Source organism: Salvia splendens, chromosome 10, assembly GCF_004379255.2.
Source record: "Salvia splendens isolate huo1 chromosome 10, SspV2, whole genome shotgun sequence".
Lineage (NCBI taxonomy): Eukaryota > Viridiplantae > Streptophyta > Magnoliopsida > Lamiales > Lamiaceae > Salvia > Salvia splendens.
Genome location: NC_056041.1, coordinates 4,989,504 through 5,056,928, shown reverse-complemented (window position 1 = coordinate 5,056,928; position 67,425 = coordinate 4,989,504). Strand labels below are relative to the sequence as shown.

Here is a 67,425-nt window from a genome sequence, read left to right as displayed (position 1 = left end):
ATATTTTGTGCTTGTGCTTGGTGTATTTTCTGTTGTGTAGGTAAAATTTAAAAAAAAAAAAAGAAAGAAAAGTGAATGCACACACGATCACAGGGTACACCACCGTTTGGATTACTCTGTTATCAAAGAAGAAGGGTTAGAGGTACTTTAGTTGAGATCTTTCCGGACTATCCGAGTCCAATCAGAAATAACCGGCTTTTTGGTGAAGAAAGGGAGGATAGACAAGAGTCAGACGGTGAATCAATGGCTGAGAACAATGAGATTCCACCACCTGTGGTGAGGTTTGGCGACACTCTGAGATCGGGAATTGAGTACCCAGGGGAGTGTGCCTACGCAAATGACAACGTCAACATTCCACCTCACTACATCAGTTTGGTGAATGGAGGAAATCTTTTTCATGGACGGGATGATGAAGACCCGGTGAGCCATTTGAATGCCTTCTACGAGCTGACAAACTCTCATAGACCTCCAAATGTGGAACACAATCTGATCAAGAGGGTCTTATTCCCATTCTCTCTGAGGGAGAAAGCAAGAGCTTGGTATGACTCTATACCGGGCTACAACATTGAAACATTCCAAGAGTTGAAGACGTTGTTCCTCTTAGAATATAATTCCCCGATGAAGATCGAGAAATTGAGAGAAGAGATCACTTCTTTCCGACAAAAGTATGATGAGTCCTTTGCAGAAGCTTGGAAGAGATTCACAGACTTGATAAGGAAATGCCCGAGCCATGGTCTAGCTCCGGGGCATGACCTTTTGAAATTCTACAAGGGACTCAACAATGAAGGCACGGGACTAGTTACTGCAGGCTCTAATGGAAACCTGGATGACTTAACGCATGAGGAGGTGAGAGCCTTATTCCAAAGGTTGGCTAACAATCAACGGAACTGGCACAACCCAAGGAGAGCAGCGGAGAAAGGAGGAGACACATTCGGTGCTACAAAGGATGCAGAGAGAGTATCTGCAATTGAAGCTCAATTGGCAGATATAAGCACCCAGATGTCGTCGATGACAAAGGCAGTGAAATCGCTGCAACTGACTCCTCAACCCCAAGCAGTGGCAGTGATGAGATGTGGATTGTGTCAAGGAGGGCATCATACTGATCAATGCTCTAGTCTTCAAGGACCACCAATCGAGGATGTGAACTACATTGGCAACAATGGCCAAGGGTTTAACCAAGGCAACCAATACAGCAATCAGCAGAATTGGAGGCCTCAGCAATCGAACTGGAATCAAAGTGGTCCTAGCAACAACTCGGGGAACCAATGGAGGACAAACACTCAACCCCCGGGTTATGAGAAGAAGCCATCGGTAGAAGATCAATTGGGACAGATACTCTCCTTCATGACCAAGAGTCAAAAGGAGAATGAGAGCTTCAAAGAAAGGACGGTAGAGAAGTTTGGTCAGATGGAGGCTACATTGAGGAATCTCGAGACGCAGATTGGACAGCTTGCTACAGCCTCACATACAGGAATTCCGAACACTATCCCAAGCAATACAGTGCCCAATCCGAAAGGCATCGAACAATGTAAGGCGGTGACTCTGAGAAGTGGTAGAGAGTTAGATTCGACACCATTAATAGACGACCAAGGGATTTCCGGCATCTCACACGCAGGGGCGGATGAGATGTTGGGCTTGCATTCCTCGCACGCAGGGGCGGACGAGGCATGTAAAGGAAGTTCCGCGTTGGTGCAGGATGCCCAACATGGCCAAGAACAGGCTGCATCCGGCAGCAAGGGACATGGTGTTGAATCTGAGTTAAGTGGAAGATTTTCAGCGAAAGAGAAAGGAAAGCATGCAGTGGAAGAAGTGTCAAACAGGAAGACAATAAGTCCGGCATTAGACCCAAAAAGCATGTTCAACTTCTCTGATCACATCCCTCCTCCACCATATCCACCAAAGTGGAAGAAAAGAGCTCCAAAGGAGAAAAGCTTCGAGTGGATGATGAACGCGATCCGAAAGGTGAATGTGAATGTCTCACTAGTGGACCTCTTCACTAACTTCCCCAAGTTCTCCAAGTTCTTCAAAGACATGATGGCAAAAAAGGAGAAACTTCAAGACGAGGGAATAGTGGCATTGAGCATGAATTGCTCACAGCTGATTTCAGGGAAGATGCCGATGAAGAAGACAGATCCGGGAAGTTGTGTGATTCCTTGTGAGATCGGAAATACCATCTTCACAAAATGTTTATTAGATCAAGGATCTGGAATCTCACTTATGGCTTTGAAGACGGCTCGAGCCATTGGACTTGTGGACAGAATGGAGCCCATCGACATTGCTCTACAATTGGCTGATCATTCTATCGTGAAGCCCACTGGAGTAGTAGAGGATGTCTTGGTGAAAGTAGAAAAGTTCGTTATCCCTGTGGACTTCATAGTCTTGGATATGCCTGAGGACAAAGAAGTACCAATTCTGTTTGGTAGACCGTTTCTTGCCACGGGAGACGTGTTGTTGGAAGCAAAAGATAACTCTGTCACGTTTAGAATTAATGGTGAGCAAGTGACCATTAATATGGAGAAAACGATGAAACATCCGAGTGATGCAAAAGCGTGCTTCAGAGTTGATGTCCTCGATAAGTGCATTTTTGAAAAAATGCATGGAAGTGTTGATGACAAAGGGAGTTTGGAAGGAGACGTTGGTTCAACAATCGAAGTAGATTTTGATATTGATGAAAGTGAAGATCCTCAAATGGATGAACCTAGTCTCGACGAAGAATGTGTGGTGGATACTTACACGGTAGATGTGAAACCGTCAATGGAAGTGCCACATAGGCTTGAATTGAAGCCACTCCCGTCAAATCGGAAATACCCTTTCCTAGGTGATGAGGAAACGTTACCGGGTGTGATCTCGGCAATTTGGAATGGATGCAAGAGAAGTGGCTTTACTAATGGAGCCAAAGAGGTAGATCGAGAAGTAGGTCGAGCCAACGACTATAAACAAAGGCGCTGATTGGGAGGCAACCCAAGTTTTTTTTTTCTTTTATTTTTGTTTTCTTATGTTGGAGGTTTTGTTTGCTCAATTCTTTCCTCTAACATTTATTTTGAATTGAGTGTTTCTTTTTGTAGGTTTTGTTGCTTTTTGTAGGAACAACCGGGACAATGGAGATTGGATTGGAGGTTAGGAACACTTGCAAGGAATGTACAACCGCCCTCCCACCCGAATGCCCTATGGACTTCATGCCGAGTTTGGGGGAGCTTTCTATCCCTTTACTCTTTTATGTCTTCTTTGCTTTCATTGAGGACAATGTTGCATTCAAGTTTGGGGGAGTTTTAAATGAGTTGCATGATTTATTTGGGTGTATTGTGTGACAAAATGTTTTGAATCTATGTAAGTGACGGATGCATGCTTTATCTTCGGCTTTCTGGTTGAGAAATCTTGTTTTATTTTACTTAATCCTTGAAGCCTAGGATGAATGGAATGGGTGCATGACTTTATTTAAAATAGCATGTTGTGATTGCTTCCGATTTCTTGAGTTGATGAGAGTTTGAAAGTTGCATGTCTTGCGGAAATTATCTTGGATTGACTTGCTTTATCGGGTTGCGTACTTGCGTTCATTTGTGTTAATGATATGGAAGGATAAGGCACTAGGATGAACTCCATGGCCAAATGATCACATGCCTAGTCCTATACATGAACCCCTAGAAGCCACTTTGAACCTAATTCCCTATTGTTTGTGTAAACACTTAACCGATCACTTAGCTACTAAATAAGCCTCATTTTAGCCTCTTGAATAGACCTTGCTACTATTTGGGTGCTAAATACAAGTATGAGTTTGATGATTTGAGTTTAAGTGTTGGGTGGTGAATCGTAAAAAATAGACATATCTAGACTTGATGTAGTGTGAAAGATTGAAGTTCTTATGAAGTTAGAAAGAAAGAGAAGAAAAATGTAGAAAAAGACGACCTCTAAATTTGCAAAAGTCGAGGTCATTAAAAAAAAATAATAAAAAAATTTGTGGAATAAAGATAGAGCTTCTATTTTTGTTTGATATAATCTCGTCTAGAATATTTCTCAAGTTTGGGGGAGTGTGAGTGTTGGTTGTAATTTTTGTTGATTGATCTTTGGAAGGAAGTTTTAGGAAGGAAGAATTTAGCACTCAAAGATGTAGCTTTTAAGCTTACTATCCATATGTATCCTACCTTATCTCGAGCCCCATTACAACCTTGAATCAAGACCTTGGACCTTATCGTTAATGCTTGTTGATGCTTTGTAAATAACTTGGTGGAGTTAATGAAGTGTGATTTGAAATCTGCGGGATTATGTGATTAGTACTTCTTTATGAGTCAATAATGACGGTTTGAGTTGTATGATCTCATGCTTGAATTTATTCTAATGTGCACCTTGACTTGAAGTTCGAGGGGGATGGGTGATGGTTCTTGAGAGTGGGAATTTTTGATTGGAAATGTTGGGGGTTTAGATTTTGCCATTCACGTTCATACATGATTCGTTGTTTGAAATTCCTTGTGGGTAAAACTTTGTTGAGTTTGTTGAGTTTTGTGCTGAAAAATAAACCTTGCTCGAGGGCGAGCAAGAGCTCAAGTTTGGGGGTTTTTGATGCGAAGCATATTTCCTACTTGTTTTTCCCCTTAGACTACATATATTATTGTCGATTAGAACTCATCAAAGTGTTGTTTCAGTGAAGTTAGGAGATTCGGAAAGGAAAACTCGCAAAAATCTGCACGTGGGAGCGTTCCGGACGGAACACCCGACCGGGCGAATAGCCTGAGCCAAAACGCCCGGTCGGGCGAAATTCATGAGCTCGGTGTGACGATTCCAGAGAATTTGCCCGACCGGGCGATTCTCCATAGCAAAAACGCCCGGTCGGGCGTTTGAGTGACCGAATCCGGAGGATGCTCGCCCGGTCGGGCGATTTTCATCTTGAAAACGCCCGGTCGGGCAAGTCTGACGCGGGAATCCGAGTTGAGCAGTTATCTTGCAGTTTTGGGGATAAAAAGAGGAAAAAGGAAGAAGAAGGAAGGGGGGTACGGACGGAACAGAAAAGGAGAAGGAAAAATGAAGAAGAAGGAAGAGGAGAAGGAGGAAAATCCACCCGACACTCCGACGATCCGACTCCGCCATCCAATTCTACTCCGAAAGAGCATGCCTTCTACGGTTTTAATCATTGAATTTATCATGTATCTAGGCTAGGCTCATATGTTGCTCCAAGTTGTGAATTAAACTCGTTAGAATGTATCTACACATATGAATTCATGTTTTGATATCATTGATTGTGTTTAATGCGTAAATCCTTTCCTTTAGAGGCATCTTTTGTGATAGGTATCTAATCCTTGTTTATTGTCTCTTTAACATAGACATGGATGGATTAATCAATTGTTATGCTATCGAATTAAAATTGTTTAGAGGATAATTTGATAGTGGATTAGGTAAGTTCGTATAGTAGATGATGTTAGATTCCCGCGCTTCCGCAGGAGTTGAATGCCTTCGAAAATTAATTCATGGAACAAGTGTTCAGCTGACTGTGAATTATACATCGCAAACATGTTCAGTGCAAGCGATTAGGTTGATAAGTTAATCCCAAATTTGTGTTTGATAAATGTGTAGAATGATTCGAGTCTAAGGAGCAACTTGGAGTGACCTGTTTTTCTCGTGTTTAAAATCCTTTCGTAGTTAGCTTGTTAACTCAGTGTCATTAATTATCAAAACCAAAAATCGAACCTTTATATGCTTTGTTTAGTGTTAAGTTTTAGTAATCATTTCCTTCCCTGTGGATCGACACCTAAAATACTATACACGAAGCTGTATTCTTGCAGTTAGTGATAATATTTGGGTAATTAAATTGAACTTGAGTGTAAAATTTATCTGCTTTATAAACCATTATTATCCACATCATTGTGCTCTTAACTAAGAGCAGGGAATAAAAGTGGGTTCGGGCCCACATCTGTGCTCGTTGGCAAGAGCACGGATATGGATGCTCTAAGCAGCCAATTTGAAAATATAAAAGTAATCAACATCAATTACACATGCCCATTATTGAAAACCTGAAATTAAATTTAATTATCAAATAGTCAACACGTTCCTCATTTATTCCTCTCGTTAATTTAACTGCATAGTTTTCTTTTCTTTTTTCAAATTAATAAAATAAAAGAAAAATAGAAAGAGTAATAAATAGAGGTATTGTTATTAAAGAATCCAATACACTAAAAAGAGAAATTTACCGAAAATATAACGTGATTAATTTTTATCACAATGACACTGTCACATGATATTGACGTATATATTTTTCAAAAGTATGTTTTATTTGCTCAGGCCATTTTATTTATCATGGCAATATAAGTTGAATTTGTTTTTGTCCATTTTCAAGATAAAGGGGATAAATCACATGTCGACTTAGATATATAATACCGTTTGATATCTTCTGGAAATTTAGCCCTATTTTGATAGCTTAGGGCATTGGCAATGAGAGCCGATCGCAAGGGCAGAGCGATCGGCTCCCCTATCGGCGCCCAGCGGTCGCCATTGCGGAGGGAGGGTCGACTCTCCCTCCCCATCGCCTCTGCCCCATGACCGATACATCAGCTGTGCCGATCTTCTCCTTCTTCTTTTTTTTTTATTCATTTTTTATCCATATATATACCTTATTCCCTACCAATTACTCACATTTATCCCACTTCATTTTATCTCACTCTATATTTTACTTCTCTTTAGTCACAATGTTTACAATAAATTTTTTAATGTTTTAGTTTATTATTTTCAATATATTTTTTTAAATGTAGAATGTTTTCTTTTTAATGAATTTTTTTTATTGATTTGTCTTTATTTTTTATTATTTTATTTAACACTAACAATTAAAAGTGAAAATATAAAATAATGATGATGTGGAAATGAGATAGGCTCTAGGATGTGCTCTCATTGCAGGAGATCGGCTTTGGGATAGCCTGTTGACGTGGCATGAAAAAATAAAGATAGGCTATGAGATGGACTTCGGAGATAGACTCTTATTGTGAATGCCTAAAAGGGCATTCAAAGCCCATTGGCAAGGGATATAATGACTTCTCGTGTAGCTTTAGTCACAACAGTTGAGTGTATTTCTCAACAAATTTATGTACAATTGCATAAATAATGGAGTAGTCATTGACTCATTTCTATCATGAACATATTACCAAACTGGTTTGAACCCGGGCCGTCACCTTGGAGATTGCCAACAATTATTAATATAGAGGACTGACGTACTAGACGCTTGAGTTTGTCGATCAAATAATTAATACTTTCACCCATAATATAGTTCATAATTCCTTTATGTTTCTTGCCTTTATAATAAATAGTCTTTAGTACCAAATTGGATTATTAGTTAGTATTTGAAAACAAATATATTATGTTTTCCCTAAAGATTTGTCCATCATGAACACATCATTCAATCGATCCAAATACAGAGTTGCCACCCTCGAGTGTGTCAACAATTATTACTATAAAGGTCTGACGTAACATGTGCTTGGGTTCCTTGATCTAACAACAATTTAGTACTCCCTCCGTCCCGGACTACTCGCTCCTTTCCTTTTCGGCACGGAGATTAAGGAATGAGTGTATAGAAAAGTCAAAAATGACGGCTGTAGGTGAAAATTTTTACTAAAAATGGAAAGAGTGCAAGTAACTTGGGACGCCCAAAAAGGAAATAAGTGCGAGTAGCTTGGGACGGAGGGAGTACATATTTTAGTAATAATCCTTTTCTACTTTTATGATTTGATATTTTATTCTAAATTAATACTCCCTCCGTCCCGGGTTACTCGCTCATTTCCTTTTCGGCTCGGAGATTAATGAATGAGTGTATAGGAAAGTCAAAAATGACTGCTGTAGGTGAAATTTTTTACTAAAAATGGAAAGAGTGCAAGTAACTTGGGACGCCCAAAAAGGAAATAAGTGCGAGTAGTGCGGGACGGAGGGAGTACTATTCACTGACGGAACCAGCATAGGCCAAGCCCCCGCTTGAGCGGGGGCTTGCCGGAACCGTCCGACCATGTATACAGAGGAATTTAGAACTGGAAAGGTTAAAAAGGGGGGAGATTGGGCGTAGAGGAGAGAGAGATAAATGAGGGTGAAATGGGCGGAGGAAAGAGAGTACTGTCCTAGTAATTATTGTTGTCTTTTTGTGCATTTAAGGGGTATTTTTATTTTTTAAGTATTTTTTTTATTCACTATATGTACATATCTTCAATTAAAATGATAATTCTAAATGTGACTTGTATCTATCATTTATGCTAGAAAGTTTATACACGAATTACTTATAGTTTCTTAATATCATTTTGCAATACTCTTGCAATACCACAATTTTTATGTATTTGTATAAAAAAATTATTACTCCTTTTATTTTAAAATATGTATTTTTGAAATAACATAAAATTTAATACAAATTTATTAAAATAAAAGAGAAATTAAAAGAAAAAGCGTGTTGGTTTAAAATGGGTCTCGTCTTAGAAAGAAGTTCTAAATATTCCCTTCGTCCTATTAAATAGTACTCCCTCCGTCCCGCACTACTCGCACCTTTCCTTTTGGGCACGGAGATTAAGGAATGAGTGATAGACAAAGTCAACAGTTACGGCTGTAGGTATAAATTGTTAAATAGTGCAAATAACTTGGGACGCCCAGAAAGGAAATAAGTGCAAGTAGTGCGGGACGGAGGGAGTATGAAACATTTGAGAATTGACACAGAATTTTATGTAGTATTGTTTTATGAGTAAATGAAGAGAGGGTAAAAAGTAAAAGAGATGAAAAAGTAGAGATAAGTTATTTCTATTTAAGGAAACTTTTCATTTTTAATGGGAAAATCTAAAAAGGAAAATGTTTCATTTTTAATGGGACAGAAGAACTAGAAGGGTGACGGCGATGCACTGTCTTAATGGAAAATGTTTCATTTTTAATGGGACAGAAGAACTAGAAGGGTGTTGGCGCTGCACTGTCTTACTAAATTTCAGCCCCGGCTTCTTAAAATTTCTGGTTCCGTCACTGATACTATTAACTATTTTAAAATTAAAGATAACCTAAAAGTAATTTCTACATACATCAACTCATCATGTTCTTTATGTGTATAAGTTCCTTATGATGAGCCAAATCTTGAGTAAAAGTGTGCAATTAAAGTCCATCTCTAAAAATTATCATGAACATGGCCCATGTATATTAAAGAGTGAACTATAAAAATGGTCTTTGGACTATGGGTTTATCTCGTCCATATTCACTGCACTTTAAAAATATCGCCAGACAACCCTGGACTAAGGGTTTATCTCGAAATTGGTCCTGTTGCCATTTTTTGATACGTAAATACTCATTTGAGGGTTTGGTCAATTTAGTCTTTTTACACTTTTAACATTTTAAATCTGATATTATCTCAGTGATGTATTAAATCTGATATTATTTCAAAATTATCATTCTTCTACCATTTTGTCATCCTTCACTCTATTTCTTTATTTCAATATTAGATTTAATTTTATAAAATTAAATTTTAAATTTAGATTTTTAAATATCAATAACATTTTTATTAATTAAAATTATTAATTCATGGACACTATAAATATTGATTAAAACTATTAATTTTTGTTATTTAATAATTAATAAAAATTTATTGATATTTAAAAATTTAAATTTAAAATTTAATTTTATAAAATTAAATCTAATATTGAAATAAAGAAACAAAGTGAAGGATGACAAAAAGGAAGAAAAATGATAATTTTGAAATAATATCAGATTTAGTACATCACTGAATAATATCAGATTTAAAATGTTAAAAGTGTAAAAAAACCAAATTGCTCAAACCCTCAAAATGGTATTTTCGTATAAAAAATGGCAAAAGGACCAATTTCGAGATAAACCCTTACTCCAGGGATGTCTGACGATATTTTTAAAGTCCAGGGACTATAGGCGAGATAAACCCATAGTCCAAGGACCATTTTTGTAGTTCACTCTATATTAAAACATTGTGTCGTTTCAAAAAACAACTTTTTACTGAAATTAAGTTTTTTTAAAAAAATTATATTGTTTCCTTCCTTTTCTCTTGGTTAAACCTTCACATTTATTTCCTCCATTTGAAAAATTATATAGTTTAGAATAGGCGTTTCCTATATTCGGTAGTTTAGTTTGTTTTCAGGCTCTGCCTCCGTTTAGTTACCAAAAAAATAAAAATAAAAATAAATAAATACATAAGCCAAATTAAAAATCACGACAAAGAGCTTTAATTTGATACATAGTGCATAAATAAGTATTAAAAGTAAAAATTTCTAAATTTAGAAAGTTTTAACTTGTAAAAATCTTACATTTCCATTCTTTTATTATTTTTGCGTTGTACAACGTACTAAGTATCATTTTGTTTTTTCCTGTTACATTTTCTTTTATTAATTCAAGCAAATTTTTTTGGAAGTATAATTAGGTAATTTGAATCATGAAATTATTTATGTTCTTTTTAAAGTATCTCTACATCATAGTAGTATATAAAATACTCCACTTAATATAACATTTTTCTACCCATGTAATATTTCTTAAATACAGTTTTACACAGCAAAAATACCAGACACATTCCAATCTGGGAAAGTCCAACAACACCCTAACTAAAAAAAAAGCACCATCCCTTAGAATAAAAATGAAGAGGTTTGGAGCTCAATGTCACTCTACTTCACTACCACTCCTCCACCTCTATCTCTTCCACACCTTCCCTCTCACGCCCCCGATGTCCCGAACGGGATGGGGGCCGGTCCACCGACAGCGTCCCCTCGAGCACCTTCACCACCTCCCCAATCGAAGGCCTCAGAAACGGCTGCTGCTGCATACACCAGAACGAGATTCTCGTGATCCTCTCCATAGCCTCCACGTCGTCGTCTTGCCCCAGCTCCTCGATTATCCCATCGACACTCTCTCCCGCGACGTCTCTCTTGCAAGTGACGATCTGCAGGAGCATCTCCCCGAGCATGTACATGTCGCGCTCCGATGGGGACTCAGACGACGAGGGGTGAGGCTCGAGGAACTCCTCGAGCCCGAAATCAGTCAGCTTAGGGTTCATGTTCTCATCGAGCAGCACGTTCTCGAGCTTCAGGTTTCCGTGGGTTATGCATTTCTGGCACTCCGAGTGTAAGTAGGCGAGCCCCTTCGCCACGCCTAGGGCAATGTCGGGTTTCTTGTGGCGCCACACACGCTGCTTCTGGTCCTCCGTGGACCCGAACAGCCACTTCTTCAACGAGCCGTTTGGGACGTACTCATAGATCAGACACTTGTTTCCTGGCTCGAAGCAGAACCCTTTCACGGAGACGAGGTTCCTGTGGTGCGTCCCACTCAACGTGGTGACCTTGACACGAAACTCCTTCTCCGAGACAACGACGTCTCTCAAGATCTTGGCAACTATGGGAGTCTTGTTTGGGAGCACACCTCTGAAAACTGAGGTTCCAATCTGATTACCAAAGTTGTTTGTCAATTCCTTGACTTCCTCAAAAGATAATCTGATCAGCACACTATAATGTGGATTCATCTGAGCATCCTTGCCGAATGGAATCCTCGTCCGAACCTTAAGCTTTCGCCTCCGGTAGAGAAGCCCAAAAACTAGGACTTGAAAGCTCAATATCACCAAGATTGTGAGCAGAACCACCACTGCTATAGCCCCAGCTAGCCACCTACCATCCCCTCCCCCGGCCTGAGTGCTGCCCGGCTCAGTGCTTCCATGGCGTCTCACGTTCTGAGTTGGAACAGCAAGGGGGACTGAGCACACTTTCAAGAAAGACACAGCATGGATGTTAGCAGTCTTATATCCACTGATAAACATCGTCTGTTTTATGGTACACCGGCCTGAGCCATCATTCATCGAGGTTGCAGCAATGCAGGTGGAGTCATTCACGCAGCGCTCTCTACATGCTGCCTCACTCAACGACATCTCAACATCGTGTGATGGATAGAGGCCGTAGAGAACCGTCTGTTTCAACACCAAAATGCTAGTGTTCATCCTGCAATTCCCCAAGTCAGCCATTCTCTTGCATCCTGTGCCACCAGAAACCGACACACCAACGCTAGATTCTAAGGAATCAGAGAACAAACAGTCACACACGGGTGATGAGGAGTTATACCCACAAACACTATAAGAACCACACGAGCCAAACACAGAGCACTGGTCCTTAACCGCTTGCCAAACTGCTCTCCATCCACGACCATCACCACCCCACGAGTACATCCTCAAGTTCCCATCCCTGTCGATCGTAAGGTGTCTGAACCTCGTGGAGTTTTCACCAAGATCTTCGGGGGCAACGGACCAGACAACCTTGCCACGATCATCATATAACCCCAGAACGCCACTAGAGTCGAACCTAGCTTCCTTAGAGCCAACAGGACTCTTCCAATAGGTCACATTGTGCTCCCACACAAGTGCAAGCTCTCCACCCTGCCTAATCATCAAATTGTAGTAACTAGAGATCAATCTCGTTGGAAGGGCCCTAAGGCTTTGAGGAAAACGAATGGATTGGCCCGGGAGCAACGTGTTTGTGGGGCTACCAAAGCTCTGCCACACAACCTCATCTTTGCTACTCAAGAGTACTAGGTTTCCACTGTCCAAAAGACTAGCTTTTTCCACACCTAAATTGGAGGTATTGCTACTCCACAGAGTGACTTTACTAGAATTATTGATCAAAACCAGCCTCCCATCCATGGAAAACCTAAATGTGGAATTTGCAGGAACCCTAATTCCACTACCAACAGTCCAAACAGGCAAATTTGCAGCTTTATCACCCAGATTATACATAATTCCGACCATATATTCATCACCACCATCACCATCTACCTCTAAGAAACCAAATGCAAAAACCCCATTTTCAGACACCCAAATCTTATCCCTATCAGAAGCATTAACCTCAAAACCAATAGGCACAGACGCAACAGTAGAAGTCTCACAAAACACACCACAAAATACAGAGCAGAAAAACAGTAGCACAATAGGCACACAACTGCACCTAGTCAAACAACACATTCTAAGATTCTTACCATCAGATTTCTTGGCACATACCCCAGGAAGCAGCTGTCTGAGCCAAGATAAACCCATTTCAGCTGCAAGAAATGCAGATTGAAGAAACCCCTCTCCACAGTTTTACAAAGGAGTTTGAAATCTGAGGTGGATATGATGAAAAGGATAAAAAGGGGGTGAGTATATTTTCTAGCATAGGCCTTTTCATGAGAAAAAGTAACAGGGAAAGGCAGGAAAATGAAATAAAGATTGAATCTTGAGAGGTGCAAGATTTGTAATAATGGGGGAGGAGAAAGAAAACAAGATTCAAACAACTTTTATGTGAGAGAACCAAGATTCTCGTAGGCTGAGTTTGCTCCCACTAAAACATATACCAATCTCTACTTTTTATGTGATCTTTTTAAATTTCTTGGACTGAACAATGCATCAGCATACTTTGACACGAGCAGTCATCTCTCTTAATTAAATATAGCTCTATCCATGTGAATTTCAAAGCCTTTGTTATGCCTACCTAATCAAGCTGTAGAAATCCCCAATTTTATTTATTTAATTCCTTTTAATTTTTTTCATGACAGAGAAATCCACCATTAGTCTGACTGGTCACTCTCAAGCCATTTGACCATCAAAAAGGGTTAAATAAATATTTTAACTAATCAATTTCGGTATTTGCAAGTCTTGAAATTCAGAAAAGTGTAATAGGCCAAATTAGGCAACACATGACATGGGTATATAGTAAAGATCACTCAATCAATCTCTAAATATAATCAAAATGAAAAATAATAATCTCAGCATATGTGGTCACACGCAAAGAGAGGACCACAGCATTTGAGAACATACAAAGAACATTTAAATCATAGGACCCCATTCACTAAATCTGGTAAAAAAATTGAGAGGTGGTAATAAATTGGCCATGAATTTAATCACCAGAAAGCATAGCCACAAATAATAATAACTCACTACATTGCTATTCTTGCTTCACCCAATAAAGATTGCATTTTTTATATATATATAAAATTTGTTTAAGACATGGGTGACTTTACCTCTTGGAACTGGGTCTTAAATTTTTTAAAAGAAATGCATTTTGAACATGAAATGCTTTGCACTTGATCAACTAGAGGGCCCATTGCAGTAAGGGACAATAATTCTTCAGTAATGCACTTGAGAAATGTCAAGAATTTGAAAATGTTTTAGGGTAAAAGGTCTGGAATAGTAACAGAGTATTGAAGAGGATCCAATGCAGTAATTAAAATTTTTTTTTATCAAAAGGGATTATTATTTTTTTTTTTTGGTTTTTGATTAGGGAAGGAGTGGTTCGTGGGGAACAGGCTCCACTTTTTAGATTTTAGGAGGAATTTGAAGTTTTGTTTGTTTGCCTTTGGACAACTCCTATGACACTGCCTTTTTTCTGGCTACCACTTAAACTTTCTTCCACACCTCATATACTATAATTCACATATATTCCTTACTTTTTTACTTATAAAGTTAATGGCCATATAATAGGGCAAAGTGTATTTGACTTTGTTGATAAATAACGACATCTTAGTTGGTAAAACGGTTTTCTTTACTTCGGAATTTGAAGTTATAGCATCTATGTGTGTAAAAGAAAAATTACAACTACTGCTATTAATCATCTTTTTAAAAAAGTTTTGTTGATTTCATTACTATTTTATTTTTAACTAGTGTCAACACACATGCTATGCATGAGACAAATAATTTTCGAATAATGAAGAAAAATTTGAAAGTAAATAGATTAAAAAAGAGGATGATAAGAATATAATGAGATTTATAATTAAAAATATGTGTTAATTACATTAAGTATTCATAATATTATAAACAATTAATAATATTAATAACAATAACAAAAAGAAAAATACACTCCTCCCAACTCACTCTAAATGAAATATTTCATATTCGGCAAATGATGCCTACAACTTTAATTTATGAAAGTGGAGTATATAAAAATAGAGATGGACACAAAAAAAAACTTAAGTGGAGTAAAATAAAATAAGTAAATGAACCATGTATTACCAATGCTATGCACGGGACATAAGAAATCTGACCTTCACCTGACCCGAAACCCAACCCTAACTTGACCGAAATCTTGGAGTTCTTATTGGGTCGACCCCTATAAGGTCCTAAACCCTAAACGTACGTGTTTGTATCGAGTAACTTCGTGCAGATTCGTTTCGGATAAAAAAATTGCCAGCCTTGCTTTCTTTTACCCATTTTCTTTCATTAATTAAAATATTCAAAGTTCATACTCTTTGGGAACGGAGGGAGCCCTAATTATTGATAATTTAATATGCATATTGTATATTTTTAATAAACATTACTAACATTCAAATTAAGTTATACACCAAACCGTCTATGAAATATTGTCCAAATTTGACTTGACACAGGTTTTAAGAAAAGTGAAGAAAAATGAGTTGAAAAAGTCAATGGAATGAGGGTCACACATTTATACATTAGTTTTACAATAAAATGTGAGTGTAAAGATTTAGTGTAAATTAGTGGGGTCTATTCACCAATAAAAAAAACAAAGTGAACAACTTTCCGCGGACTGACCAAAATGGCAAAATTGGATAACATTTCACTGACGAAGGAAGTATGTGTTTGAAAAAAACATTAAAAGGCCAAATGCATATTATTGGATATATATAGAAGGATGAAGCTTATCAGCATGAAGATGACACTAATAGTAGGGGTTACTGAGTATATGTCATACGGTAATTGATATAATTGCTTATAGTTACGCAACTTAGGATGCATGTCCAACGGCCAAATGCATATTATTGGAGATATGCAAAATGTTTTTTAACCAATTAAAATACATCCCCGACATAAATTATATACAATGAAAAATTTATAATGTTCCTTATTATGTGTCAAACCTTATGTGTTGCACTGACTCAAGTGATTTCTTCACACTAACTTGAGATTATCAACAAATCAAATTAATAGAATAATACTAACACTAAACAGAGATTATAAATTAATATGTATTTTAAAAATAGATTAAAGTACTTGAAATCAATATAGTAAAAATCAACTACACTTTAATCCTAGAAAACATTTTAGTAAACATCATAATAATAGAATCAAACATCAACATCATCACTTTATATAAAATTTTATGACTCTTTAAAATACAACATACAATTGCCCATGACTAAAAACATGCCTTTTAGAAATAAGCCAACATGAGCAAGCAAAAATGAAATATAGTAAAATTTTCACAATTAATATATTCGCTTTAGTCAAATTTAAATTCAATAAATAATATTTATACGCACATATCTCAATATTCTGATAAGCCTAAAATAAAAAAACATGAATAACAATATACTGGGAATAATATTGTCAAATTGCCATCATTAATGCTATATAATTGCTACTACATTCCTCTTATGTCCAATCTACACCACATTCTCGAGGAAAATCGATAAGGTGTTGAAACAATTGCATTTGTCAAATGATTTTCTTTATTGGCGAATTACCAATTTTATTGAATGGCTGTGAATTTACCACTAGTTTTTTAAATTTTCATTTGGTGAATTGGAAAATTGATTTTGTTTATTAATGGCCTGTCAATTGCCATAACTCTTTTTTTCATGTGGAATTTTAGTACTACATGCATGTTCTCTTCTCTTCTCTTTTTTTTCCCTTCTTCTTTGCTTTTGTTAAAAAATAGAATATTATAGGGATCAATTACATTGATTAGGATCAATCACATTGATTACAGATTTGATACTAATTAGAGGAGATTGATATCATACCTTATAGAGGTATTTGTAACACCTATATAAAGGGTGATTGGAAGAACAATTAAAAAAAAGACAATAAACCATAAATCCATTCTCTCGGTACTCTCTCTATTATCTCCAATCCTTAGCCATGTCTAATACAACATTCAAGATGGTATCAGAGCGGGTCGCCGACTGTGGGTCATATTTAACTGACCCAGCAGTATATCTGGGCTGAAAATTTGGGCCAAGTGGTCCCAACCGATCCAAAAAAAATTGGACCGATTGTCCAATCGATTAGAAAAAAGTCCAACCCCTCCAAGGTTCACCTTGAAGGGTTTGAGGGAGGGTGTTGGCAATTGAAACTAAAAATATATAACATATAACTGTCCCACATCGGTGTCAAGAGAAAACTGAAACTAGTATATAAGTCTCATGGGCCCCTCCTCCTATTACCAATTGGTTTTAGGATGGAACCCATGGATTTCTATCGTGGTATCAGAGCAGGGGTGAGACTCAGAGTAGTCTCATCACTGTCTCGGTCCAATCTCGACCATAAAACCAAAACCCGGCAGATCTCTGTCGAAAACAACCAAACATGTCAGAAAACGACGACATACCCGAACCAACCGGATCTGAGCAATTCGCTCAAATGTTCTCCGAATTCATGCGCTACAGTATGGCGCAATCCCAAAACTCACAGATAATACCTACCAAATCAGCCCAAAACAGCTATAAACCAGATACAAAACCTCTTGATGTCGGCACTAAATTAAACGGTGAGAACTACTCATTGTGGGTAGGACTCATCCGAAGAGCTATCAACGGTCGGGGGATGATATCTCACATTACTGGAGTCCCAGCCCCACCGTCAAAAACCGATCCGGAATTTACACAATGGCAACAGGCGGACGATTGTGTATCTACCTGGTTGGTTCAGAATCTAGAACCAAAACTGGTGAACAGAGTCTCCAAGTACCCAACGGCGAAAGGAGTTTGGAACAGTTTGGCGGTCACCTATGCCAGCGGCGACGACTCGATCCAAGTCCACGATCTCCACCGTAAGGCTACACTGCTGAAACAACAAAAGGGCGAACCATTAGAGGAAGTATGGGCGTCGTTACAGGACATATGGGTATCAATTGACCATAAACGGCCAAACCCTATGGAGAGCCCTAAAGACATCGAATTGTTCAATCAATTCATAGAAGAACAAAGATTACATCAATTTCTAATTGCATTAGATGATACACACGAAGCAGTAAAGAAAGAAATTTTGAGAACTCAACCACTTCCCTCTACAGAAGCAGCATATGCCATACTCCGGAGTGAGGATGCTCGCGCCTCTGTTCTAAAACCAGGAGACACAGGAATAGTGCAAGGAATCGGAGCAGGACTCGCAGCAAGAACTCTGTGGCAAAATCCCTCCACCAACCGGAACCTCCCAATTCAACGTGGCGGCGGCAGCGATTGGCCCAAAAAAGGAGAGGAGAACCGATCAAAGCTGCTATGCACACACTGCGGGAAGAAGAGACACACGAAGGAGACATGCTTCGAGCTCTGTGGCTATCCGGAGTGGTGGGAGGAGCGGAAAGCGGTTCGACAACATCAATCCCAATTCAAAGGCAAAGCCGCTGCAGCCCTAGCCATCGGAGAAGGAGGATCAGCCGCCACCGTCGGGAGCAACCCAGAAGCCGCGTCAAACCGAGGCGGCGGCAGGCCTGGAGCTCCGGCAGTGGGGGAAATCGGAGTCGCGACAATCTCAAGGGGAATCGACGAAATGGAGGCGACGGGTGAAGGTATTTTGGAGTTTGAGGATTTATCCTCAAACCCTCATAACTTTGAGAAATTAGAAAGTGAACCCCATACCCAAAATATTGATAAAACCACCCCTTATGATCCTGGAAAATTTCAAAAGGAACCCCAGACTCTCAGAAATCTCAAAATCGAGACCAGAATGTCAAAAATTGCCAAATCGAGTCCTAAACCTCCCAGATATTCCCAAACAGCCCTTGTACCTTGTGAAAACAGATATCAAATCCTCGAACATTTGCCCACGTCTTACGCCCTATCAGTTTCCTCTGAAAATAAAAATGACAAATGGATTTTTGACTGCGGAGCCACTGACACTATTACTTATGATATTGATGATATATCTAATATGCATAGGGCACCGAAAACTCACATTCAAACGGCCAGTGGAGAATGTACTTCTGTGGAAGGAGCAGGAACTGTCAGAATTTCACCCGCTCTGACTTTATCCAACTGCTTATATGTTCCTTCAATGTCACACAATTGCTTTGCTAACTCATGGATCATCAGACAGAGAAGCTTGGCTCTGGCATCGTCGTTTAGGACATCCATCCTCGGGTTATTTAAAAACTCTCTTTCCTAAATTTAGTCAAGAAATGTATTGTGAGACTTGTGTGTTGGCCAAAAATCATAGACATCCTTATAAACCCAATAATACCCGAGTTGACTCGTTGTTTTCACTAGTCCATTCCGACGTGTGGGGTCCATCTCCAGTTGTAGGGGGACAAGGGTTTAAGTATTTTCTTCTCTGTATAGATGATTGCACTCGCATGACATGGATCTACTTTATGAAACACAAAAATGAAGTCTTTGAACATTTTAAACACTTTCACACCCTAGTACAAACCCAATTTCAAAAAAACATACAGATCCTTAGATCCGACAATGGGGGAGAATTTGTAAATTTGAACATGAAGACCTTTTGTCACGATAAAGGCCTAGTCCATCAAACCACATGCCCATACACCCCGGAACAAAACGGTGTGTCTGAGAGAAAGAATCGTACTCTTCTAGAAATGACGCGTGCTATGCTAATTGAATCCAATACCCCCAGAAATTTTTGGCCGGAAGCTATTGCCTCATCTGTCTATCTCACAAACCGATTACCCTCTAGCACGCTAAATCTCCAAACACCGCTAGAAGTCCTTTCTACACGAGCTCAAATCCCTTTACCCTTGACCCTTCAACCTCGAGTGTTCGGATGCTCGGTCTTTGTCCATATACCTAAACATGAGCGCACCAAACTATCACCTTGTGCCGTAAAATGTGTTTTCGTGGGATATGGGGCTTCCCAGAAAGGATACCGATGCTTTGATCCTAAATCCGGCCGCATGTTCACCACCATGAACTGTGATTTCCTTGAAACAGACTATTTCTTTAACCACCTTAGCGGTCAGGGGGAGAGTGACCGTGACCTACTAAGTCGATTAAATAGTCGGTTAAATCCTTCGGCAGCAGCAGGTCTACCAAAGGAAGTCATCAACGAAGCAGTACAGTCCTCTGAAATACAGCCCACACCGATCAGTGTCATCGCCCAGGAGAACCCTTTACTGATATCCGCTGTAAGTACTTCTGATATTCCTTCTGAAGTTGGAAATACCCACAATATTGGTGATAATGTTCCTATATCCAGTGAGACTGACCCTGAAACAGATATTGAGCCTGAACCTAACAACCAAACTGAACCATAAATCTGCGATCTACTGGAAGAGCAGATGAATGAAGGAGTTGGAGGATACAAATTACCACCAAGATCCAACCGAGGAGTTCCACCAAAAAGATACAGCCCTGAAGCCATAGGCAAGAAAGCTAAGTACTCAATAGCCAATATGGCTAAAGGGCAACTCTCCGAAATGGCGCATGCATTTGAAGCAGCACTTTATGAGGAAGAAGAGATTCCTTGCACGGTGGAAGAGGCTTGGAGACACAGACATTGGAGAGAGGCAATGCTAAAGGAAATGGGTGCACTAGAAAGGAACAACACTTGGGAAAAGTGCATGATACCAGACGGGAAGAAGACAGTCGGGTGTAAATGGGTGTTTACTATCAAGCGTCGACCAAATGGTTCTATAGAAAGGTACAAGGCGCGGTTGGTAGCAAAGGGGTATACACAAACCTATGGAGTAGACTATGATGAGACATTCTCTCCAGTAGCAAAGATGAACACAATCCGAGTGCTATTATCCGTTGCTGCAAACAGAGACTGGCCACTACATCAATTTGACGTCACAAATGCTTTCCTCCATGGGGAACTAAAGAGAGAAGTATATATGGAAGCACCACCGGGATTCTCAGAGGGGTACAAGAAAGGAGAAGGATGTCGGCTGAAGAAAACTTTGTATGGACTTAAGCAGTCCCCCAGAATTTGGTTCGGAAGATTCACTGAAGCTATGACAAAGTATGGGTTCAAACAAAGCCATTCGGATCATACATTATTCCTGAAGAAGCGGGAAGGCCGGATTACGTGCTTGATCATCTATGTAGATGACATGATCATAACTGGAGACGATGCAGAGGAGATCGAGAGACTCAAGGGGAGTCTGTCCCAAGAATTCGAGATGAAGGACTTGGGAAATCTTAAGTACTTCTTGGGAATAGAGGTACTAAGATCTGAAGGAGGGATTTTTCTGAGGCAGAAGAAATACATCCTGGACATCCTGGCTGAGACAGGACTTCTGGATTGCAAACCTGCTGATACACCAATCTTAGTTAATCATGGACTGCAAATCTCCGAGGGGGCGGAGCTAGCACACCAAGGACAATATCAACGTTTGGTTGGGAAGCTCATTTACCTATCCCACACTAGACCTGATATTGCCTACGCCGTCGGAATTGTGAGTCAGTTCATGCATCGACCACAGAAGGATCACTATGAAGCCGCATTGAGAATAGTCAAGTACCTCAAGGGAACAGTCGGGCATGGAATAATGTTCAAGAAGAATAAACTCCGAGGGTGCATGGATACACGGATGCTGATTGGGCAAGCAACCCGGTTGACAGAAGATCGACAACAGGTTATTTTACCTTTGTTGAAGGTAATCTAGTCACTTGGATAAGCAAAAAACAAAAAGTAGTGGCATTATCCAGCGCCGAGGCAGAATTCAGAGGGATCAAAAGTGGACTAATGGAAATATTGTGGCTAAGAAGACTAATGAAGGAGATTGGACTCACTTTAGAAAAGAGTCTGTGATAACAAAGCAGCCATCAACATATCCGAAAATCCAGTACAGCACGATAGGACGAAACATGTCGAAGTCGACAGACACTTCATCAAGGAAAACATTGAGAGTGGAGCAGTAGAGCTACCATTTGTTCGATCTGGAGATCAACTGGCTGATATTCTAACCAAGGCTGTTAACTCGAGAAGTTTTACAAGTGCACTTTTCAAGTTGAGTTTTGGAGACCCCACCACCACTCAACTTGAGGGGGAGTGTTAGAAAATAGAATATTATAGGGATCAATTACATTGATTAGGATCAATCACATTGATTACAGATTTGATACTAATTAGAGGAGATTGATATCATACCTTATAGAGGTATTTGTAACACCTATATAAAGGGTGATTGGAAGAACAATTAAAAAAAAAGCAATAAACCATAAATCCATTCTCTCGGTACTCTCTCTATTATCTCCAATTCTTAGCCATGTCTAATACAACATTCAAGAGCTTTGACATGCATGCATGTCCATAAATCTTTTTTTCTAGAGATTCCATTTCTCTCATAGATTTGTCCTCACAAACCTAAGATTCATTGTGCTGATTTAATTCATATCAAACTAATTATCACTCAACCTTAACCAAAAGGATGATGCAGATTCATGAATATACACAAGAAAACATGATTCACATGGCCATTCCTATATAGAGAGAGATAGCATATGAACATAAAGAGTAAATGAAAAATATACTACTACGACTACTCAAGAAAGTGGATGAATGATTGGGATGTAATGCAATCATACAAAAAAAAGGCATGGAGCAATCATGCAATTTTTAAATACATTCCAAGTAAATTAAGCCTTTCTAATGTTGATTAAAAAATGCAGTATTTTGATCGGGAAAAACCCTTTGTTATATAATCATGAGAATTAGACATTCATGAACTGAAATTATTACGTAGAATACGTTATGATTGCAGATCTCGATGGAATATATATATATATATATATATATATATATATATAGTAGTGATCTATGGCAAACACCTCTTAACCATATAACTAGAGAACAAATAATAGCCACAAGATCAAAAAAATCAAGGGCTAATATTAATTTTCGAATTTAATGAGATATTAGCTCCCTCAATCACAAATTTACTCCATAATAACAAGTCAGGGGTATTATTGTCATTGCACAAAAAAATTAGATTATGTAAATTTTTACTTCATTTGAAGGTTAACTTCACGGACATGAAGCGAGTGGATCTGATCAAGGAGATCGCGGCGGAGTTCGAGCTGATCGCGAACCGGCTGTCGGAGACGGAGGTGGCGATAGTGGCGTCGGTGGTGGAGCTGGAGCCGCAGCATCTGGCGGAGATCGCGAAGCGCGCGCAGAAGCTGACCGGGCCGAAGAATGTGAAGCTGAAGACGGTGATCGACAAGTCGCTGCTCGCCGGAATCATCATCCGCTATGGGAATTCCGGCTCGAAATTCAGTTTAATTACTCTTAGGTTGCTGAATGTTGTATGTGAATTCAAGAATTATTGAAGAATTCGGAGCTCTGTTCATCAAAGCTAGAATTTGCCCGAGCAAAGGCGGCGATCGGTTTCAGCTATAAATACGGCGAATTGAGCTACGGAAATTCTTGTAATAATAGTAATTGAAGTTCATCCTCTTCTAATTCGGCTAAATTTTCATTCTTAATTATTTATTTGATCAGAGAGAAATTTGTAAATGCTGATGCTAGAAGGTGTTTGATCAATCTGATTTTACTTCACTCTTGTTTAGAAAACGCTTCACTCTTGTTCACAAAACACATCACTCTTATTCTGATTTTACTTCACTCTTGTTCACAAAACACTTCACTCTTGTTCAGAAAACACTCCACTCTTGTTCACAAAACACATCACTCTTATTCTGATTTTACTTCACTCTTGTTCACAAAACACTTCACTCTTGTTCAGAAAACACTTCACTCTTGTTCACAAAACACATCACTCTTATTCTGATTTTACTTCACTCTTGTTCACAAAACACATCACTCTTATTCTGATTTTACTTCACTCTTGTTCAGAAAACGCTTCACTCTTGTTCACAAAACACATCACTCTTATTCTGATTTTAATTCACTCTTGTTCACAAAACACATCACTCTTATTCTGATTTACTTCACTCTTGTTCACAAAACGCTTCACTCTTGTTCACAAAACACATCACTCTTATTCTGATTTTACTTCACTCTTGTTCACAAAACACATCACTCTTATTCTGATTTTACTTCACTCTTGTTCACAAAACACATCACTCTTATTCTGATTTTACTTCACTCTTGTTCACAAAACACATCACTCTTATTCTGATTTTACTTTACTCTTGTTCACAAAACACTTCACTCTTGTTCAGAAAACACTCCACTCTTGTTCACAAAACACATCACTCTTATTCTGATTTTACTTCACTCTTGTTCACAAAACACATCACTCTTATTCTGATTTTTACTTCACTCTTGTTCAGAAAACGCTTCACCCTTGTTCACAAAACATATCACTCTTATTCTGATTTTACTTCACTCTTGTTCACAAAACACATCACTCTTATTCTGATTTTACTTCACTCTTGTTCACAAAACACATCACTCTTATTCTGATTTTACTTCACTCTTGTTCAGAAAACACTTCACCCTTGTTCACAAAACACATCACTCTTATTCTGATTTTACTTCACTCTTGTTCACAAAACACATCACTCTTATTCTGATTTTACTTCACTCTTGTTCACAAAACGCTTCACTCTTGTTCACAAAACACACCACTCTTATTTTTTGAAAATCTCTTCAAACTAAACAATTTACATTTCATAAAATGAATAATTGATCAAGCTTGGGACCAAGGGCCACCTACCAATATACATACATGATACATCCCCTTTCATCACCACATTCTGATACCACAAACCTTACTTCCAACAATGCCATCCAAAAAACACAAGCCCAAGAAATCATCCATCACTAACACACCGCAGCCGCTGCCGTATCGCTCTCAACAACAGTGTCCTTGGACGGAGTTTCTCTCAACTAACATCACCGCCGCACACAATCCGTGGCGCACCAACGCAGCTCCGCTCCCGCTGTCACCAAATCACGGCTACCACCACCAACATCAACACGATGCGACGCCCATCACAACCAACCGCCCCAACTCTGCCACGTCGCCAGTGCCTGCATCAGCGCCGCCCCAAATCGAAGGAGATTTGATCGCAGATTTGGAAGGAGAAAGAAAGGAAATCACGTAAATTTGAATTTGATAATGTAATTTCCAAAAATACCCTTGGCCTATTTTATATTATTAAAATAAATAATATTTGTTCCATTAAGATGTGTGGCTGAGATTTGTTCTCTAGTTATACACTTAAGATTAGTTATATCTTGATCACTCCCCTATATATATATATATATATATATTCGATTTTGTGTCTGTACTTGCTAGCGTCCTTGCTTTTGGAACTAAGAGCATCCACAACCGTGCTCTTGCCAGTGGCACGGTTGCGGGCTCGGGCGGTACTATTCATGCCTGCTCTCTGGCAAGAGCACAACACCCACAACTGTGCTATTCCGCAAGGACGAGCACAATTAATTTAAAATTCAATTAAACAATAACATTTCCATAATATTAAAATTCATTTAAAAACCACAATAAATATTACAAATGACAAATAAAATTAAACATTACATAATTAAAATCCTAAAAATGAAAAATTACATAATTAAAATCCTAAAAATTAAAAATTACATAATTAAAATCCTAAAATTGAATGTGTTGATAGTTTGTATAAGAATTATGAATGAGAGATGAATTGATGTGATAAATGAGTGATGAATGTGTGTATTTATAGATGATTTTGGGAAAAAAATGAATTGATGTAATTAAATACCGATTTTTTTTTAAAAAAAAGTTTGAATGCAACGGCTACGCCGTTGCCCAATCCCATGCCGCCACGTGTGCGTCCGCTGGCACGGACGTGCTCGATACATCGAGCAGCGCCGTGGCAGCGGCGCGAGCGCAGCGGCGGCGGATGGCGTCCGTGCCAGCGGTGCGGACGGCGGTGGCGACGGACGCCACCGCTGCGCATGCTCTAAGTGACAATACAACCTGTCAGCTTTCTAACATAAATTAACTTTTGTATTAATTAAAATATATTAATACTAGTTAGCATAATTTTTCTTATGATAATTAAATTACAGGTTAATTATATCATAAACTATAGTTAATTACAAACTAATATAAAAACCATCCGAATAGCAACAAAAATTCTCAGTGTTTATTTTATTGTTATCAATGTCGTCATTTTAAAGTTTGGGATATTTTTGTTAATAGTATACATTAATGTTAGTTTTTTCCCATTAAAAATTATACATATGTGGTGCGATTTAAATAAACTTCAAAAAAGTTTAAAGCCATAAATTTTGGGCATTTTCTTGCTTAGCATTTGGCAACCAACTAAGTAGCTATTTTTTGTATAGTATTAGTATAATTTTATGTTTATATCTATATTTTTGCACCTCTTATGTTTGGATTATCATGGCATCACAGCTCATGTAGAACTTCTGCAGATTGTGTATCTTGATGCCAAAAAATAATAGTACTCTTTTAAGTGATTACTGTTTTTTATGAAGTAACTTTCTTGAAGTAATTAATTAATTTTGGTATGAGAATCTTGATGAACAAGCCTAAGAGCGTGTGTTTTCCGTATTATATTTTCTTCCTAAAAGCGTGTGTTTCCGTATCACTTAGTTTTGTTGTTAAACTTTATATAATTGTTGCAAGAAACACACCACCTTCTTGAAAATTTATAGGATTATACTAGGACATTGTCTAGAAATTATATGAACGATCAGAAAATGACAAAAAGAGTTGACTTTGAAGAAAAAATAGTACTAAGCAAAAGGAGTCAACACAAATTGCTGAAAATTTTGGTGGTAGTAGTTATCCCTAAAGCTTGTCCAAATTTATGATAAATGGACCGATTTCAAAGCAGACCCCACTTGCCCCGTTAGAGCATCTTCTTCAAGGAGGGAGGATTTATAGAAAAAGAATATCATTTATATACCTTCTCAAAAAGAGAAGTAATAAACTCAAAAGAAAAATGTATATAGAAAGGAAATTTATTTTATAATATAAAAAATAATATAAAATGCATTCCAAAACATAAAAATATTATACATTCTCAAATACCTTTCCACTTGGAAAATGATTTTGCATGAAAGGAAATAAATATAGTAGTTATAAGATTTTACCTCTCTATTGATAGAGAGGTAAAGATACGTCTTTGCGTCTTTACCTTTCTCCTTGGGTGTTCTTATAAGATTTTGCATGACATGTACAGATGGAATGAACCTCCACGTTTGGTCTCAAAAGTCATACTCCATTTAACACATGATGACACCTTAAATTTTTTGTAATTGATATAGAATATAGATAGAATTGAAGAAAGAATCACATTTTTCTTTGATTTGTTACATTGTCAAAATATACATGTACATATAAACAACCATCATCCTTTTTCTAGTGTTTTCTATACTAAAATTGAAAAACAAAATTTATGTACATTATTAACCAAAATTGTGAAAAAAAAAATCATGGATTAAATCAAAGAATCAACACTAATGCACTATCCTTGTATAACTAGCAAAGTGAATGTAGTGGTGAGGACTGTGTCTTTGAATGAGCATTAGTCCTGCAAGAGTGAATGCAGTCTGCACGTCGCGATTCAGATGGAAACGGGGAGTCTGAACTCAGGCGTTGGATGCTTCGAGGAGAGAGCTTTACGTCTTCCAAGGCGCGTTCTTGGAGGCGCCAAGGGTAGTCTCTCACGCAGCCAATCCGAGGGCCTGCCCCGGTGCTCCAGTTCCAAGACAGCTGCTTTCCTCTCTCCTCTTCGGTTGGAGATTCTAAGGGGGAATCATCAGAGCTTGATCGTTGGTTTTCAGTCATCAGCTTCTCGAGCAAGCTGTCCTTGCAAGGTATCTCGAGGGCACTGAAGCCTCGACCGGTGGTGCTTTCTTCTGCATACTGAGGTTTATGAAATGATGGTGAAGATGCATTGTATAGGCTGTCTTCTTGTTCATCAGTGAAGTCAAGCTGCAAGCAGTGAGGCGAATGTATCGTTAGAAAAACACTATTCTTGATTAGTTCACAACATCAAACAGACATGGAAAGGGGTTGGTTGTTCTTCAAACCTTGACATCATTGAGATCAACATTGTTCTCCCTGAGAAATGATATGAAATCTTGGAAATTTTCTGGTGTTGGTTTGTAATGACCTCTGTGAGGCCACACTGCCTGTTGAAAGTTTCAGTGAATTAATTACTTTAATGTCATAAGTCACATTCATAACAAACACATAAATGTGAATTAGTATGTACCTTCAAGACTCCATTTTTAGCCACTATCCTCCCTGCAGCAAGTGTAGCACCGCCAGCCAAGAAACTCGAGTGCTGAAACGTTTCCTTCCTTTTCTTCCCGACATACAATGTCCTCGACGTGCTGAGGACAAAAATCCACTTAGAACCCCTGGTGGTTTCGAGGGGCTCCCCCGTCTGCTTGTACAAGAGCCTCCCTCCCTCAATCACAACTTCATACGCCTTCCGTTCCATCTATCATGCCAAAAACACAGCCAAATTTAGAAAGCAAATCCTCTCAAAGACCAAATTTGGTTATGTACGGCTTATTGCAGAAATCTGAAGTGATCAAGGACTAATAGACATACCTTGCCAAGATACTTGATGCACTGCTGATGAAGCTTCGAACGAGGGCGCTTCTCGACAAGATTTATGTCTTTCCCTTCTCCTATATCTAGCCTACATAAATTCAAGTAACTAGTTAGTACAGTAAGATATAGAAATCACATCTTCTTGGGAGCAAGATAAACATATGTAACAGTTCAAAGATGCTCACCAATAAAAGAAGGGCTTCTTTGCTTTGTGAATTCAGCCATTTAACATAATAGATATGGTAGAGTATTTGTTTTCTTTTGATATTCGTTAGAATATGAAAAACTATTGTATTACAAATATGGAGTTAATTGATTGAGTTATATTTCGAAGTTCAAACTAATTTCCAATTATATTGACTATGTAAGGTGGTGATGTATTTGCTTTAAATAAAGGGACTAGGGGATATGCATGTAAAATCTGGATAACAAATAAATTCAGAATAAATTTCAAAGAAAAAAGATTGGAAATTTCCATCAACTTTTCGCGAAGGTGTCCGTCGAATTGACTTAAAAATAAATTGTCACAAAGATGAAAAAAGAAACGAGTGAGATTTCGATGAATGTGTCAATTAAGATAATAGCAGTATATGAAATGAAATTCTTGATTAAATTGAACCGGCAACAAATTAGTTTCTCTATATTTAATTAATTTTTTATCGTTGGAGAAAATTAGGAAATCTACGAGAGATTAATGAGATATTCACTAGTATAATTTTACATATGATTGTTTCAGATGTTGACTTGAGTGTGACGAGTAGGGTACTGGGTGGGGCTGGCGGTGCAGGCCCGAGTGTGTCGCTCTAACCCGAGACATTTAACCTCAGTCATTAACCACTCTACTAATATGCCGACACACACCTCTATGATATCACTTCACAATAGGATAAAAAAAACAAATTACACGACCTCTTCACGTACATAAGAGTAAAAGAACATTCTCAATTTCTCATCAAATTATCAAAAAACAAGATTTTCAGGTGACAGACTATCTAAAACTGTCAGAAACAGCGAAATAGATCTCCACAAAGTAACTTAGACATACACAATAAGAAGCTCCATACACATGAATAGAAAATAACAGAACACACAGCAATGAAGCACTGATTAGAACCTTGTGTTGGAGGCGTCGGCACAGAAGCTGGAGACCAAGATTCCGCGTAGGAGACATAGCTGACACAGTTTTATCCCTTCACCAATTCAATATAGGCCAATGACATATTCTCCATTCATGTAACCAGATTTTCAGGCTTTGGTTCACATAGAATCATCAGTCTCATCAGTGTCACTCCCATCAGGCTCCCCACCAGCCGTTCCTGCTCCAGGCGCATCAGGCTTTGCTAAAGGCGCAGATGCCACTTTCTTACTCGCACTGCGAGCAGCTTCATCGCCATATTCCCCGGGCTCAATCATTTCAACACGTAACACTCAGTCAAGGAATAGTCACAACACCCCATGTTGTAACCACTAACCATCAACATATAGCAATGGAAAAACTTTGTCACAATTACTGACATGGAATATGCAGTTCAACACAAAACAGAGAAAACGGGAGGAAAATGGAAGATGGGAACTGGAATTAAAACTTAAAAAAGAGCAATCCTCTGAAGAGGCCTATGGTTGAAACTGTCCTAAATTATTTATTTTCTAAGAGATAATGGAGATCTCTAACTTGATTTGATCTCCATCATAAACCCTTCAAGGCTGGTCGATATTAATTACCAATGACGTTTTGTATTATAGTGATAGTAGCTGAACCATAGATGAAAAAGATCTTATAGAGAAGTTCAAATCTACTGAATCTAATTGACCAAGACTATTGTTGTATATTCTTTTACAATATATCTACATCTGCTAAATTATTGTCACTAACTTCTACAGAACAGCTATAGTTGCTATTTGCAGTAAAGGATAGTGCAGATATGTATGAAAATTGCAAAGAGTTAGCAAGATAAAAGGATATCAATATTCTCAGCTGTTCCACCAGCCATGATGTTCTGCAAATCTCTCTCTACACGACGGACAACTTCAGGCTGAAAGAAGACAAGGCATGATCAGTTTGTTTCTTCAGAAAGTATCAGCTTCACAAATTTATCAAACAAAATCACGCATAGGCTGATTAGCATAGACAAGTTACTTATGATGTAGAGGCTGGTAACATAATGTGTTTTCTGTTTATGGGGGTAGCAAAGAAATAGAATCAACGATTCAAGTAGCTTATTATACATTTAAATCTGGCTCGCGACGAAATCTCCGTCTTCGAGCATCCCTCATGGGTGGAGTGAGTCCATGTCTATACTCAACTGCCTCCGGGACACCATCACTCTCCTCTCTCACCATTATCATCTGCACTACCCCGAAAAGTTAGCAAGGCATACCGCATACGGCACCTGAAACAGCTATCTTGAACAATTCAAACACTTAGTTTCTACAAGCAACCTACTTGACCAATGTCTGCAGTTTTAATCAACACGTTGTCATCGTAAGTCTTGTAAGACTCTACAACAGAGGGAAGATCCAAGAGGGATGAAGATAAGCGGTCATTGCCTATAACAAACGTACCGGTCCTTCCATCCTCTGCAGTAAAAATAACATAAGCAGAAAAACTTGTTTGAAACTAAGCAGCCACCAAAGCAAACTTGATAAAAGGTTAAAAAATAAAAGTCTGTATATTATACCAGAAAACACCATATCCAAGTTCTTGTCTTCAGAAGAACCAGATGAATCATTTAAGAGCCGCTCAATTCTTTCGGCTACAGCTGGTGGCACTCGCAGTATAAACTGCTCTTCCATATCCTTTACCTTACTTCTCTCACAAAAATTCCAAAACAATACTCTTATTCAGTGAAATCCAATACCTGAGAATAGCAACATCATGTTATGGAGCAACACATAAAACTGCCTGCACTTTTAACCTATCTCCAACATTAGGGGAAAACGTCTTTCCATATTAACCAACATAAAACGACCTCAATTATTCGGCTTTAGTCACACAGGAACACCATTTGTGGTTCAGATTTTTGCCTAATTCAATAATACAAATTTTAATAATGAATCCAAAACCAACCAAATCATCCAAAAATCCAAACAATTTATAATCAAATCCATATTAACCAACATAAAACCACAATATCTGCCCAGAAATTATGAACGAAAATTAAATGAATAAAGAAAATTGAAAGAAGTCTTGAAAAACCTATGAGATTGAAATGAAGACGGTGTTTGCTTTGAAGGTTAAAGGTAGCTCCGCTGAAGCTACGTCGGAAAATATGACCGCCGGCGGTGGAAGGTTGCGGGCCGTTTGGAAGACGACGACAGCAAGCGTGAGTGTGGGGGTTAGAAATTGAGAATTACAAATTGAAATTTGAAACAATGTGTTGTTTAAATCTTAAAATAATATTATTCGAATTTTAAAATTTTACTACTTCTTTGCAAAAAAAAAAGAGAAGAAAAAACTCATATGTAATCGGAAAAAGACAAAAACTAAACTTTATACTTATTTTAGTTTGATTCGAATCAAATATTTTGTTCAGCTGATAAAGTAAATTATTTTGTGAAGAATTAATAAATTATATTAAATTTTAATACTATAAAATTTGAATTAAAATATAATATTAATTCACAAAATTTTAATATATTTTAATTGTCATATTTATGTAAATTTAGGTCAAATTGATGATGGTGTGTAGTAGCGGTAGCGAAATAGGGCAAATAATTGGTGACGTCATAATCTGCGACCGATTTCTACTTTTAAAATCCCCTTGCCCTAACCCTTACTCTACTTCGTCCGCCACTCTCTCCCTCTCCCAAATTCAATTTTTTCCTTGCTCGAAGGTAATCTCCTCTCGTCTAATTTGTTTACCTACGTACATTGCCACGCGTTCGGATCTATTTTTTACTAGAATGTGTTCGACCAATCATACGATTGAATATCTGATTTCTTATTTTGAATTAGAGAAAGGCTTGTTATTTGAATTAGGTTTTTATTTTTTGAAACAAGTATCTTGGATCTGTGTTTTTAGCTTACCGTAGGCACCCTTTTTGCCATGATGTCCCAATATCTCTGATTCGATACGTTGTTTTTTGGTGTTAGGGTTCCTATTCCTTTCCTCTGTTCTGTTGGTTTTTCAGATTCTCCGTTTTGCGTCTAATTTTTCTGGTAGTTGGGCGTTTTTACTAAAATTTTGACTGATTTGTCTTTTATTTTTAAATCGTCGTTGTGGAACAATGGGCCCTTATTTATTGAAGGTGTTTGTGATATTGCAAAGTATATATTGATTCCTCACTTGTGTGTTTCGAGGAGAAGTTATTGATGTTTTTTGTTTTCTTATATTGGTTATCGAGAATGATGTGAAGATTATAATATATTGATAGCTGTTATGATAGCCACTTATCATGTATTAGCTCTAGCTGATCATTCTTGCCAATATTATTGTGCTCAGTTTATTGTTCACAATGTCTATTTTGTTTTTCGGCTTTTGGAGAATGAAATGATGATTACAATTATTTGATAGCTGATGTGATGGCTATTTATCATGTATTAGCTCTAGCTGATCATTCTTTCCAATTAGAATTTTAATCTTTTTTCTTTGCTATGTATTTTTTTGTTTTTGATTTGAAACATATCATGTGTTTTCTCTTATTGTATAAATTTCATTTTCAATTTTCCTTTTTGTTAATGTATCATTTTTTGTTAATTTAAAACACCTTATTAAGAATATTTTGTTCACTTCTCAATACAGATTTAGTGTTACTTGGCCAAATGAGGGGAAGGAGTTACACACCTTCACCACCAAGAGGATATGGTAGGAGAGAAAGGAGCCCCCCAAGAGGAGGAGGGGGACGTTATGGTAGGGGAGGAAGAGATAGAGATGATGCTCCAACCAGTCTTTTAGTGCGCAACCTTCGCCATGACTGTAGGTTAGTTTATTGCACTTTTCATTGTTCAGTTTTACCTTCTCCACCCAAGAACAAGTTAACCTCAAACATGAAAGAAGGAGAATGTCAAATTCATAATTCTCAATTTCTTTTTGCAGGCCAGAAGACTTGCGTAGGCCATTTGGACAATTTGGCCCGGTTAAAGACATTTATCTGCCTAGGGACTACTACACTGGGTGAGCTTGATAGAATGTCATGACATTCTATATATTTATTCCATTCTCTATCACCCTTAATATAATATTACGAAATCAAGCACACTTTTTGCATAATTTTCATCAGTAGCTTTTTTTTCTTTTAAATCCTCTATCAGTGTTTTTCTTTTAGAATTGAATATTTTATCAAGCCATTTGAGATTTAGCAGTGAAGTAAGAGTTATGAAGACATCAGTCAAGTAGTAAGAGTTCTGTTGTACATTCTAATAGTAAGAGGTCTCTTGACATCAATCAAGTTATAAGGAGTTGAAGGTGATGTAATTGGTAATGAAGGTTGGAAGGATTGTTGTTGAATACAATGAGAAGATATCAAGATTACAAGTCTTGAAGAATTTCAAGTCATCTTATATTGTCCTTACCAAGGTCAGCCGCCAAGTGCTTGTTTATGCGCTTATGATGGCATTCCATATTATTGGAATTATTTTTTAGCTATTTGAGGTTTGTGAATCGTAGAAAATATAAGGTAGCCCCCACTAACTGCATTATCATCTAACTTCCATAGTTTAGTTGATATTGTTGCATCATTTGAACTTTCTTTTAAATTTTGTTATAGGATGTATTTAATAGCTTATAATCATCACTAAAGTTGTATGATTGTTCTTGGTTTGGGAGATAAAATGTAGTGCAGGATATTGGAGAATGCATTTGGATGATTAATATGCAACTTTTGACTTACTATTTCTTTAATTGTCACTTCTTGACTGCAGTGATCCTAGAGGATTTGGGTTTGTTCAATTCGTGGACCCTGCTGATGCTGCAGATGCTAAATATCACATGGATGGACAAATTTTGCAAGGTCGGGAATTGACTGTTGTTTTTGCAGAGGAAAATAGGAAAAAGCCAACTGAAATGAGATCCCGAGAAAGGGGAAGGTATTTATCTGCATTAAACTCTCCTTATTTGACTTATTTTGGAAGCATGGAAATCAGTATGTTATTGGATTTGTCATTATATTTCACAGCATGGTTGCTTGGACAGGATATTTGTTAACATATATCATTATTTATTTCCTTCTTTCAGTAGTAGAGGAAGCAGTCGTGTTTATGATAGGAGGAGATCACCTCCTCGCAATTCCCGTTCTCCACGTTATTCCTCCCGTTCACCACCTCCACGGGGCCGTGAGTACTACTCTCCTAAGAGAAGATATTCAAGGTTGGATGTCCTCTTATTTGTAAAGCATCCCTTGCCTGCTCTCGCCATCCATGTCTTCAGTCAACTTGAGCTCTTCACTACGTGCTTTGTTTGCTGACCTATAATTAAAAATTATAAATATCTGCAGGTCTACTTCCCCTCATGAGAAGAGGTACGGCAGAGAGAGATCATACTCACGCTCTCCAGCAGCACCACGGGATCAGTCCCCCCCACCCTATGACGGAGCAAGGAAACACAGTGGAAGTCCAGTGAGAGAGCGGTCTCCATTTGGATCGAGAAGCCGCAGCCAGAGTCCAGGTCAAGGTCAAGGTCAAGGTCGTGGCCATTCTCCGGTCAGAGCTCCTCCTGCTCGAAGCCCCAGTCGTAGCAGAAGCAGGAGCCCTTACCCTGCAGATTATCCAACTGGACCTGTGAGGGATAGGTCTCCTAGCCAATGAAATGTGCTGCTCTCGCCTCTTGTAATATTTTGCACCCTGTGTTACTAGATCACCTAAACTAACTAGGTTGTCTTTGTTTTATCCCAAACTTCCAGTAGTCTGATTATGTCTTGTCCTCTATGGTATTTGAAATATTTGACATTATGAGTTTTCAGTTTGATTCGGTGTTTTCTTTAATTTGGTATGTATTTCATTATATTTGCTTTTCTAACAAGACAAAAATGTTACTGAAAACTTTATATTGGCAACTTTATTATTCCAAATGGTGCATCCTCTCTCGTGTACGTACCATTCTATTAAACCAAACACCATCTATTATGAATAATTCTAGTCGATAGTCGAGGACAATTGGTCATATAGTTTTCTAGTCATGCATTAAGGATATATCCGTTTTACCAGCCGCATCACTTCTTCGAGCCATCTCTGCAATGCAATTAAGCCACCGACGGATCTAGAAAAAAGAACTTGTGGGATCGGACATAGTAAAGAATATCACTATTTCATATAGTACATTTCTACGTCCAAGGAACAAGCTCATGGCGCATTCCATGAAATCTGATCGAAGATGTTTGCCACATACAAATTTCAGCATAAAATAAATTTATTTTATCTTGTATAATAATGTAATTTAAAGTATTTTAAATGATTTAAATATAAATAATAGTAAAACTTTACTGTTATTAATCCCGTCTCCTCAAAAAAACTAAGATAAAATAAGTTCGTTAGTATAAAAGAAATGGATATATTGTGATCCAATTAGCATTCAACCTAATGTTAACTAGTTAAAATATATAAGCACACCTAAAATAATCTGAGGTTCCTCTTTGGGAATTCCGAACTACGAGAAATTGGCCAAGAAATCTAAATCTTTAATCTTTGCAACCAAATTTCAATCTGTATTCGTATTGAGTGGTATCGATGAATAGTAGATACAAAATTTGTGGTGGAAAAATGGAAACTTGGTGGCAAAACGAGTGGACTCCTCACTTTCAACTGTCACACCCACAAACATATCCACAAACGCCAACAAGTATTCGCAAATCTATGGAGTTTTGAATGGCTTCCGTTGCTCTCGGCTGCTTCCTGCCTCCGCAAACGCTTCGGCGCAAGCCCATACTTTGTTGTGCTTCTACTGCTTCAACTCCACACAGTCTCAGCCAAACCATAGCCACCTTAAAGCCTATCGTCGTCGATGGTGATCCGCCCACTTTCGTCTCCGCTCCCGGTCGCCGAATAGTTGCGGGTATGGCGGCTTGTTTGATTTCTTGCATTTTTGCAATCACTTTGCTGGCGTTAGTAAATTGGGTATAATTTCTGAATTTTTGTTTCTGATAATTGAGTTTAGTCTTCCAATTGATTTGTGTTTGTGGCAGAAAATTGGGATTATGATGTTTACAAGGAACTAACTGCCAAAGTTAATCACAGTTCAAAATTTGGAATCATCAAATAGTTGTCTTTGAGCTCCAGTTGTGCTCAGAGACTTTAAGCTCAAGTTGAGCCTTGAAGTGGTGTGAGTCAGATTCTGGCATGTATGTAGAGATGAAGTATTCTTTTTTTGAAGGCAGTTTGTTTGATGGCCCTAGTTTGAATATCTTCCATACAATAATAGATCACACCAAAGTGATGGGGGTTGTTAAGCTATCCATATTATTGCAATTGTGACTAGCATCAATCAATTATTTATTTCTCATTTGGAACACAAACTGTGCTGGATTATAACATTTCGTGCTAAACAAAAAGGTCATTATTGATCTAATATTTCTGTTTTCTTCCGCTCTTTACTGTGTGGTCAAGCAGTCGGGGACTTGCATGGAGATCTTGATAAAGCTAAGCATGCTCTTCAGATGGCTGGTGTCTTGAGTTCTGATGGGCAAAACTTATGGGTTGGTGGACAAACGGTATGCATATATTTGGTACTCTTAAAGCTTATAAAAATCTGTTTTAGGAGCAACTCATGCAACTATTTTTCAGTATGTATACAGCACTCCATAAGTCTGTTGCCTCTTCAGGATTTTTGACATTAGTATTCGTGAGCAGGTATTAGTTCAGGTTGGAGATATACTTGATAGGGGCGAAGATGAAATTGCAATATTGTCCTTACTAAAGTCACTAGATATCCAGGCAAAAGCTAATGGGGGTGCAGTTTTCCAGGTATATCCTGTGCTACCTACATGTATGTTTAATCTCGATTTTCATCAATAGTTGTAAATACAACGAGCAGGGTCAATTACATCAACCTTGTTATTCTAGTATTTTTATTTTCCTTTGTCCTTTCTAACACACGAATTAAAATAAAATCATGAGTGATACAATTTTGTTTTCTTCTTATAGGTTAATGGAAATCATGAAACCATGAATGTGGAAGGTGATTTTAGATATGTGGATTCAGGGGGATTCGATGAGTGTGCCGCCTTCCTGGAATATTTGGAAATTTGCGACCATAACTGGGAAGAAGCGTTTGTTGGTTGGTCCAGTGTATCAAAGAGATGGAGGGAAGAGCGTGATGTGCCAAAGAATCATTGGGGTCCCTGGAATTTGGTAAAGGTAATTTATGTATTGTGATTGTACTGTTGAATGTATTGAATTTGAGAAATTTTAACATGCCAAAATGATTCTAGTAACTTGGCTGTTGATGACTATGACTATAATGATTTCAAAATTGATTATTGTTAGAATCGTTAGGTCACTGCATCCTGATATTATTTCTAACCCTATCATCTGATTATTAGGACAGCAGCAGAAAGGAGTCATTGCAAGATCATATCTCCTAAGACCAGGTGGCCCGTTGGCATTTGAATTGGCGCACCATGCTGTTGTTCTGAAAGTCAATGACTGGGTATTCTGTCATGGCGGCCTTCTTCCTCATCATGGTAATTACTATAAACATAATCTCTGCAACTTGTAGAGTTATTTTACCAGCTTTCCTCATTCTGTTTTGCTGCAGTTGAATATGGCATAGAGAGAATGAATAGAGAAGTATCATACTGGATGAAAGACCTTGGCATGGATGATCATCCTCCATTTATTGCCACCAGAGGCTATGATAGTGTAGTGTGGAGTCGTTTGTACTCTAGAGACACGTCAGATCTGGAAGATTATCAGATCAATCAGGTTGGTCGTACTGTTTATCTATTTGATAGGGTCGCAAAATTTTTATGGTGTGGTGGGTGGACCTGGTGGTACTATTTTAGTCAAATATGGAAGCTCTAGGCTTCATTTTATACATGGCATCCTTTACATTTTCTGATCATGTATTTTAATTATTTGAATGATAAGAGTCCCAGTATACTGCACACTCAGTTAACTGATTGCTTGCAAATTAGTTTATTGTTGTGAACAAGTACACCTTGGAAGCAGCTAAGAGTACTTAATTTATCTCTTGCCAGATCCAATATATTCTTCGTGATACGCTTCAAGCAGTAGGTGCCAAAGGAATGGTGGTGGGACATACGCCACAAAGTACAGGAGTAAACTGGTAAGGATACTTGAACTTTGTTTTATTTTACAGTTTTACTTATGATTACTAAACGTTTATCCCTTTAAATATTGATTGGATGAATTTGGTGCACCAGATACACCATTGTCTTAAACTACCCGCTTCATTCCTGCGCTCTTGACCATATCTTCTATACCGTCTCCATATAACCATCATAACTATCTGTTTAAATATAACCTTAGAAAAATAGTGTCTGTGTGCCGCAACCTTTGAATGTCAATGAAGTTATCATCAGCCTTAAGTGTTCGATGTAACACTATCGTTAAAGCTCTGAGATGCTGTTTATTACTACAACATGAGCAAATACATACGCCTCATGGTTATTAGTTGTAAAAGTCATTGTTGGATGCATACATGTGTATATCATTAAAGATTTAGCCATCTTGTTGAAAATCTATGCATCTCATGTTTGTAGTAGAAGAGAAGAATGTGTGCGATAGGGTTTTATATGAAATCATAGTACTGTTATTAATGTGCCTGTGTTGAGACTGATTGTATAGAAATTGAACGAGTTTGGTCATCCTGCAGTGAATTCAACTGCAGCATTTGGCGAGTTGACGTGGGGATGTCAAGTGGGGTCCTTGACTCAAGACCTGAGGTAAATCTTAATAGGACTGTACTAACAATAAGATGGATAGTAATTCGAACATCTCAGTATATGTTTTGAATTTTGGTTGAGCTTATAAGCTCTAAGAAATATTTGCAAAATGAGAGCATATAATCGCAATCTAAATAAGAAAAATAGTAGCTGAAACCCCATCAGCCATGCAAGTTTGGGTCATTTTTGTGTTACATTTTCTGTGGGTGTTGTCAATTCTTTTTCTGACACAATAACTAGTGTAGTTATTGTGTGAGAGAGATATTTCTGAACTCTGTTGTATTAATATGTTTCAAGCTTTGTGAATAATAGATGTATTGGGAATAGCTGATGAGATCTGATTTATTTTGAGCAGGTTTTAGAAATAAGAGAAGGTAAAGCAAGGCCAATCACGAGCAGACGAGATAGATATAATGAGCTCCAAGTAGGTGATTATACGTAGGAGGCATCTAGGTGATAACCTATACTATATCCCAATCATGCTTTTAATCCCTATCTCCATACAAACTTATGAACAACTGCCTACTTTTTTATCCAGATATCTTATGTCACCTTCATCTGATGGTATTTGTTCTGCTCTCCCTTCACTTTTCGCTTTCAAGTCCGCCCCTGACGATCTCCAGAGTCGGATGCATAGAACATATACTGGTCAGAGCTATCATTTAAGGCATTGTCTTGTGCACCTTATATACACAGACAGCTATATACATATATGTACCGTAAATATAGTGGCATTGAGAAGCTTCACACTGTATATAAAGACTTGATTAACTCCCTAGAAATGGCTTCCACTATTTGTAATGGAGGTTCCCATAATTATATACTCTCTCCGTCCCATAGTAGATGTCATACTTGGGAGATCACACGAGATTTTAGGAGATGTTATTTTTGTGTATTAAGTGGTGAGAGAAAATATAATTTTATAATTGATGTGAGAAGGAACTTTTTTCAAAAGATGAAATGTGATATTTTTTGTGGGATAATCTAAAAAGGAAATTGTGACATCTACTATGGGACGGAGGGAGTACTACTTACTATTACGTGTAGAATTTACTTCAGCTTTGGCCGAGTGTTGTTATCTACATGGAATTACTTTTAAAACGGTCTCTAAGTTTAATCAATATATATGGCTCGAATCAGATGGCTTTAAAAATACACAATTCAAAACATTGGGACGATTGAATTTGAAAATTCAATCGAACAAGTCATCCCCCTCGAACCATGTCAAATGGCTGAGGTTCCCTTAATTATAATGATTTTTTGTTATACTACAAATACAAAAAGGCCGGTTTGATCGTAAATTGTCCAGCAATTCAACCAATTGTATTTATTTTTTAAAAATAAACGTAGTATTAATACCAGCAATAACTTTGATGATATGGGTTGCATTAAGCTTCAACTTTGAAAGGTGAACGAAAAAAATAGATTTTTATGTTTAAGATATTTTGACAAAAAATTTTTTGACTTATTTATAAACTCTTTATGTTGGGGAGTATAATTTGTTACTAAGCTTAAAGATCATTTAAATCTTTAATCTTTTCTGATTGTTGCTTAGATTTCAATTTTAACTCTGTTTTGACGTGGACGAATGAGGAGCGTGAAGTCCTCTGAAGAGAAACTAATACTAGTTAATTTCATTAGTTTGTGGAGAGAAAGAGAGATGGCAATTCCAGCAGCTTTGAGGCCTTTCAGCACTGTCGTTTACTCGGCAAACAGACTCACTCCATCAATCTCCTCTATTCACAGACCCAAGACTCTTCTTTGCAGCAGCGCATCTCTCTCCAATCTTGTTGGGTAAACCATTTCTTCCATGATCCCATTTCAAAATCTCGTCTTCTCTGTGACTGAACCCCCATTTTTTTTTTCTTATGAGAAATATTATGTAGCTCAGAAGCAGGCGTGTGCTTGAGTGTTGGAACCCACCTCATTCCCCATCCCGACAAGGTACCATTTTTTTTCTCTGTTCACTCTGCTCGCTACCAAGATTGCCTTTTTATTTAATTCTTGCAGGTTGAGAAAGGCGGAGAGGACGCCTTCTTTGTCAGCAACCACCGCGGCGGAGTCATTGCCGTTGCCGACGGCGTTTCTGGGTAACTGGGCTTTGGCTTTTCTTTAATCTCAACAACTTATGTTAGTACTTAATAAATAGTGTGTGTTTGATCTTGGCAGTTGGGCTGAAAAAGATGTGAATCCAGCTCTTTTCTCTCGTGAGTTGATGGCTCATGCTTCTAGCTTAGTGGAAGATGAAGAGGTCTTGATTTCTTGTTTATAATTTACATTTTCTTGTGTTTTTACTTTTTCTAGTTTGTGAGTGATGGAAAAAACATGAAATGCTCTGTTTTTAGGTTAACTATGAGCCAAGAAGTTTGATTAGGAAAGCACATGCTGCTACCACTTCCATTGGCTCTGCCACCACGTAGGTTCCTTTGCTTCATATTTAGTGTTAATGGTTGTTTATGGCCATAAATTTTGACAACTACTTTGCGTTTTCACATGCCTCTGTTAGAGTTGTTGCTATGCTTGAAAGGAATGGGATATTGAAGATGGCGAATGTAGGGGATTGCGGTGTGAGAATCATACGGAGAGGTGATGCAGTTGGGATGTATTTTCTTGTTTCTCATTTCAGATTGTGTGTGTGATTGATCTTAACATATGGTTATAATAGGTCAAATAGTATTTTCTACATCTCCACAAGAACACTATTTCGACTGCCCATTTCAGCTGAGTTCGGAGGCTGCTGGTCAGACATTCCTAGATGCAACGGTGCTAAATTGTTCAGTTCCAGTTGAATACAGCATAATTCCATCCATTTTAGATGGTGAAGCCATTGTTTGTGTTGTGGTGGAAAAATGCAGGTGATGACTGTGGAGCTGATGGAAGAGGACACGGTTGTGATGGGGTCGGATGGGCTATTCGACAATGTTTATGACACAGAAATTCTTGCAGTTGTGGACTCATGTGATAATGTTGCTGATGCTGGTATGCTCTGTTTCTAGTCCAGACTTGTTAATTTTGGTTCTTTCATACTCTTCTCACTGGGTGTAGTCGGTATGTAGCAAAGGCATTGGCTAATCTTGCTCATAGCCATTCCAAGGATTCAAGCTTTGACTCCCCTTATTCCCAAGAGGCTCGAGCCCGGGTGAGTTCTTCACTTCCCCACTTGATTCCATTTGGCCTATGTTCTTGATAAGAATATGTGATGCTTTTGTGCAGGGTTTTGATGTCCCTTGGTGGAAGAAATTCATGGGGATGAAGTTAACAGGTGGGAAGCTTGATGATATCACTGTGATCATTGGGCAGGTGGAGAGCTCATTGAGCTCATTATGAGAGAGAGCACTTGCATTAACCTTGTTTCATTGGACTGATGCATGTCTACAGAAATTCTTGGTGTTGATTGCTTGTTAGGGGAAAATATATATATTATATATACATGATGATTTCATTTGGAAGAAACTAAAAAACCCAGAACTGCAAGAACAAAAATCAATGCAAAAGAGCAACATCCAATTTCAACGTGTAGTGACAAATAACAACGCAATAAAGATCCATTTTTGTGACCTATATCAAAATTTTCTGGTGCAATTAGAGTACATGGGTATATCATAAGCTCCACAAGGCCCTGTTATTCGTAAGTACAGGGCAGTGTGACAATCAACAAAATAAATAATGGGGTAAAATGATCCTACTTTCACCAGATTATTGGAACGGATAACAACTTCTATATTAAATATGAGTAAAATGCTCCGGTATGAGGGCTTGTCTCCTCGCTTCTGTATAAACCAAATCACTGACATAAGGTGCTTACCCAACTATCTTGCTTGAGCATGCTCGTATGCTTCTGATACAACAAACTGAAAAGCTGCACAGCCTCTGCTTTCTAAGTCACATTGTTAATGTTGTTGCCATTGTTTGAATCTTGGAAGAAGGATTTTGCTGCTTCATACGTAGACCAGCAGATTGCAGCAGCTGGAGCATGGAAGAGCATTCTGGGCATCCATCCTCTCATAAGACCTCTGTATCCATCTTTCTTGATTATTGTTCGAAAAACATCCCCGATTGAACCACTAGCAAATCTATCACATCCACAGACACCCTGTATCACCCCAGTTGATTAATCTGTAGCTTAAAGAGTCGCACACAGAGATTCCTTACACTAACAAAACTAATTAACACCATCACCTTTCAGTTCTTACAAATATCAAAGCTTTTATAGGTTTGTAATAGTATGAAGTTTAACCAGAAAGATTGTGAATACGTAAAGAGGGGAGTGTTCATATCCATAACTAAAATTATGTCAAATATCAAAACAAATCACAGTCATTGGATCTTGTGATGTAACCGTTAGATTAATGTCACATGTCAATCTAATAATGTAGATTGTGTAGTCTAATAATGTAACACGTTTTAGTCTAATAATGTAAATTGTGTAGTCTTATAATGTAGCTCGGCTAATAATTTACCGCTTTTAGTGTAATAATGTAGCTCAGATATTATTATCACAACCATCCAATCTAAGGATCCAATAGCTTAAATTTGCTTTGATTTTTTACAGGATTTCACTTATGGACCATAGTGCACCCCTACGTAAAGAACAAACAAGATAATGATAAATGAGACAGGATATGTTGAAGCAACGTCGATTTAAACAAGAAAGATAAGGAGAAACAAATAAAGACAGCAACTTTCTGTAGTGATGAACACAACAGATTAGGCAATAGGCACGTATGCCCTTGAAAAACACCACTCAAATGGACAGATCGTGAATACGTAAAGAACAAACAAGATAATGATAAATGAGACAAGATATGTTGAAGCAATGTCATTTAAACAAGAAAGATAAGGAAAAACAAATAAAGATAACAACTTTCTTTAGTGATTAAAACAACAGATTAGGCAATAAGCACATATCCCCTTCCAAAACACCACTCAAATGGACAGAGCAATGGTCACAAGCATCTCCTAAATGCTCACTAACACCACCCTTCAATACCATATTTCACCCACACTATATCCAAGTAGCCCTTCTCCCCCCCACAAACCTCTTCCCTCCATCCAACATATCCCACAAGAAGGCAATGAATAGTCCTACCTACCCACCCACCCAAGACTGAACAATTAAATTTCTATGTAAACCCAAGTCCTTGACTGTGAACCAGTCACCATTATAGATCATACTCTATACATCAATCTTTGAACTTTTACATGTTTAAGTTACAACAAAAGGAGCTCATTTGCATAAGAAAACAAATAGTAAAACACTAAAACTCAAGTACCTGGCACTGCAATTGAGTCTTGACAACATCAAGGGGAGTGGTCAAGGCGGCAGCCATTGCCCCAGCTGCCGCGCCAGCTGTAGCATGGACCACCAATGTCTCCTCACTTAAACTCTCCGGCGAATGTGAGACCTCCGTCAAACCCCTTTTCGCGGCCTCATACGCCGCGAAATGCACCGCCGTGAAAGGCGCATTCATCAGCACCGTAGTCCTGTAAGAGGCATAAAAGGCCCCAAACCCATCCTGCCTCATCACTCTCGTGACGCAATCCAAAACCCCCTTGTACGGACTGCTGCCTAGCTGCAGCCTCTGCTTCACCATATCCATCGGCGTGAGCACCGCGTCGCTGGCGACGGTGGCGCAGATGCCCGCGGCCGCGTGCGCCGCGTGGTTGTCCGGATCGCCGCCGGAGAAGCTCTTCTTGCATATCTCGTAGACGGAGAAGTAGGCCGCGTGCGCGGGCCCCGCGCCGAGGGCCATGGCGCCGATCCCGCGGTAGAGGCCTCTGGCGCCGTCGGCCTTCAGAATCGACTGCACCGCTTGCTTGACGCTGGCGGACCGGATGGGGCAGGAGCCTAGGGCTTGCATTTGGGTTTTGATGGTGTCGACGGGGAACATCGCCATATGCTCCACCATGCCGGCGACGGAGCCGGCGATCATGAACTGCCAGAATCGGAGGCCGTCGTGCTCCACGGCGGCGATTGCCGGGCTATAATCGGGCTGCGGTGGCAATGGGATCAGCTCTGCTTGCTGGAATTTCGGAGAGGCGTCTGTGGCCATGGAGGGAGGGGGATTGGAGAGCGGAATTAGGGTTCAATAATTGTTCAATCCCTGAAATTGGAAACGGAAAGTTCAAAACTAGGGTTCCAACTTCCAATTTATGGTAGTGATTTGTACAATCGAAGTAATCTAGATATTGATGAATATCAAAATTCAATCCTTATTGCAAATCAGCAATTGGGTGCTGGAAAATTCGCCGCACTGATATTGTCCTTTTCTCTCCAAAGACGTGATTTTTAGCTGTCACAACTTTCACGTTTCAACACCTTCGAAAGAGTGAAAAATAATGTATATTTATTTATTAAACACACTGATTAATCTTTTTATAATCAGAAAACCGATTTTTATTTAAATTAGCTCAAGATAGTAGAACATCTACAATTACAATATTGGATTATTGCATAAGAATTAAGCCTGTTTTGTAATATATGAAATATTTTTATATAAATAATTGAACAAAATTTGAATGTGATAAATCCTTTCAGCATTTTAGGATTATCTCTATTACCAATGTAAGTACATACCGATAAGATAATTTGTTTTTAATATTACAGTATATTTTCCTTGTATAAAAGATATCAGTGTAAAATAATAAAATGTGATGTACGAATCCGATATAAAATGCAAAGAATGATAAATTCGTACTCCCTAAATACAACTAGTACTAGTAAAAAAAATCAAAGAGAGTGCAAATAAGTAAGGAAAAAACAATCTTACAAACAATTTATTTTCTGTGGTAGAAAAGAAACGACTCATCCCAGTGTTTATCACAGCATGGCGGGACGAAATCACCACCGCCCCGTGGACAATATCACCACCGACCTCCTCCACCATCGCCGCCTCACTCCGACTGACATCCGTCTAATTGAGGACCGCATCGCCGCCCGGAGCAGGGAGATCCAAAGCCTCCTTCTCGACAATCATCGCCTTGCTGCCTCCCACGTAGCGCTCAAGCAGGATGTCGCCGCCGCCCGCCACGACCTCCACCGCCTCTCCGCCACCGTCAAGTCCGAGCGGGACGCTCACGTGCGAGAGGTCTATGAGCGCTCCCTCGAAATGGAGGCGGGGGCTCGCCCCGCCGAATTGAATCGGGTTAGGGCTGAAATTAAGGACCTCAGGGCTGAGCGCGATCAATTATCCGAGAAATTGAAGGAAATTCAAGACGATTTAGCGAGGTTTCATCCTGAGCAGCAGGAATTCTCTGAGCTCAAAGCTGACATTGAGGCGTTGCATAGAGAAGTTGGCAAAGGAAGGTATGCAACAATGCATCTTTGTATTTGGATTTTTCAGAAAACTGTATGTGATATCAGATGAATTTGATTTACTAACAGCCAAATAGTACGTTAAAATGTTTGAATTGTTGTTAGAATCAATTACTCATGTAAATGCATAATTGTTACTGTTGCTTTCTAATTCCATTGTGATGATTATAATTAACCACTACAGGAAAATATTGCAATTTAGAAAAATCCTTCAGCTGTATCAGTGCTTCTGATTGTAAATAATTGCTTGAAGGTCAATTTTCAGTGTTGATAATAACTCCATAATGTTTATTTTCGTTTGTAAATGTATGAAGGGCTGCAGTTGAATATGATACGAAGATGCAGTCCACTTACTGTGAGCTTAGTGAAGTAATGGAGAAGCACCTGATATCCATGGCTCGTGAGGCAGAAAATTTGCGTTCTGAACTTGCAAATGCCGAGAGGAGAGCTATGGCGGCCATTGTAGGTGCAGGCGCAGCCACCAACTCAGGTAACTCTTACAGGATTGTGCTCCTCTTCTTGCCACATGGAGCTTATTGGTTTGTTTTCGGTTGCATATTGAAAAAAAAAAACAGAATAATACTGAGACTGTTTTGCCTTTCAGGTCCTGGATACACCATTCACCAGAGTTCTCTTCAATCTGGAATTTGCGAAATTTCATTATCTGATCATCATGCTGATCCTCAAGTTTGGCTTATCTCCTATAATTAAAGTTTGAATGCAATCAAACCAAAAGGTCTCATTTTCATCCTGTTTTGCCAGTAGCATGATGGTGTAATACTACTTTATAAACTCAATATAAATAACTGCGCTTGTGTTGATATTTCCAGTGCCTGATAGCGTAATACCCATAAAGGAGTAATAAACTGGTTGGTTTATTGTGAAAGAAAAAAGAGAAGGTAGGAGAAATAAGTGGATGACGATGATGCTTTAATTGGTGAATAATACAAATTTTGTAACAAATGGTGACTAAGAAAAAAAGAAGAAATTTTAGTATACAAGATAACTTGATAGTGCGAAATTTTGAGTAGATGAATGGAACATAGCGTTGATTTCTTTGATATTAGTAGTGAAAAACTAGAAATGAAAACCACAACGGTCATAAGAACTAGCGTCTGAGAATTTCATATAAGTTATATTTATTGATTCTCATTATCAATATATATATAAAAATCTCCTGTTCTAATATTGGATTGCTTGGACTGCTTTCTGCTGCAGTTTGAAGCTTATTTATACTTGTTTCTTTTCAAAATTACACCTATTTGTGGCATTTTTTTGTCTTGGGATTAGAATTAGTATTGCATCTACAATTGCTTTCTCACCCAGGACGCTGTTTTTCTGAATCAACAAAAATGTTGTGCATGTGCCTATTTGGGAAAAGTTAAGACATAAACTCTGGCCTTTTCGTGAATATCAGCATTCCACTTTTTTCTCATTTTGGGCAATGATGTGCGACTTTGAAGTACATTGCATTTGTAGTTAACATGTCGAATATCACTCTAAATCTACTTAGAATAAGCTTGGTTGGTCCTCCCTGTTGCCTCGTACTACTATATTTTTGGTGTGGATGTTTTGTACTTGAATATTCTATAGTTGTTATTGGCAATTACTAATAATGCCTTTGTTTAATTTATTGAACAAGGTATGACCTAATGTGGAATGCCTCTCATTCCTCATGGTCAGTACAATATGCAAAGGTAGCAGTGTTGTATCTAAGCCACCTTGCAAATTTGGAGGGCTCAAGCGACAAATGGTCTACCTTGAAAAGGCCTCTGAAGTCGAGCATGCCGTGATTGCTCGGTGCCACCGACAAGTGCACTAAAACCAGGAAGCCAGATAAGATGATGCTACTTAAAAGAGGTCATTTTACACTCGAGACACTTGGGGTTTAGTATGGAGTAGTATTTTTTTGGGGTTTAGTACTAACCCACTAAAATATAACGATGGAGTTTATTTGTAATGTGTGTGTGAGTTGGCCAAGCGGTAGAAAGGTTAATAATGTCTGAGGCTCGGGTTTGAGTCCTCCGTGGCGCGGTCTTTAAATTTATGTTCATTTAACCATAAAAAAAATTTAAAATGGAGTTTATTTATAATGAAAATGTAAATAACATATTAAATAATTGAAATGTTCTGAAATCAAAATAAAAATGAGGTCTTTAAAATAATGTTCATTTAACCATTAAAAATGGAGTTTATTTCTAATGAAAATGTAAATAACATATGAGAAAAAGTTAAATAATTGAAAATGTTCTGAAATCAAAATAAAAATGTTAGAGTCACTTCATCGGATGCTCGTATGGGGTCGTGATTGTTGTTCCTCCTAATTCCTAAAGCCTCGAAGGAGGCACAGTTATATCCCTAACTTTGGTGTTTAATCAGGTAACATAATAAATTATTATACTAGAATATAAGAGAAAAAAATAATTTTAATAAAATGATATCGATTTGATCATTAGATGTTATCTCCACATGGGATTTTTCGGTGACCTACATTCCATAAATTTTAACAAATTAGAACCCGTTAAACAATTGAAATAAATTACAATTTTGTAAATTAAAAAAAATTTTAGGGGACTAGTCATAATTTACCTAAATTTGATGATTTAAATGATTATTTATTCTAAACAAATTATTAATTTATATTTAACATGCTTCATATATTGAGATTTTTAGAACGAGTAAAAGGGGAAGGAAAATGAAGGTACGTGAAAAAGGAAGATTCATAAGCAAGCATGTTTGTACTAGAAAAGTAGAATCAAGTGCAGCTTCATTTCATAAGAGTCTCCATCAATTTGTTAGATTGGGATAATTTCGATGCAAAAACTTGCTCAACTTTTCCATTCCTATTAAAAATTGTACTACTGCCGAAGGCTAATTAGCAAATAATTCCAAGTCAAACTGCCGCAGCGCCAGCTAGAAGCATCTGATTAAAGTCCCAAACACCTGGAAACAATTATCAAACACGATGAGTAAAAAAGTTAATAAGATTATACTGCCATGTATACATAGAGAAAAAATGTTATGCTATGATTTGATTGTAATATCTTAACGCTAAACATGAATTAAACGAGTATTGCTCACAAATAGTGGTCAATTAAGATAAGCAACTTAACATTTATCACTTACTCTCTCAATCCCTCAAGAATATGCACTCTTTTCTTTTTAGTCCGTCCCACAAGAATATGCACTTTCTAATTTTGGAAAGTCTTTTCTCGTTCTCCACTTACAATACTTTATTTACTTTTTCTCTCTACTTCTCTCTTACTTTACCAATTTTACATTAAAACTCGTCCCGACCCCAAAGTGCATATTCTTTGGGGACGGGGGAGTAATATATAATGTAAATAAAACAGGCATATCATGTTACTATACCATGGCCTGCGCCAACCCTTCTCAACTGAGCAACGTATTCTGATATCTTCTTGATGGACTCAACCTAAACGACGCAGGTATTAGACATTAACCAAATTATAAAGTTGAATTTCCTAACCATGTACTGAAAAGTATTGAGTCACCTGCTCGCCCAAAAACTCACTCTCCACGAAATCTGCAAGCTGAACGTCGTTGTTCTCATCAGCCACCTGCAGCACATTGTTTCAGAAAAAGACATCAACTTGCAGCTCCGTGGATAAATAGCACGAGCAAACACTTTGGCAAGCAGCAGCCATAGCCAAAGAGATATAGCAATTCAGATTATGAGGACAAATGAGGTGATGTACCTTGTGTAAATTCAGAAGCTTTTCATTTGTCAACTTTTCCAGAGATAGAGCGAGCTCCATTGCTGAAAATATTGAAAATGGAAGCAACTCAGAACCATCATGCGTTGTAAACTAGATGAGATATGATAGCCTCATTCCTATTAGTACGGATTTAAGACATGATAAGTATAACAGATCATTTCAGAATATACAAACAGGGAACTCTGCTTTTTGTTCTGCTCATCGTGAATATAGTAAGCTTCAGCTCAGTGACAATAACCATTTAGGCTGAAGCGTTATCATAAACTAGATTTTGATTACTGATGCAAGCAAAGCTCTAGTCATTATTGTCACGCAATTTAGGTAGATGCATAAAACGTTGATAACTAACAACCATGAATAAACTGCTTAAAACAGAACTTCAGGAAATCTGGTCTCAACCTACCATACAATGCATCTCCTTTGTCGAGGTGATCATAGTCAGAGATCGGCGTCATCATCCCCTGCAACTTAACTTTGCCACCTCTCTTATTCTGTACAAAGATGGAGAAAGTGAGATGCTTGGAATTGGACGAAAGCTGAAATGGAGTAAGCTATCTTGTAGATACACTGAAAAAGCACCTGATATTCCATAAACTTCTCTGCATGCTCCCTTTCTTCCACACTTGCTTCTTTAAAAAACCTAGCCATGGTAAAGAACTTGTGACAAATTGATGTACAAAAAGTTCACAAAGCACGTGAAAGAAACATGTCTAGATTTGAGAAAATTACTTGGCAATCCCCTTAAGAGCCACGTTGTCTCTGTCGAAGTAGGCATACATTGCGTGATACACGTAAGATACATTATATTCCACACTGCCATTCAACGAAACCGATCAGGCAAAAATTAGCTTGGTAATTGGTAATATTGTCTACTAATCGTATTCATTTTACAAAAGATTAGCATTCCCTTAACAAAGAGAAGAGTACATATAAATGATTAGCTTCGCAGATCTACTAAAATTTCAAGAGTAGTAGTAACAAAAACACTCGAAAAAATTAGTCAGATCCTCATATAAACCAAATGTAAACTGTACGATTATCTAATAGTTCTAAACATCTGGATTACAGTACTCGGCGCAGTAACAAGCACAAACATGGTGTTTATATACAGACAGCATAAAATTAGGGATATCTATACGTACGAAAAATAAAAGTGGGCGGGAAAGAGAAAAACGAAGAAAAAATCAAAATGTACTTGATCTGATCGTTGATGGCGGCTTCGCAGCGGTCAGAGTAGACATGGCGAGCAAGGGAGGCGTGTGGAACGGTGGAGATGAGAAGGAGTTCCTTCTTCACTTCCTCGAACGGCTCGAAAACCGCGCTCATAATCGCCGGATTGTTAGCTTCACTGGAGGCGTTCATGACCAGACAGCCAGCTCTCCGGCTACACAGAGTTAGATCTCCGCCTCCGCCGCCGTGGAGGAGGCGAGGAGCGAGAGGCTGAAGCAGTGAATTGGCCGCTGTGAGCAACATACTTGATTCGTGTAAATTTGTGAGTTCTGAGTTGGCTTATTCTTATTTTATTAAGGAACACATGGCTAACCGTTGGATTTGAGACACGTGGACGGCCTTGATTTGGGGATGATGAAGGGCGTGTGCCTGTCACGTGGAAATATATATACTAAAAATAGGAAACTGATTATTGGGTCTTTTTTTATGTATTTAACTAATTTAATTTCTTGATATTTAATTGATAGCATTAGCTTCTATAACTATCTCATTTGGAATTACAAGACACGTTTATTTATTTTTGTATTAAGTAAATCAACATCGCAATTCTCACATTTCATTAATTTTTTCCACTTATTTTTCTTTAAATTTTAAAACAAGCATGAAACTTAAACATGACATTATTTCGCTGTTGGAGAATTGATATTTTTTTTTCTAAATCAACCAGATCTATTTTTATGGTTTATAGATTATATTGCTGACTATCCCATCACAACATTACATGTTTATTGTTAATAAAAGTCAATTAACATCATATCAAAACGCATAAAAATTTTAAAACTAAACACTGATGAATATTATATGAAAACCGATTGGATCCATGACGAGCATCGCTTTACTCCCAATAAATTTATACTATATTTTACCAAAAAAAAACGTTACAATTATTCGAAAAGTTGTTCGTTATTTTCTCGCTTTTGTCATTACTACCATACATTTAATCGACAGATTTGAGTTTAAAATATAAATTGTAGCGATATTTTTTAATTATATTTGTATAGGTACTTTTAATATTGTGGACGTTCTTAATTATTTTTTTAAAACAAATACTACTATGACATGACGATATTTGAGTGCAATGATATATTACTTGTGGGTTCTATTTTTTCAAATTTACAAATTGTTTGTATTAAGAAGATAATATTTTAAAGATTTTATTTGCTATTAATTTGTTTTAATTTAGAATTTAGTGTTATAACAGTAATAGTAGAACATTTAACACTACTATTTATACTATTTTTTAAATAAGAGGATACGATTTTTTTTTAAATTTTTTTAGGGTTTAGGACTATGTATACAATTACAACCCAAAAATAGATAGCACCTTACAATAGCAAGCACAAACCCACTTTGTATATTAATATGAAAAGTAGAAACCAACAAAAAAACAAAAAGAAATACTATTACTGATTGAAAAATTTGCCTCCGATTTATGTACTCCATAAGATAGATAAATATGAGTGGGGCATTTTACAGAGTTAAGATTAAGGAAAAAAGCAGTAAACAAATCCACCATCAGAAAACAAACACAAATAAAATCACACACTTGGAGATAGATATCATGGGAAGAATTCTTGCAAAGCAGAAATTAGGAACAAATATGAACGAATTGTATACGCAGTTATGGTATAATCACTTTCAAGAAAATCAAGCCTATATCATGGAGTATATCTTGTACGGTTATACCGAATGACCATGATTGAATAAGCCTGCAAATGTTTTACCAGTTCTTGTCAGCACCTTCATCAAAATCACCTGATCCATCCACTCGAAAATCAAGTTGCTTTTGATGCTTTAGTCTTCGACGCTCATCAAATTTCTCCCATCCTTCAAACTGCAAAACACGACAATATGCATGAAGACCGGTAAACACATCGACCAATTTGTTACAGCATTGATTTCAATAGCTTCTACTTGTAATAAAAGTTGAAAACTTAAGACCAGGATGACTTGTTTGTTCTCTGGCAAATAAAAAGATACTAGTATTTTTGAAGTTTTTCAACACTCTTTTTTGCCTAGCCCTTAGTTACAATATTTCTGAATACAGCCCAGCCCTCCACCAAACTTGAAATGGGGGGAGGCTTCAATTACCATTAACATAAACCCTAAGTGCATGTGTGCAAAGTTAAATCCTAGAGTTGAAAATCCACAAAGAAATGCTCTAAACAGTTCGTGAATGCTAACCCAAGGAGGATATATCTAGCAATCACATAGAAGCTGGATCCTAATAAACAACATGTTTAGGCAATAACAGTCTTACTCACAAGGTGCGTCCGTATAATTTGTTATCTAAAGTCGAAGTCCTGTTTACGTATGTTGGACAAGGCTATAAGATGCATGCAAGTAATTAAGGTATATGTGTGGAGTGATTTATCTGAAAGAATGTTATGTACCTGGCGCAGAAGATCTATCGTTATTTCTGTTCCATGGAGATCCAGTGTGGAAAGCTCTATGCACAAGCGAAATAATGTTTTGGGAAGGGTTGTCAGCCCATTATTACTGAGACATAGTGCCTGCATAGGTTTTAAACGAATAACTATCGGATCATAAAGGAGAATTATCTGCTTTAAGGCTTAGGAAGCTTGTTCCCACACCCATTCAAAGGAGAACAAATGCTATGGTATATCACCAGAGGAAGAAGGATTAACCTTTAAACTTTTTAAATTGCCAAATGTCTCTGGCAACTCACTCAGCAAATTACATGATAAATCAATCTGCACAAACATAAACCGAGTAAATAGGGGTTGATGATGAGGTTCGGAACAGAAAATGATCCATGCTGACAGTTAGAATTCTACTCAAAACAACTTACAAAGTAGTTTTATTACTACAAAAACCATAAAAAGGTAAGTAGAATAGGAAAGGAGGAAAGAACGGATCGTACATCAACAAGAGAAACGCAATCCCCGATACTCATAGGAATAGTTTTTAACCTGCAATAAGCAGAAGTATCACCTTGAAAGTCGGACTAAGTGACAGTTTACTAAGGGACAAAAAAGGATGGATAGAAGCTGCAATACACCTAGGCTAGCAGATTTCAATAACTGGCACTCACCGAACAGAACATAATTATATTTGAGAAGAAAAATATTGCTGGAAGGCTATTATACAATGGTTTATTGGCCAGTTTACCTGTTGTTCTTGAGTTTTAACACCTCAAGACTTGTCAGAAGACCTAATTCAGTTGGGATACACACCAACTTGTTGTTAGTGATATCAAGATGCTTCAGGGTTGTCAAAGCACCAAGTGCTGAAGGAATAGATGTCAAACTGCCAGGAACAAGAGATAGAAAGGCTTTATAACAATGGATCAGATTTGCCTAAGATGTTATTAAAAATTATAGCGGTTGTGAATTTGTTAGACAAAAAATTATAGAACAGAAACGAGAAATAGACAAAATACTTCTTACTAGTTTATAGGAACACAATAATTAGTATAAATACAATGCAACCAAAATGCAATAGTGCTATGAGGCATGAGCATAAGGCTCTAGATATTTTGACTGATTTAAGAAAGGCCAATCTGCTATATTTTCCTCCAGAAACTGAGCAAGCCAGTAAAATGCTATCAACCATTAGCATTGGAACAAGAAAATGATGTAGATCTGTACAGAGAATGGCTTGAAAACACCCTAGATTACATTTTGAATGCGTGTTGAAACACTCCAAAACATGATGTAGCTATTCTTAGTATGTTTTATGATGATAATACCATCCTCATGTTCAATCAGGCAAGAAAAACTAGGATCATTGCAGTGGTAATTAGATAACCCAAAATCTCTGTGATAACCAAACAATTTAAGAGAAGTGCAATAGATTCAACAGCAAGAATGGCTGCAAAAACCTGCATAACTTACAGTGATGCAATCTTACAAGAAACTTTCCAATATTCCTCCACAGATTGAGTTGATTCCATTTAGTACACTACGGTTGCAATCACTTTGAGTAATGGGAATCATAGGATAGATTGATATATAAATGATCAGGTACTTGAAGGATAAGATGGTCAAACAAGTCCAAATTTAATCAATCCATCAAAGTAAATGGTAGATTAGCTTGGAATATTTTTATCTATCCGTCCTATTCCACAAAGTAAATTTTCCACTTACTATCATGAAATCTAACAAGCAACCTTCAAAGAATACTTTCAGCTTGGGTTAATGGAGTTCAGTTTAGTAGAGCCTGTAAAACTCTACAAGTAGCTCTTTGAGAACTTAAACCCTGTTTCATTTTACTCTACTGCTGTTGACCTACCAGAGATAGAGGTAAAGTGACAAACACATGAATCAACAAGGCAAGGATAGAGAAGTAAAATTAAGAAGAAACAGATAACATGGGAACTGCAATAACCTGGAAGCTAGACAGAGTGCAAGGACACATGTATATAACTTGTTAACTATTTACTTCAAGAAACTTAGATGTTTTAGTAAGTTACTTTCTATATGTAGTCAATTCAATTAGTTACAATACATGTAATGTAATAATCAAGTATACATATGAAGAGACTAATCCAATGAAACTACTGGAGTATGAATGGACATACTTATTTTGGTTGAGTGATAGAAAAATGAGATGCTTCAAAGATGCTAATTCATCCCAGGCAATGGAAGTATCCGACAAAAGATTGCTATCAAGAAGCAGCTTCTACACAAGAAGAAACATTACAGAGAATAAGATATCATTATAAATAAGCTTTACTAATTTAAGAATATTTTGAAGCTAAACATTGAGTTATGTAGACCTTCATCTTGCTTAAGCCACCAATTTCAGCAGGCACCTCATGTAAAGAGTTGTGGCTTACATCAAGCACTCGAGCTGAAGATCCACACGTCCAAGCGTCCTTAGGTATAGTCTAGCATATACAAGAAGTATAAACATTCTCAAGGGTACACCAGAATGTTTTAATAGAGTCATTCCAACTTCAGATATACAGATATTATCCATACCCAAATATCAACAATGTCTACCCAAATGAAAATCAGAAATCTAAAAAGCATATACTACAATTTTATCAAGAGTTGTCATTTAAGTTAAAGCTTGAATTTCTTATGGCTGATCACATGAAAAACGGATATCTGCTACTTCATGTAAATGTGGAGAAGGGTAGAGGTTACCAATATTTTATTAGATCAAAGTTGGATGCTTACAACACTTTGGACAAGCCTTCAAGATATTCACCACGCAGCGATACTTTAAACTACTTGATAAATTACACTAATATATCATGCCAATTACCCATATAGGATCTATTTTGTAATTCTAGGTTCATTAATACCAAATGCAACATACAATAGGTACTCAAACTTTAATTAGGTTCTGTATATCATCTCAGTATATGCCATGCGTCTAATTTTCATGTCTGCATTTAAACTTCTAATGCAAGGGGCTCAAAGTATTATTTAATGCTCATTCATCACAGATCATTAACAAAACATATGCAACACTGAGCAGCACTTCTTGCAATATCTTTCGTCCTTACCCTTCACACGAATACACTTTTTTATAGTTGACCTCGTTTTCCAGGTAATCTAAAGTCCTAGGCCTCAAGACCAACTGTACTTAGCAGTTAGCACCTTATGTAATCCTGCTATCGCAGAATTGAAAAAAGGCAAAATGCATCCTTAAGTCCTTGTACTTTGATTGTTTATTTCAATAGGTCCTTGTACAATTTTTTCGTTTTAGTAAGTCCTTGTACTTTTATATTCGATATATTCAAATCCTTATTTGACGGAACCGTTAACTTTTCCGTTATAAAATAACACATCATATATTAATTATTTGAATATATTCCACCTAATATCCTAGTTGAAAAATATGAACACAACATAAATATAAAAAAAAGATAAAAATAAAAAAAAACTAAAGAATACCAAATCGTTAAAAGAAATTTGTTGTTTGATTATTTGAAGTTCGAATAATCAAACAACAAATCGTTAATTCATATTTGGAACTTCAAATAATCAAACATTAAATTTCTTTTAAAGATTTGGAATTCTTTATTTATTTTTTTTGTTTTTGTTTTTATCTTTTTTTTTATATTTATGTTATGTTCATATTTTCCAACTAGGATATTAGGTGGAATATATTTAAATAATTAACATGTGATGTATTATTTTATGACGGAAAAGTTAACGATTCCGTCAAACAAGGATTGAAATATATCGAATATAAAAGTACAAGGACTTACTAAAAAAGGACCTATTGAAATAATCAATCAAAGTACAAGGACCTAAGGATGTGTTTTGCCTTGAAAAAAAGAGCGACTACTATGCACTTGACTACGAACCAGAACTTGAACACTTTGAAGTCACAAGACTCACAACACAGGACAAACTCATCTTTTACCAATTACCATACTAGCATTACAGCTGATCAACCACTCTTGTATAAAGAATTATGTGGTCGAAACTATTCTGCACTAGATTAATCTTTACCAATCAATGGAAACCAACAGCCAAATAAACTTGAATGTCGAGGTGATATACAAGTCAAAAGCTGACGACAAAGACACTATCCACAAGACATGAACCAGTAGCTTACTACTGGATAGCAGCCACACAAGTCTACCACCTAGAGTCCTTTCAACAGTTTGTTGTGCCCTTTCTATTATTATATAGAGACACAAAGGGGCCACATGTCTTTGTTGTAGTAATATGAGTGTTTTTTATCCTATTGGTTATTACATACCTAACCAGTTATCTACTTATCTATGTTCGTATACCACAAGACAATATGCAGGTTGTCCTATTACTCTGGCTATTAGTCCTTCACCACATGGATTGCCTAAGGCGAATTAAGGTACTGGATTTACAAGCTAGGGGAAAATCATTGAACCACAGATGCTGAAAATCTTTTTAAAATACTATGTCCTAGAGGATGTAATTCAGCTCAAATGGTACTACCCAGCAATCTCAACCAGATACCATTATTTAATATTTCAGCCTTATAAATTGGTTGCTCGGCTCAAAAATGTTAAAAACTGATGTAACGTTCTCCTATATCTATGTTCTTCAGAACATAGGAATGACTATCTGTCATTATGCAAGGATATATGCAAATATGTATGTGATATATGACGTTGGTGACGGTTCCCAAGTTAAACAAATAAATGTGAAGAACAACATCAATTCATCATCATATCTTAGACAAAACATAAAATACAAAAACATAAAATTAAAGATTGCTAAAATGTCATGTCCAATTTAAGTTTCCGTATACCGTGAGACCACAATCCGACAATGCTAGGACCCCAGAGAGTTTCCACCGTTCAAGTCGGCTCTTTGTGACAGTTTCTTCATTGGTTTTCCTCTTTTCTGTTGCAAAGCCCCCCGCCGCTCTTGCAGTGGGCAATTCTTTTTTAATCGGACCACCCTGTTTAAAGATATGCTAATCAGCACTCTTGAAGTACAAGATAACACTCTTTTCATTCTCCCGAAATAGCTTTAGTTGAACAACTATATCAGCTAGCTATGAACCATTCGTATATGTTAACTTGTATGAACGAAAGAACAAAACACATTGGCTTGAGACAGCTGCAGCACTCTGTTCTTAAAGAGAATACATTTATCCAAATATAATTGTACTGAAAAAGAAGAAGATGATGGCTTACCCCTTGATGTAAACCTTGTGACGCTATAAGCATAATTTTTGACCTATCACTGATATCCGCCGAGGCCAATGACGAATCTTCCGATAAAACTTTCCCTGAAAAAAATCGAAATTCAGGACCCCTAATCGAAGTAAAAAAATGTAAAACTGTAAAATACCTTTGCAGATTAGCTTCTGGCCTCGAGGCAGGACATCGGTGAGCGTTTGAAGGAGAAGTTTAAGGTCTTTGACGGTGGCGTCCGCCGCAATTTCAACCGGTATGGATCGGCCGCCGAACTTCACACTCAACCTTACTTTGCTTGTTTCCGCAGCCGTCGCCGCTTCGGAATCCATCTCGGCCGAGCTCGATCAATTGTTTTGAAGCAACTATTGATTTCCCAACACTAACAATTCAACAATCACACTCTTTTGGTTGATCGAGAGTATTAATCCAAATCAATTTTTTAAAGCCGGAGCTTTGCTGAGCTCTATTTTTGGTGGATTATAAATAGCAAATTGATAGATATTGAGTCCAAATATAAAATTATCTCGTTTTGAATCATTTTTATTGTTATTTTATACACCAGTTAATTCAGCCATTGAAATAAAGCAGAAAACTGATTATGGTAGGAATCAAGCAAAACAAAATCAGCTAATTGGGACCAATCAACTGTGTGGGGCAGAATCCCACCATAAACAGATTCAAGAATTGTACTACTTTGTGCAAAGGTTTAGTCTTTCTTGTCACTAATTTATGCTTTAGAAAGGAGCATCGATTGTAAAACAAAAATTTTAAGTTGGGATTTTTTTTACATTTTTTCAAGTTTTGGTTGTACATTTTTTCAAATTGGATTATTTGAATTTGATCGATTGTGATTCGGAATGGGAAGAATGGGTTGCGGTGATCTGTGTCTATGAAGTTTTCTTTTTTCTTATTATGGTATGTGCGATCAAAAATTACCTTATATTTTGAGACTGATTAATGCAGAATCTAAACTTTTGACCCTAAGGAAAAAATTTAACTGACCCATGGTTGCTTTGCTTGAAGGGTAAGGATCAATTGACACTATATAGTTTGCTTCATATTTTGCCAATTTTGAGTAAATTAGTAAAATATAAATTCATTATACGAATACTCCATAACACTGAAAATTTTCCTAATTGTATTTTAATTTATTCCCAGTGTCTAAATTGAGTAGGGCATTCATTTGAAAAAAAAAACTTTAATTTTTAATGAATTTTGTGTTTAAAATTTTCAATGTGTATTTTTTTTATCTGTGCATCATGTATAAAATTGAGCTTCAATATGTATTTCCAAATTTATGATTAAATAGCATTATTTTTATAGAAAAATAGTAACGGAAATGTTTATTACCGAGAGTGACAAATACTCAACTTTGACATCCTCTTGTGGGAGAACAGTTAATGCACAAAAAATGAATTAAATGAAGTATGCTTCACAAGTGTTGAAAATAATACTTAGAAAACTAGGTTTCAAGTACTAATGAGGAATGAAGATAATGTTGAATCTAGAAAAATGGAATTTATTGAAGTCAGAAACTAAAGAAGAGTATGATTTACCTCGAAAAGTAGAAGCATTATGAGAGCGTTAGTTGACATTAGATGGCATTGAAGAACGAAAGTCTGAATGGTTGGACTGTCTTTATTGAGTCACACACTAGCGATCATTGTTTGTCTTGAAAAGTATAATACGAGGGCTCTAGATGAAAATAGAGGCATCGAAGAATGAAAATCTGAATGGCTAGACTAACTTTATCGAGAAATCATTATCTGACTTGAAAAGTAAAAGCAGTACGAGAGTATTGGCAATAGATAGCATTAAAGAACGAAAGTCCGAATAATTGGACTAATTGATTAGGCGAAAGACAAATCTAAAGGGCTAGAGCGGAGCGGCCGACTCATAGAACTCCAAAAGTCATATGGACTGGTGACCCGATATGAGTACTATATATAGTGCTTCTACACCCATTAAACTACCGTTAAGTCCTTAACCAATCCCAAAAAATTCTCTCTGTATTCCCAAGTTTCCTACCAAGTAAAACCCTTTTCTTAGAAATTGTGAATAAATCGCCAAGAAAAACCACCCGCCAAACCTAAATCCCCATTTTCCACTCCCAAAAACATCGATTGCCGAGAAATCTGTATTGCTAAACCACACCAATTAACAATCAATTTTCTGGTCTCACCAGCAATCTAATCGTCGATTGATTGACTTTGAAGTAAATCCATGTTGCTTGGACGAACCAAATCAAGGGTTCGGTTCCACGACGCGCCGCCCAAATTCGCCTGCTCCTCCTTCAAAGACATCCACATTCTCCTCTCCGACGACGACGATACCCTCGCTACCCCTAGAAGGCTCTCCATCTGCCACCGCACCCGCAGCAGCGTCAAGTCCCTCATCCGCAGCCTCTCTCACCTCCCATCATTCCTCGAGAACGCCGCCGCGGCTGCGGTCGCGGCGGAGGAGGAGGAAGAGCTCCGCCCCGAAATCCGAATCCCCGGCGCGGAGGCGACGATAGTGATCTACTTCACGAGTCTGCGTGTGGTTCGATCCACATTCGAGGACTGCAAGGCCGTCCGAACGATCCTGCGCGCATTCCGCGTCCCGATCGACGAGCGCGATCTGTCGATGGACGGCCGCTTCACGGAGGAGCTTCTGGAAATCTTAGGCATCACGGAGAAGTCGAAGCTGATGCTGCCGAGGGTCTTCATCGGCGGCAGATACATCGGCGGGGCCGAGGAGGTCCGCTGCCTCCACGAGACCGGCGAGCTGAAGAAGTACATGGAGAGGCTGCCGCGCGCCGCTCTCGGCACGTGCGACACGTGCGGCGGATACGGATTCATCCTCTGCATAGACTGCGACGGCAGTCGGAAATGCTACAACGAGAAAGCCGGCTTCAGGTGTTGTACATTGTGCAATGAGAATGGCCTCATTAGGTGCCCTTCTTGTTCCTCTGCGCCCCTCTGAAATGCTTTTTGCTGATATGTTTGTTTGGATTTTTAGTCTTAGTTTTCTATATATAAATCCTTGATCAATATGTGAAACATTAAGCACTCGAGCTTTAGCTTTTAATAGGTTAGTGCTTTTATGTGAGCTGGGGCTTGAGTGACTTTTGCTGTAGCTGATTTTGGGTTGATTTTAGTGTAGTTTTCTTTGACAAAAGGAGGAAAGAGTATTTTATTGCTTCCTTTGACACCATCCTGTTCCCATTGTGGATGAATGTTGCGAAAATGGTCTTTTTTTGTGGTCAAGAATTTGATAACTAAACCATTAGATAGTTTGTTCCTGTGTTTTCGTGTTTGCGTTTTCATTTGTTATGACCGTATACTTTATCAATCCACTTGGTTTGTTACTATTTGTTAATGTGCAATCTTGATTGCAAAGGAATGTGATCCATGGTGGTTGTAGTTGATAAGAAAAAGGTTGTGGGATTTCTTTATGTAATTAGATATTTCATGGACTGCGACGTTATACCTTGCTGCGTTTGAAGCCGTAGATCTATTGAGGAACAGTTAGTTTACAGCACCTTCTTATGTCCCAGAGTTGGAAAGTATAGGAAGGATAATTATCAGTTGAGAAAGCAACTCACTCTTACAAATGCAGTGAGTGTTACTCCATATCAGAACAGGATGTCTTAATTCAGAACCATAAGAGTTGCAAATGGAAGTTTCAATCAGTGTTTATTGCATTGCTAAATAGGCAGTTGCCCCTAGTATAATTTGGTTGGATTTATACTCTCTTCTATTGGATACATTACCTTAATCTTTACTGTGATTTCCATGATGAATTCAGTCCTTCATTTTCCCAGAAATGTGCATAGATACACTGTTGTTCTGAGATAAAGTGTAGTGGGTGAATTAAAAGAATGATGCATAATTTGTGAGTGGTTCCCAGGCCATTATTGATGTTTCCACTTTGAAGAATTTGGAGGAAAAGTGGAGAGTGAGCATGTGTTACTACTCTGCTTCTGACAATAGGTTATCTTGTTTTGGAATATTAGATTTGGATCTATCAATTAGGGTTGGGCCCCAATTCATATAACAAACTGATCTTTGAGCACCAAGGCGAAGTAACCCTAACCCACTTACTCTCTCTACACTCTAAAAAGACCACCTCCATCTATGATCCTAATTCAGCCTAACAATTTTTTTAATAAAATATTCATTTTTTTCTCATTCACATACACAATCCACCAGTTACCCTCCAAATATAACCTAATTCAATACTTTTTTTTTCCGCATACTCATAATAAACATAATATTTGTAACTAATCCAAACAAATTGCGGTGTAATTTTCTTTTTAGTTGTAAGAATTGGCATAGATTTGGAAAAATTTTAGTGTTCTTAGAGTATCCTGAATTTGAGAAAAATTGAGCACTCTGATAAGGTGCAAAATTTTGAGAGCTTGGATAATTTTGGGAATTTGATAAGTTTAGAATTAAGATCAATAGTTTGGATGAATTGGATCCATATATTCTGGTTAGGGCTCAGGGGTGGAGAATCGTGTACTCGCACGCGAAACCCGAAAGCTCACTTGATACATGACCTGATTCTTTTTTGGTACCCAAATACCCGATGTTATCCGAGCCCGATGTTGATAATTGGGCAGTAATTCAATTAAAATGTTTAATCCAAGAATCACGACTTGATTAGAACTAAGAGCATCCACAATCGTGCTCTTGCCAGCAAGCACGGTTGTGGGCCCGGCACCATTATTCCTGCCTGCTCTCTGGCAAGAGCACAACACCCACAGCTGTGCTCTTCCTCAAGGACGAGCACAATTCAATTTAAAATTCAATTAAACAAAAACATTTCCATAATATTAAAATTCATTAAAAAATCACAATAAATATTACAAATTACAAATAAAATAAAAAAGACAAAATTAAAATCCTAAAAATTAAAAATTACATAATTAAACTCCTAAAAATTAAAAATTACATAATTAAAAGCTAAAAATACCCCCGTGGACGACTACTCATCCGGCGGCACTACCCCCAATTGTCTTTGGAGGCCTAATATCATAGCCTCGTGCGATCGAAGTTGCGAGGAGGGTCATAGTGGACTAGGAAACGGTGGTGAACCGAACCATTCGGGGTTCCAACCGGAGCCCGGGGGTTATCGCCGTGGCCGGACATTGTTATAGTTTAGGAGTGGAAGAAAGATTGAGAATGGATATGGGAGAATGAAGATGAGAATGGATATGGGAGAATGAAGATGAGAATTGTGTAGTTTGGTGTGAATTTTTGGATGTGAAAGTGGGGGTATTTATAGATGAAAATGTGTATTTTTGAGGGAAAAAAATAAATAAAAAATTTAAAAGTGGTAAAAAACGGTAATAAACGGATATATTTTTTTTGGGAAGTGAAATTTTTTTTAATCGGTTTTTTTAATTAAAAACCGCTTTTTAATAAAAATAAATAAAATTCAAAGGCAACGGCTATGCCGTTGCCCAATCGCGTGCCGCCACGTCGCCTGCTCGCTGGCACGGACGTGCTCTTCGCAGCGAGCAGCGCCGTGCCAGCGGCACGGACGGACGAACGCTGTCCGTCCACCGCTGCGCATGCTCTAACTAGGTTTCGAATGGATATGATATTGTTATAAGGGACGAACTTAAATGATTTTTAGGTGTGAAGTATTGATAATGTTACTCCTTGGAAAGAGATGAATTTATCATTCTAGGTCCATAAGAGAATTTGTGGGACTGTAAGGTTCATTATTCAGTTTAACATAAGATAAAGATTTAGTAAAAACATATGTAAACAATTAACTTAATTACAAAAATATCTTGAATAGGAGTAAGGCTATGTTTGGTTGACAGGATTTTATCTGGGAAAGTAATTTGATTCCTTAAATTTTAAATTCCTATGTTTGTTTTGGTTTTTAATTAAACTGAGAAAGTAATCAGAATTCCAAGAACAAGGAAAGTTAGTACTCCCTCCGTCCCGGACTACTTGCACTTATTTCCTTTTTGGGCGTCCCAAGTTATTTGCACTCTTTCCATTTTTAGTAAAAATTTTCACCTACAGCCGTAATATTTGACTTTGCTATACACTCATTCCTTAATCTCCGTGCCGAAAAGGAAACGTGCGAGTAGTGCGGGACGGAGGGAGTACAACTTTCCAGGGTTCTGAATTCTAACTTTTCTTAGGTATTCTTTTTCCCGGTTTTAGGATTCTTACATATTTAGTGCAATATAAGTATATTATTATTATTAATTACAATGTATTAAAATGATATAAAATTATAAATCATACTTAATTTCGATATAAAAAATAACTATATTTAAAATTATCCTAATTATAACTATATTATTATAATATTTATATGTATTTGTAATTATCATAATATTAATTAATAATTTATTAAATAATTAAAATATAACTATATAATATAAATTATGTAATAATAATTCATAATTATTATTTTATAAATTAATAATTAATCAATGAAGTCGTAGTGAAATTTCAAATTATAAAATGTATTCAATTATATTATCCGTAAATATTATAATTATAATTATAATTATAATTATAATAATCATATTTATTATTATAATCATTTATGATTATAATACTCCATGTAACTATAATTACAACTATATTATTATATATTATGATGGATAATCCATATTTAAACTAATAATAAATATAATTATTATCATTTGTAATTAATAATTTATTAAAATTTTATATTATTATTCATTTTTATAAATAAAAATAGTAATAAGTACGAGTATATTTTTAGTTTGTTGTTTAAATCAATAGTATAAAATTTAAAATCTTGTCATTTCCCAAACATAGGAAAGTAAAGTTATTAAGAATCATATTCCTATGATTCATTTTCTCATGAATCATTTTCCTTGTCAACTTTACTTTCCCGTCAACCAAACATGGCATAAGAGTATTAATTAGGTATGTGATTATGTCTAATACTAGATTGGGTTATCTAACCCCGTAAAATTGGGTATGGGTAAACCGGTATTAATTAGGTAAGTGAGTATGCCTGATACTCGATTGGGTTATCTGACTCCGTAAAATTGGGAATGGTAAACCGGATACCCTATATATGTTTTCTCATCCATAGTTTGATGAAATCAATTTTGTGAAAATAAGAATGCAAAATAATATTGAGATATTAATTAGAAGCGGTATGTATACATGAAAAGCTTCGCCCTGCCATAAATGAGATATTCTTTTGCGTGCAAGATTTCAGAAAAATTATATTTAATGGGTTAAGTAGAGAAAAAATAAAGTATGAAAAAAATACTGAAAAGTAAAGAGAATATATTAAGAGAGAATAAAAGAAAGAAAGTAAATGTATTGAGTTTTGCTAAAGAAAGAAATGTCTTGCTTATAATGGGACAATAAAAAAACATCATTTATACTGGGACGGAGGGAGCGGTAACATATCAATATCAAATTCAATAAATTAAAAAATAAAGAACTTCAAAGGCGAAAACAGTTAAATGAACAAGCAAGTTTCACTTTATTTGCTACATAGGCATCCGTCTCTATGTAAAGTAATTTGAGTATAAAAAAATGGAGTTGTAGCATCGATAAACAATTTATAGACTATTGTTAGTAACTTAGAAATGACACATCGTTACCTAAATTACGTGACTTTCAAAACAGGCAATCACAACATCGTTTTACAGTTTTACTGATGAGACAATCTAATTATTTCTCACTGAAAATTTTGATATTGTAAAATGTGGTATTGTAATGAAATATACTGTATTAACTTAAAAATGTCACAAATTTATCCCGCGTGACAGTGATGAACCAGATTATAATATGTTCTGTTACAGTGACTGCCAGCTGCATATTCGAATCTAAGACAAAAAATAGTTGGCATTTTCTCTATTTGCAAATTAATTTTGAAAACCATTTGATTATATTGATTACCAGGTTGAAGCGTTACAACAGAAAATTTTGTCTTTCACATGCTAACATTTTCAAATCTATTTAATCCGTAAAATTACTTATTTTTCATAGAATTTACTAAATAATCTTTTATGGTCATAATCTACCACAAAATATAGTACTACTAGTCCAATACAGATGCTGAATTTGTAAGCAACATAATATTCAACCAGCAGATAATAAAAGACTACTCATGTGACGAAACAACTTTTTATCACCATTAATTCTTTGGATCATGGGATTTTAAAAAATGATATATTTAAAGAGTAAAGTGAAGAGAGAATATATTAGGCAAGAGAATAAAATAAGAGAAAAATTATTGTTTTTTTTTGTTGAAAAGGAAATAACT

General features: G+C 37.2%; 12 protein-coding genes and 3 non-coding genes across 22 annotated transcripts; 8 read left to right on the top strand and 7 right to left on the bottom strand.

The window, feature by feature from the left end:
* Positions 1–243: 243 nt before the first annotated feature.
* On the top strand, positions 244–3,308 carry LOC121751838. The gene is made up of 3 exons (XM_042146633.1): positions 244–1,552; positions 1,655–2,901; positions 3,066–3,308. Exons 1-3 carry the CDS (start codon positions 244–246, stop codon positions 3,306–3,308), a joined length of 2,799 nt encoding a protein of 932 aa, XP_042002567.1.
* Positions 631–737, bottom strand: LOC121753460. Its single transcript, XR_006040434.1, has one exon. It is a non-coding gene; the product is annotated as a small nucleolar RNA R71 (small nucleolar RNA).
* A 7,139-nt stretch (positions 3,309–10,447) lies between the features above and the next one.
* LOC121753406 (G-type lectin S-receptor-like serine/threonine-protein kinase SD3-1) lies at positions 10,448–13,404 on the bottom strand. Its single transcript, XM_042148702.1, has one exon. The coding sequence runs from the start codon at positions 13,013–13,015 to the stop codon at positions 10,619–10,621; it is 2,397 nt and encodes a 798-aa protein (XP_042004636.1). The 5' UTR covers positions 13,016–13,404; the 3' UTR covers positions 10,448–10,618.
* A 13,741-nt stretch (positions 13,405–27,145) lies between these two features.
* On the bottom strand, positions 27,146–28,781 carry LOC121751397 (IQ domain-containing protein IQM4-like). Its single transcript, XM_042146134.1, has 5 exons — positions 28,607–28,781; positions 28,419–28,509; positions 28,075–28,305; positions 27,890–27,991; positions 27,146–27,791 (listed from the first exon to the last, which is right to left on the bottom strand). The coding sequence occupies exons 3-5, from the start codon at positions 28,303–28,305 to the stop codon at positions 27,336–27,338; spliced, it is 789 nt and encodes a 262-aa protein (XP_042002068.1). The 5' UTR covers positions 28,419–28,509; positions 28,607–28,781; the 3' UTR covers positions 27,146–27,335.
* A 558-nt stretch (positions 28,782–29,339) lies between these two features.
* On the bottom strand, positions 29,340–31,785 carry LOC121753339 (transcription initiation factor TFIID subunit 7-like). The gene is made up of 6 exons (XM_042148602.1): positions 31,618–31,785; positions 31,100–31,279; positions 30,865–30,998; positions 30,648–30,767; positions 30,385–30,454; positions 29,340–29,842 (listed from the first exon to the last, which is right to left on the bottom strand). Exons 2-6 carry the CDS (start codon positions 31,212–31,214, stop codon positions 29,679–29,681), a joined length of 603 nt encoding a protein of 200 aa, XP_042004536.1. The 5' UTR covers positions 31,215–31,279; positions 31,618–31,785; the 3' UTR covers positions 29,340–29,678.
* Positions 31,786–32,116: 331 nt separating this feature from the next.
* Positions 32,117–35,340, top strand: LOC121752464 (serine/arginine-rich SC35-like splicing factor SCL30A). Its single transcript, XM_042147552.1, has 6 exons — positions 32,117–32,255; positions 33,164–33,341; positions 33,458–33,535; positions 34,282–34,446; positions 34,595–34,726; positions 34,854–35,340. The coding sequence occupies exons 2-6, from the start codon at positions 33,184–33,186 to the stop codon at positions 35,161–35,163; spliced, it is 843 nt and encodes a 280-aa protein (XP_042003486.1). The 5' UTR covers positions 32,117–32,255; positions 33,164–33,183; the 3' UTR covers positions 35,164–35,340.
* LOC121753420 lies at positions 32,765–32,841 on the top strand. Its single transcript, XR_006040400.1, has one exon. It is a non-coding gene; the product is annotated as a small nucleolar RNA Z102/R77 (small nucleolar RNA).
* On the top strand, positions 32,905–32,981 carry LOC121753419. The gene has a single exon (XR_006040399.1). It is a non-coding gene; the product is annotated as a small nucleolar RNA Z102/R77 (small nucleolar RNA).
* Positions 35,341–36,026: 686 nt separating the features above from the next.
* LOC121751621 (shewanella-like protein phosphatase 1) lies at positions 36,027–40,058 on the top strand. Of its 2 annotated transcripts, none has more exons than XM_042146406.1 (10): positions 36,027–36,406; positions 36,961–37,061; positions 37,201–37,314; positions 37,495–37,707; positions 37,901–38,033; positions 38,108–38,274; positions 38,550–38,638; positions 39,188–39,257; positions 39,613–39,710; positions 39,796–40,058. In XM_042146406.1, exons 1-9 carry the CDS (start codon positions 36,220–36,222, stop codon positions 39,697–39,699), a joined length of 1,161 nt encoding a protein of 386 aa, XP_042002340.1. In that variant the 5' UTR covers positions 36,027–36,219; the 3' UTR covers positions 39,700–39,710; positions 39,796–40,058. The 2 variants fall into 2 exon arrangements, with proteins under 2 accessions (XP_042002340.1, XP_042002338.1); XM_042146404.1 differs by having other exon boundaries at positions 36,032–36,406; positions 37,898–38,033.
* Positions 40,059–40,829: 771 nt separating this feature from the next.
* LOC121751622 (probable protein phosphatase 2C 26) lies at positions 40,830–42,818 on the top strand. 3 transcript variants are annotated; one of them, XR_006040133.1, is made up of 10 exons: positions 40,830–41,051; positions 41,144–41,201; positions 41,268–41,347; positions 41,427–41,508; positions 41,603–41,673; positions 41,764–41,843; positions 41,923–42,020; positions 42,113–42,236; positions 42,319–42,396; positions 42,471–42,541. XR_006040133.1 is itself a non-coding variant. In XM_042146407.1 (10 exons), exons 1-10 carry the CDS (start codon positions 40,846–40,848, stop codon positions 42,582–42,584), a joined length of 996 nt encoding a protein of 331 aa, XP_042002341.1. In that variant the 5' UTR covers positions 40,836–40,845; the 3' UTR covers positions 42,585–42,818. The 3 variants fall into 3 exon arrangements, 2 of the variants coding, with proteins under 2 accessions (XP_042002342.1, XP_042002341.1); XM_042146407.1 differs by having other exon boundaries at positions 40,836–41,051; positions 42,314–42,396; positions 42,471–42,818; XM_042146408.1 differs by lacking the exon at positions 42,471–42,541 and having other exon boundaries at positions 42,303–42,391.
* LOC121751623 (mitoferrin-like) lies at positions 42,778–45,568 on the bottom strand. Its single transcript, XM_042146409.1, has 2 exons — positions 44,531–45,568; positions 42,778–43,350 (listed from the first exon to the last, which is right to left on the bottom strand). Exons 1-2 carry the CDS (start codon positions 45,308–45,310, stop codon positions 43,135–43,137), a joined length of 996 nt encoding a protein of 331 aa, XP_042002343.1. The 5' UTR covers positions 45,311–45,568; the 3' UTR covers positions 42,778–43,134.
* Positions 45,569–46,002: 434 nt separating this feature from the next.
* On the top strand, positions 46,003–48,665 carry LOC121752398 (protein FLC EXPRESSOR-like). 5 transcript variants are annotated; one of them, XR_006040305.1, is made up of 5 exons: positions 46,003–46,563; positions 46,887–47,062; positions 47,177–47,308; positions 47,403–47,471; positions 48,215–48,665. XR_006040305.1 is itself a non-coding variant. In XM_042147448.1 (4 exons), the coding sequence occupies exons 1-3, from the start codon at positions 46,085–46,087 to the stop codon at positions 47,281–47,283; spliced, it is 762 nt and encodes a 253-aa protein (XP_042003382.1). In that variant the 5' UTR covers positions 46,003–46,084; the 3' UTR covers positions 47,284–47,308; positions 48,215–48,665. The 5 variants fall into 5 exon arrangements, 3 of the variants coding, with proteins under 3 accessions (XP_042003382.1, XP_042003381.1, XP_042003380.1); XR_006040304.1 differs by having other exon boundaries at positions 47,177–47,471; XM_042147448.1 differs by lacking the exon at positions 47,403–47,471.
* Positions 48,666–49,307: 642 nt separating this feature from the next.
* LOC121753181 (ferritin-3, chloroplastic-like) lies at positions 49,308–51,787 on the bottom strand. The gene is made up of 8 exons (XM_042148383.1): positions 51,508–51,787; positions 51,042–51,125; positions 50,892–50,952; positions 50,716–50,803; positions 50,292–50,353; positions 50,088–50,153; positions 49,945–50,008; positions 49,308–49,515 (listed from the first exon to the last, which is right to left on the bottom strand). The coding sequence occupies exons 1-8, from the start codon at positions 51,783–51,785 to the stop codon at positions 49,466–49,468; spliced, it is 753 nt and encodes a 250-aa protein (XP_042004317.1). The 5' UTR covers positions 51,786–51,787; the 3' UTR covers positions 49,308–49,465.
* Positions 51,788–53,075: 1,288 nt separating this feature from the next.
* On the bottom strand, positions 53,076–59,846 carry LOC121753180 (LRR repeats and ubiquitin-like domain-containing protein At2g30105). The gene is made up of 10 exons (XM_042148382.1): positions 59,309–59,846; positions 59,152–59,246; positions 58,761–58,913; positions 56,284–56,394; positions 56,086–56,186; positions 54,675–54,812; positions 54,427–54,475; positions 54,191–54,256; positions 53,936–54,055; positions 53,076–53,376 (listed from the first exon to the last, which is right to left on the bottom strand). Exons 1-10 carry the CDS (start codon positions 59,481–59,483, stop codon positions 53,263–53,265), a joined length of 1,122 nt encoding a protein of 373 aa, XP_042004316.1. The 5' UTR covers positions 59,484–59,846; the 3' UTR covers positions 53,076–53,262.
* A 922-nt stretch (positions 59,847–60,768) lies between these two features.
* Positions 60,769–62,437, top strand: LOC121750487 (uncharacterized protein At5g39865-like). The gene has a single exon (XM_042145024.1). The coding sequence runs from the start codon at positions 61,378–61,380 to the stop codon at positions 62,116–62,118; it is 741 nt and encodes a 246-aa protein (XP_042000958.1). The 5' UTR covers positions 60,769–61,377; the 3' UTR covers positions 62,119–62,437.
* The last annotated feature ends 4,988 nt before the right edge of the window (positions 62,438–67,425 follow it).

Excerpts from the sequence above, each read along its gene's own strand:
- LOC121751838 (XM_042146633.1), top strand. The coding sequence starts at position 244 with ATGGCTGAGAACAATGAGATTCCACCACCTGTGGTGAGGTTTGGCGAC. Across the intron at positions 1,553-1,654 it reads GGCGGTGACTCTGAGAAGTG|GGGCGGACGAGGCATGTAAA; the intron begins GTAGAGAGTTAG and ends CCTCGCACGCAG. Across the intron at positions 2,902-3,065 it reads TTACTAATGGAGCCAAAGAG|GTTTTGTTGCTTTTTGTAGG; the intron begins GTAGATCGAGAA and ends TTCTTTTTGTAG.
- LOC121753406 (XM_042148702.1), bottom strand. The coding sequence starts at position 13,015 with ATGGGTTTATCTTGGCTCAGACAGCTGCTTCCTGGGGTATGTGCCAAG.
- LOC121751397 (XM_042146134.1), bottom strand. The coding sequence starts at position 28,305 with ATGGAACGGAAGGCGTATGAAGTTGTGATTGAGGGAGGGAGGCTCTTG. Across the intron at positions 27,992-28,074 it reads CTAAAAATGGAGTCTTGAAG|GCAGTGTGGCCTCACAGAGG; the intron begins GTACATACTAAT and ends AACTTTCAACAG. Across the intron at positions 27,792-27,889 it reads TTGATCTCAATGATGTCAAG|CTTGACTTCACTGATGAACA; the intron begins GTTTGAAGAACA and ends CACTGCTTGCAG.
- LOC121753339 (XM_042148602.1), bottom strand. The coding sequence starts at position 31,214 with ATGGAAGAGCAGTTTATACTGCGAGTGCCACCAGCTGTAGCCGAAAGA. Across the intron at positions 30,999-31,099 it reads CTTGGATATGGTGTTTTCTG|AGGATGGAAGGACCGGTACG; the intron begins GTATAATATACA and ends TTTTTACTGCAG. Across the intron at positions 30,768-30,864 it reads AAACTGCAGACATTGGTCAA|ATGATAATGGTGAGAGAGGA; the intron begins GTAGGTTGCTTG and ends GGGGTAGTGCAG.
- LOC121752464 (XM_042147552.1), top strand. The coding sequence starts at position 33,184 with ATGAGGGGAAGGAGTTACACACCTTCACCACCAAGAGGATATGGTAGG. Across the intron at positions 34,447-34,594 it reads AGATCCCGAGAAAGGGGAAG|TAGTAGAGGAAGCAGTCGTG; the intron begins GTATTTATCTGC and ends TCCTTCTTTCAG. Across the intron at positions 34,727-34,853 it reads CCTAAGAGAAGATATTCAAG|GTCTACTTCCCCTCATGAGA; the intron begins GTTGGATGTCCT and ends AAATATCTGCAG.
- LOC121751621 (XM_042146404.1), top strand. The coding sequence starts at position 36,220 with ATGGCTTCCGTTGCTCTCGGCTGCTTCCTGCCTCCGCAAACGCTTCGG. Across the intron at positions 38,034-38,107 it reads CGGCCTTCTTCCTCATCATG|TTGAATATGGCATAGAGAGA; the intron begins GTAATTACTATA and ends GTTTTGCTGCAG. Across the intron at positions 39,258-39,612 it reads TCCTTGACTCAAGACCTGAG|GTTTTAGAAATAAGAGAAGG; the intron begins GTAAATCTTAAT and ends TATTTTGAGCAG.
- LOC121751622 (XM_042146407.1), top strand. The coding sequence starts at position 40,846 with ATGAGGAGCGTGAAGTCCTCTGAAGAGAAACTAATACTAGTTAATTTC. Across the intron at positions 41,202-41,267 it reads TCATTCCCCATCCCGACAAG|GTTGAGAAAGGCGGAGAGGA; the intron begins GTACCATTTTTT and ends TAATTCTTGCAG. Across the intron at positions 41,844-41,922 it reads TGTGAGAATCATACGGAGAG|GTCAAATAGTATTTTCTACA; the intron begins GTGATGCAGTTG and ends TGGTTATAATAG.
- LOC121751623 (XM_042146409.1), bottom strand. The coding sequence starts at position 45,310 with ATGGCCACAGACGCCTCTCCGAAATTCCAGCAAGCAGAGCTGATCCCA. Across the intron at positions 43,351-44,530 it reads AGACTCAATTGCAGTGCCAG|GGTGTCTGTGGATGTGATAG; the intron begins GTACTTGAGTTT and ends GGGGTGATACAG.
- LOC121752398 (XM_042147448.1), top strand. The coding sequence starts at position 46,085 with ATGGCGGGACGAAATCACCACCGCCCCGTGGACAATATCACCACCGAC. Across the intron at positions 46,564-46,886 it reads AGAGAAGTTGGCAAAGGAAG|GGCTGCAGTTGAATATGATA; the intron begins GTATGCAACAAT and ends AAATGTATGAAG. Across the intron at positions 47,063-47,176 it reads AGGCGCAGCCACCAACTCAG|GTCCTGGATACACCATTCAC; the intron begins GTAACTCTTACA and ends TTTGCCTTTCAG.
- LOC121753181 (XM_042148383.1), bottom strand. The coding sequence starts at position 51,785 with ATGTTGCTCACAGCGGCCAATTCACTGCTTCAGCCTCTCGCTCCTCGC. Across the intron at positions 50,804-50,891 it reads AGAAGTTTATGGAATATCAG|AATAAGAGAGGTGGCAAAGT; the intron begins GTGCTTTTTCAG and ends ATCTTTGTACAG. Across the intron at positions 50,154-50,291 it reads AGCTTCTGAATTTACACAAG|GTGGCTGATGAGAACAACGA; the intron begins GTACATCACCTC and ends AATGTGCTGCAG.
- LOC121753180 (XM_042148382.1), bottom strand. The coding sequence starts at position 59,483 with ATGGATTCCGAAGCGGCGACGGCTGCGGAAACAAGCAAAGTAAGGTTG. Across the intron at positions 56,187-56,283 it reads GTGGCTTAAGCAAGATGAAG|AAGCTGCTTCTTGATAGCAA; the intron begins GTCTACATAACT and ends CTTCTTGTGTAG. Across the intron at positions 54,056-54,190 it reads GCAATTTAAAAAGTTTAAAG|GCACTATGTCTCAGTAATAA; the intron begins GTTAATCCTTCT and ends AAACCTATGCAG.
- LOC121750487 (XM_042145024.1), top strand. The coding sequence starts at position 61,378 with ATGTTGCTTGGACGAACCAAATCAAGGGTTCGGTTCCACGACGCGCCG.